The sequence below is a fragment of the Pelophylax lessonae genome (assembly GCF_965119305.1).
Source record: "Pelophylax lessonae genome assembly, chromosome: 3".
Taxonomy (NCBI): Eukaryota; Metazoa; Chordata; class Amphibia; order Anura; family Ranidae; genus Pelophylax; species Pelophylax lessonae.
Genome location: NC_138770.1, coordinates 641630552 through 641702640, shown reverse-complemented (window position 1 = coordinate 641702640; position 72089 = coordinate 641630552). Strand labels below are relative to the sequence as shown.

General features: G+C 45.8%; 1 protein-coding gene across 1 annotated transcript; it reads left to right on the top strand.

Moving 5' to 3' along the window:
- Positions 1-23283: 23283 nt before the first annotated feature.
- On the top strand, positions 23284-24465 carry LOC309550662 (uncharacterized protein; the record flags this gene model as incomplete). Its single annotated transcript, XM_082250996.1, has 1 exon — positions 23284-24465. The coding sequence occupies one exon, from the start codon at positions 23284-23286 to the stop codon at positions 24463-24465; it is 1182 nt and encodes a 393-aa protein (XP_082107122.1).
- Positions 24466-72089: the final 47624 nt, after the last annotated feature.

Here is a 72089-nt window from a genome sequence, read left to right as displayed (position 1 = left end):
GTTGTGTTCACAGAGAAGAAGTTGAGTGACCAAGCTGGATTTTTACATCCTTTCTGTGGTATTGCCCGAGTTAAAGTGACCCTGTTGCTAGAGAGAGCATACTGGTCCCCTGCTGTGAGCCGTGGTTCCATCCACTGGCCACTACGTCACTTATGTGCTCTGTAAGGACATAGCAGCTGGAGGGAGGAATTCGAGCGCAGAGCAGGGGACATTGAACCTCATATACCAGGAAATGTTGGATAATGGTGGAGGCCAACGCTCTGCAAGACAGTGAAGATGGAAGCAGTGTTAATTTTGTCGACTAAAACGTTTTCGTCGACTAAATTAACACAATTTTAGTCAACTAAAATACGACTAAAACGAAAACAATTCAGATGACTAAAATACGACTAAAACTAAAATGGCATTTTAGTCTTAAGACTAAAATACAACTAAAACTAAAACGGCATTTTAGTCAAAAGACTATAACTAAAACTAAATCGAAATTTGCTGCCAAAATTAACACTGGTGCATGCTCAAAGCCTAATACCATAAATAATAACATATTCGATTTTTCACTCCAGGACCAGCAGTAGTATATGATGAGTTTGGAAATTGTATAGAAATGCTTAAATAATGCATTACAAATTACAATTGAACTACACCCATTCCATTATAGATGACTAAAATGAGTTTTAGTCGACTAAAATGTAGGACGTTTTAGTCGACTAAAATGTACTGGAGTTTTAGTCGACTAAATACGACTAAAACTAAAATACTTGCAGAAGACTAAAATGGGACTAAAACTAAAATGCCATTTTAGTCCTAAGACTAAGACTAAAACTAAATTGAAATTTGCTGCCAAAATTAACACTGGATGGAAGTCCACCAGAAGTATAAATATTAGTAAGATTTTATTTAAAATCTTACATGAAAAATAAGTCTTTAAGTAGCTTCTGGAGAATTCTAAAAGGCTAAACCTGTCAGGTATGGTCATGTTGGTGCTGCTAGTAAGATTTTAGATTTTTTCAAAATTTTGGATTTTAATAAAAATGTTGCACTCACTTGCTGCACCGGAGTTGTGGATTGTAAGTTCCTTTTCTAATATAAATTTGAAAGGCCTCCTTGACAGACGTGGGTGAGAATTTGGTCAATAGGCGGTGTGAAGTTGATGAGCTGAGTGCTGGGAGGTTCATCCACAAAATAAGTTTTGATTTACAGTAAGGTGGTAAGGCAGTTCTAGTGAGTGTGTCTTCCTGATATGTGAAAGTGGCTGTAAACGAATGTAACAAATCATCCTACATATGTTTTACCTGTTTATCTGCAGCCCTCAATCCTCTACATCAGGCATTACTAAATGGCGGACTGTGGTCCAGATGAGGACCGAGTGACAGTCCCACCCGGACCGCCGCAGTTACACAACTTAGAAGCCTGGACTGTTTCTTTCTTTCTTGCCTGGCTGCCCTGTAGGTCCAGCTCCTGTTTCTTTTCCCCAGCCTCTGCACTCTCACACTCGCAGCATGGCATCGGATGGGATAGGTGGCAGGCTTGGAGGTCCTAGGGCAAGAGCTGCAAGCGGGTGATTGGTTGCTAGGACTACTCAGTGTCCTAGCAACCAAATACCAGGTGGTTAACAAGAAAAGTTTGGCAACTCTCGCCCTTCATCCAGACCTGCCCTGTGTGAGTTAGGACTGCGCATGTGGCTGCAAACACTGCTGTAAAGGGAGGGGTGAGGGGACTGTAATGAAGAGGAGGTGAAAAGGGGCTTAAGATACGGTTATGAAGCAGGGTGAAGGGGGCTAAGGACACTGTTATAAAGGGGTGTGAAGGGGGCTAAGGACACTGCTATAAAGGGGGGGGGGAGGGGGCTGACAACACTGCTATGGGGGGGGGTGAAGGGGTTAAGGACACTGCTATGAAGGGGGGGCTGTGCAATAATGAGGGGGGACTGTGATGTAAAGGGGGGAATGTCACGTAAAGTCGGGGAAACTGTGATGTGGGGGGACTGTGATGTGGTGGGGGGAAACTATGACACAAAGGGGGGGGATTATAACGTAAAGTGGGGAAAACTACTGTGACATAAAAGGGAGGACTGTGATGTGAAGGGAGACTTTGATGTGAAGGGGGACTGAGGACACTGATGTAAAGGTGGGGGCTGTGATGTAAAGGTGGGGGCTGTGATGTAAAGTTGGGGGGGGGGGGAAGATGATGTGCATAGGGGGACTGGGAACACTGATGTAAGAAGGAGACTGTGATATAAATATGGGGGGCTGGGATGTGAAGGATTGGACAAACATGCGATTCGTACATCTATAGAAAGAAAATTTTACTGCCTCAACCTCTGTGAATTTGAATTCAATACCTCTGCTCTATGTCCATTCAAAATCCAGAATTTACACAGCATTTTTAAGCTTCAGAAGGCAAGGTGTTGGGATCTGACGTCACACACTGCAAAGCACAGAGTACAGAGAGAATTGAGTGTAATCTGAGACCTGAGTGGAGGAAAAGGACACCCCCCTCTACACAGTCTTACAGTGAAACATGCACAGCTGAGGCTGTCAATCACCCACTATGTGCTTGGGGGGGGGGGGGGCTGTCTCCCAGGACTGTCTGGTGCCAGAAGGGACTCAGATAGCAGAGGAATAAGAGGAGAGGCAGAAATCACACTACATGCTTTGGATCAAGGCAAAAACACAACATAGGAGGATATGCTTTGTTCATTTTAGAGGTTTACAAGCACTTTAAGGAATCCTGATTGCTAAGGCATGCAAGTGACCTAATGTAACCTATGTAAACTCAAATCAACTGTGAAAAAAAATGTCCGTTTCATCTGATTACATTTTCAATGACACAAATAGATTGGTTCCACCTCCAGACACTGATGATGCAGTAATCTACTGCATATGGTTATGGAATGACCAGCAACTAAAATCCTTAATTTCTTAAGGACTCCTTAAGGACTCCTCCCCTTGTGGGCGGGGCGCTGGAGCGCCGCTGGAGACTCGCTCCCGCTGTATTCAGTCACAGCGGGAGTCGGGCCAGGGGAGGAGCAGCGGTGATTACCGCTGCTCTTCCCCGATCGTCGGGGAATCGAGTTTGGAGATCCGCCCGCTTGTGTAAACAGAGCGGGCGGATCTCCTAAGTGACAGGCAGTGACAGACTGCAGGGTTCAGCATAGCTGAACCTGCGATCTGTCCCTGTGTCACTCAGTCACCTCCCCCCACACACGTCAGTAAGCACCAGGCATACATTAACCCCTCCCTCTCCAATAAAATGAACCCCTTCCCTGCCAGTGTCATTTTTACAGTAACAGTGCATATTTATAGCACTGATTACTGTGGTAATGTCACTGGTACCCCCAAAAGTGTCAAAAAATGTCAGTCAAGGGTCCGATCTGTCCGCCGCAATGTTGCAGTCCCGCAAAAAAAAAAAATCGCAGATCGCCGCCATTACTCGTTAAAAAAAAAAACACCAAAAATGACAGAAATCTTTCCCTTAGTTAGTAAACACAATAACTTTTGCGCAAACCAATCAAAATACGCTTATTGTGATTTTTTTTTACCAAACATAGGTAGCAGAAAACAAATTGGCCAAAAATTTAAAAAAAATTTGATTTTTACATTTTTTTGGCGGGGAATTTCATATAAAAAATGTGAAAAATATTGTTATTTTTTCAAAATTTACGCTCTTTTTTTGTTTATAGCGCAAAAAGTCAAAATCGCACAGGTGATCAAATACAACCAAAAGAAAGCTCTGTTTGTGGGGAAAAAAGGATGTAAATTTAGTTTGGGTACGGCGTCGCACGACCGCACAATTGTCAGTTAAAGTCACACAGTGCCGAATCGCAAAAAGTAGCCCAGACGTAAGACAGCAAAATCCTCTGGTGGTAAAGTGGTTAAGCAAAATACTTTTTTTTAAAGCAAATGCTCTGTTATGCTGTATTATTCCAGACACCACAATGTTGGGACCTGTGCATTGTCCTTTGTTAAAAACGTACTTATTTTTTCCTGAATATTTCATTTAACCGGTTGCCGACTGCGCACAGTATATTTACTGCGGCAGTCAGCCCCAGCCAGGCAGAGTGACGTAGATCTACGTCACTCGCCTGTCACTGGGTTTTGAGCCTATAGCGGGCGAGCGCGCCCGCTGAGGCGCGCGCCCGCTGAGGCTCGTTCACGGAGGAGTGCGGGAGTGTGACCTGCGGACCCGATGTCCGCCGGTCACACTACGATCGTCGGTAGAACGGGAGAAAGGCGGGCGGCTTATGTAAACAAGCCGCCTGTCATTCTCCCCTGTGTAAAAATGCAGATCAGACGGTTCTACTATGTAGAACCGTTGATCTCTGTTTTTACAATAGTAGACATGTCCCACTACAGTTAGAAGCACACCCCTAGGACACACTTAACCCCTCCCTCTCCAATACAGTTAACCCCTTCCCTACCAGTGTTATTTTTATAGTAACAGTGCATATTTATAGCACTGATTACTGCAGTAATGTCACTGGTACCCCCAAAAGTGTCAAAAATGTCAGTCAAGGGTTCGATCTGTCCGCCGCAATGTCGCAGTACCGCAAAAAAATTTGCAGATCGCCGCCATTACTCGTTAAAAAAAAAACACCAAAAATGACAAAAATCTTTCCCTTTGTTAGTAAACGCGATAACTTTTGCGCAAACCAATCAAAATACGCTTTTTGCGATTTTTTTTACCAAACATATGTAGCATAAAACAAATTGGCCGAAAATGTTAAAAAATTTTGATTTTTACATTTTTTTTGGGGGGAATTTCATATAAAAAAAAAGTGAAAAATATTGTTATTTTTGCAAAATTTACGCTCTTTTTTTTGTTTATAGCGCATGAGCAAAAAATCGCACAGGTGATCAAATACCACCAAAAGAAAGCTCTGTTTGTGGGAAAAAAAGGACGTGAAATTCGTTTAGGTACAGCGTCGCACGACCGCGCAATTGTCCGTTAAATTCACGCAGTAAAAAATCGCAAAAAAACCCCTGGTCAGGAAGGGGGTAAAATCTTCCGGGGCTTAAGTGGTTAAAATGCAGTAAAATCCGATTGTACTACATGCATACCAACTGATGCAACTCAATTGATGTTAACATGTATAAAGTCACTTAAATACTAAAACAAGTAAAACTGGAACTCCAGAGCACATTTGATTCAACATGCTTCGTCATTCTGCAGACAACTACTCATATGTAAATGAAGCAGGTCGTTGTCTCAATTACATTATTTAAATATGCTGTTTTTTTTTTTTTGGGGAAAACTGTCCAAACCACATTTTTGGGTAAATATGTAAATGCTTCAGGCAATTACTAGAACAGAAGGTTATTTCTAATGAAGATGATACAGTGGGAAAAGAGATTTTACAAATTCCCAGTTGGACCTCCTGTGCAGTAATCCTAAAACCAGCAAGCATCATGTGGTGTCCTTTTTGGCAGCTCACATGAGACAATATGCTGCACAGGTACACAAATGTCAAATATCTCTATGCCAGTGCAGAAGTGGAACCTTGTACATACATACTAGAGCTGCAACTCTCCCTCTATAGTAACTCTTCTTCTTTTTCACTGCAGGTAAATAATGGATTCCAAGTAGAAGCAATGTGCTGTCATTGAGTTCTTGATGAAGAAGGGGTGTGGCTGTCCCACATCCATTGAAAAGAGTTATGTGCACAGATGGGTGAAGAAGTTTAAAGTGGAACTTTAGTCAGAAAATAAAGTCCTGCTAGATCACTTCAGGATGGCCCCTTTTGCAGGTATAGATATGTAAAACATTAAAAATAAGTGTCTAGACCAGGCATCCTCAAACTACGGCCCTCCAGCTGTTGCGGAAATACACATCCTACGAGGCATTGTAAAACTCTGACATTTAGAGACATGACTAGGCATGATGGGATTTGTAGTTCCTGAACAACTGGAGGGCCATAGTTTGAAGACCCCTGGTCTAGACTGTCTAAAATCCAGTAATACTCTGTCTCAAAACAGCTAAACAACCCAAGCGCTCACTCTATCGGGAATATTAGGCATGCTGCTCTCCTCAGATGGGGAACGTCCAAGGACTGAAACCACAAAAGAAAGGAGGCACAAACACCTAGAGCATTACCCTTCGACAACTTCTGAAAATGTATTTGTAGTGCCAAAAACATACTCAAAAACTTAAAGAGCATTATGTTTATTTATTAATTTTTATTTTGATTCAAAATTTTTGTGACCCAAATGGGAGGTTCACATGTATTGGCATGATTCTTCCCCCTTTTGTATGAGTCTGGGCAAGGCCAGTTGGTATAAATGATGAGAGGTGATATGTGATGGTACGCACCGTCACTGGGAGTGAAAGACAAATACCTAATGGTTTGAATTGCTTCAAATGGGTTCTGTGTTTACCTATGATAATGTGTATTGAACTTCAATGTCAGAGACAGGCTCTCCCTATTGTTTGTGTATTGAGGTGAGACCTGTATTCTGTTAAGCCTGTCTGTTCCATTGTTAAATGTTAATGAACTCACATATTGTTCTGTCCAGATGGCTAGATAATTAGTTCAGGTTAATTCTATTTCTGTATACAATTTCATCTGCATATGATAATGTATTCAGGCAACCCCTGACCTGTGTGTGGTAATCTGATCAGGAGGGGGATGTGCTCATGTGTGTATAGATTGAGTGTGAAACTGTTCAATAAAGGAGAAGATTCCAGTATAAGCTAAGTTGTCCGCTAGCTTTGTATGGGGGCGGCTGGAAAATCTGATATCTGTTCATGACTGGAAGGAAGCCGTATACTGACGGAAGTCCACACGTACAGTGTGGGTTGCGGTTCCGTTACATGATATAAAGCCCCAAGGGGAGAGATTTAAGGTGGATGCGTGGATGAGGCGTTCCATCTGCCCCCCCCCCCCCCTCTTTCGGCCTTTGGCAGTGATTCTGATGTAGGTTGTTATATCCCCTCTCTTTTCCTTTTTTTTTTTGTTTTTTCTTTGCTTTCCTCCAACTTTGCCCGATCTAGACATTTAACATACTGTCAGTGGGTTTTCTGATAGGGGAAACCACAATAATGTGTAGTCGGAGTGAACGGGGTCTAATCTTAGATGTACTCCTCCTTTCCTCCGCCTCTTGACTTGTTCCCCTCCCACTGTGTCCGAGAAAGATGTTTAACACAGTGTCAGAGACGGGTCTGACAAAGGAAGTCGCGGCAATGACATGGCCCCGCCCACGGCGGATCTGGAGTGCAGAGTGGATGGCGTGCGTTCCAAACCTGGGAAGTCGCATTTCCGACAGCAATCAGAATGGGGGGCTCCTTAGATGGTCACAGTAAGTTACAGCAAGGGGTGAAAGATGGTCTGCAGTTCATGCCTGAGCGGGAGGATGAATAGAGATCTGCGCACCACGGGGATGGCTCATGGAAATGGGGCATGCAGCGAGATGGCCATGGGTTTGAATGTCTCTCATGGTAAGATATGCTGCAGAGATGTAGGATCCCAGCGTGACGAGGGGCTATAGATTGCATTTATTAAATGTGAATATATGGTAAATATACAGACGGATGGTGATCGCTGTGGGTGTTCTCTTGTTCATGTTGTGATCAATAATGGTGCCATATGGTCCTGCCCAGTGCACATGGTGGAGAGGGAGGTTTTTTAAATGCTGGTATATATCAGTATAAATTTGAGCCTTCACGATGATGGGCTAGCTCTGAGGAAGGGAGCGTGTCTCCCGAAACGCGTCAACCGCCCTAGAACAGGGATATGTCCTTTTCCACATTGAGGTGGACTTGTTTTATGCGATTTTACTCTTCATGTTTGTATGTTTTTGGCATTACAAATACATTTTCAGAAGGTGTCAAAGGGTAATATACTGTCTCACCCTGCTCTGCACATGCTCAGTTGCTCTCCCATTTTTAAGCACTGCTAAGTTTGTAGAGGCCGATCTGCTGACAGCCTTAAAGCGGTTGAATATCACTGGCCTTTTTTCCCCTGCAAGGTAAAATCATAATGTGCTAGTATGCATTGTATACTAGCACATTACGTGAAACGTACCTTAAAATAATTATGTTCCAATGCCGCAATGTCAGTGCTGAAGCCACTTCCATCTTCACCTGTCTTGCTTCCGGATGGGAGCTACCATTCACGGCACAGGGCTGGGAAGGATCAGCACAAGTTGCTGTTCCTTCAGAGCGCAGGCACCAGTGATGTCATTGGCTGCATGTAATGTTAATCGTTGTTTAGGAGATATTTACACTACCTTATAATAGGCTTACCTATAGGTAAAAGTCAGGAAAGGAAGTTTACTTCCTCTTTAAAGCAGAATTAAACCCTCCTATCCTTTACAGCCAAGGACACTGCCTCTGTTTAATCTGCAACTGCCATGGTGCTGCACACGTGATCAGTTATGATACCAGCCATTTGATGGTTTGGCAGTTTGGTTGAGGACACAAGCAAATGTGACAGTTAGCAATCCTGGAATTCCAGAAATGTAACTGTTTTTTTAGATTAAGTAATGGGTTAAATAGGTTAAATTAATGGGTTTTAATGCCACTTCATCATTTGCTGCTGTTCGGGGGCTCTGGGCTTCAGCAAAATGACAGCCTCCAGCAAGAAGCAAGTTGTTATGGGTAAAGTTCTGCTTTAAGGAAGGGGAAAGCAGCGCTGAAGACAAAGCACTCGGCGGGAGACAACACCTCCTTCATCAAGAACTCAATAGCAGCACATTGCTTCTGCTTGGAATCCATTATTTACCTGCAATGAAAAAGAAGAAGAGATCCTTAGAGGAAGAGTTACTCTACCAACATGTGAAATTTGAAGGAGCTATGTGAGTTAGTAAAAATGATGCCCACTTTCGGTACTGCCCTCGTATTTGTGTCACATAGTTCATAAATGTGGTTTTATTTCTCTTCTTCTTCTGGTTCATAGTCTTGGAAATGGCCTACACCGTGAGTACACATTTTGGAACGGATCATTTTTAGTTACATTTACATTCTTGATTTTGCATTTGCTTTTTCATTTTTTAGCTATTTGCTAGTAGGTATATGTGGGCATGTCTATTAACCGCTTGTTGACCACCGCAGGTACATATACTGCGGCGGTCAGCCCAGGCCAGGCAAAGTGACGTATCGGTACGTCACTAGCCTGGGAGCCAATAGCGGGCGAGCGCGCCCCCGAAGGCGCGCTCCCGCCCCGGATCGTTCCCCAACGAGTCCGCGCGTGTGACCGGTGGACCCGATGTCCGCTGGTCACTCGCGATCGTCCGCCGTGAAGGGAGAAAGGCAGGCGGCTAATGTAAACAAGCCGCCTGTCATTCTCCCCTGTGTAAAAATGGAGATCATACGGTTCTAATATGTAGGACCGTTGATCTCTGTTCTTACACCAGTAGCCATGTCCAATCACAGTTAGAAACACGCCCCTAGGGACATACTTAACCCCTCCTTCCCCAATAAAGTTAACCCCTTCCCTGCCAGTGTCATTTTTACAGTAACAGTAACAGTGCATATGTATAGCACTGATTACTGCAGTAATGTCACTGGTACCCCCAAAAGTGTCAAAAATGTCAGTCAAGGGTCCGATCTGTCCGCCGCAATGTGGCAGTCCCGCAAAGAAAAACGGAGATCGCTGCCATTACTCGTTAAAAAAAAAAAACAACAAAAATGACATAAATTTCCCGTAGTTAGTAGCTGCGATAACTTTTGCGCAAACCAATCAAAATACGCTTATTGTGATTTTTTTTTTTACCAAACATATGTAGCAGAAAACAAATTGCCCAAAAATGTTAAAAAATTTTTGATTTTTACATTTTTTTTGGGGAATTTCATATAAAAAAATGTGAAAAATATTGTTATTTTTGCAAAATTGTCGCTCTTTTTTTGTTTATAGTGCATGATCAAAAAATTGCACAGGTGATCAAATACCACCAAAAGAAAGCTCTGTTTGTGGGAAAAAAAGGACGTCAAATTAATTTAGGTACAGCGTCGCACGACTGCGCAATTGTCCGTTAAGGTCACGCAGTCCGGAATCGCAAAATAGGCCCTGGTCAGGAAGGGGGTAAGTGGTTAAGGTTCCCATTTATCCAGGTCATGGTGCAACTAATAGTAGTTTGTCACAATCAACTGGACTTGTTCTGTAATGTTTAAGATGTTTCTTAGCTTCTCCAAGCCAAGTTCTAATGAGCACTTTAAAGATACTCGACATTAATATCTTTTATATGTCTTCCACATATAATGTTGTTTTAACATCTCTTCCCTGGCATTTTGACATTTCACACCCTTAGTTAGCCATGTAAATCAAAGCATTAACCCAGTGGTGTATTTTGGTTTGGTGCTGCCCTAGGCAAGACTAAAATTGGGCACCCCCCTCCCCCTCCTATGTAAATTTTCCCCACTCCTTTCTTAACGGATGTGGCTCCCTCCAAAATTGAAGGACTACAAGTCCCAGAATGAACCCCTGAGATCTCACAAGAGGGGGGGTGGGTGAGGGGGGATGAGAGAGCGAGAGGGGGGATGAGAGAGAGAGCAAGAGGGGGGGTGAGAGAGAGAGAGCGAGAAGGGGGATGAGAGAGAGAGCAAGATGGGGGGTGAGAGACAGAGGAGGGGTGAGAGAGAGAGGAGGGGTGAGAGAGAGAGAGAGGAGGGGTGAGAGAGAGAGGGGGTGAGAGAGAGGGGGGTGAGAGAGAGAGAGAGAGAGAGGGGGTGAGAGAGAGGGGGGTGAGAGAGAGAGAGAGGAGGGGTGAGAGAGAGGGGGGGGGTGAGAGAGAGGGGGGATGAGAGAGAGAGAGAGAGAGAGGGGGTTGAGAGAGAGAGAGGGGGGATAAGAGCGAGAGAGGAGGGGTGAGAGAGAGGGGGGATAAGAGGCAGCTCTAGCAACCAGTGGCTAATAGAGTCTTAGGTGGAGGGGGGCAGCTTTTTTGCTGCCCCCCTGCAAAGTGCCGCCCTAGGCCTGGGCCTTGTTTGCCTAGGCCAAAATACAGCCCTGCATTAACCTTTATGAAGACTTCTCAACACTAATGGAATTATGTAACTAGAACAGGATGGTTCCACAATTTTCACACTCCCATTCTGTTCTTAGAAAATAACAGCTGCCCAGTCATTGATTTAAGTGATATTAAAGGGAAATCTTTAATTTGTTTTTGGAATAACAATCATGTCATACCTGCTCTGTGCACTGGTTTTGCACAGAGCAGCCCTGACCCTCCTCTTCTTGGGTATCCCACCACAACTCCTGGACCCTCCCTCCTGCTGAGAGCCCCCATAGAAAGCAGCTTTTTATGGGGGCTCTCAAGCCACTGCTCTGTGTGTCCATTTACAAATGGAGAATGGCTTGGCTCTGCCCCCACTCTCCCGTCATTGGCTCACTGGCTGTAACTGGAGATGGCTCCCACTGCTGTGTGAGCCAATGAGGAGAGAGGGACCCAGAGGAGCTGCTGCTCTCATGCACATCCCTGGATTGAATGGGGCTAAGGTAAAAAACGTTGAGCTTTTTACAACCACTTTGAGGTGTTGGTGATACCTGGCTGGATGTAAAGGAAGGGGTATTTTCGTGGCAACCATTTGGACTGAAGAAATGGTTGGGAAAAGCTACAAAACGTCTTCAACAGTACAGAATGTTGAATGTGACTAACTACTACTATATATGTGGCACACCCCCTAAAGATTCACTGGTGAATTTAAGTCCTATTTCCCCCTAGAGCATGCACAGCCAGGCACACAGCATTTCCTGTACTCTTCCACTGGCTCCAGAGAACAGTTTAGGGTTTATTTTTAATTTTTTATTAGGAACATTGAACTTAGATAGGGGTAGGTGGCATGGAATAACCCAGTAAACCGTAGAACTGAACAACTTGAGGACTCACTTTTGGCTGCACTACACAAAACAAGTCACTACTCTTGAGCAATGGGGTAATTTATGCACATAGTCAAAGAATCATCGGTTGCCTTCTGTCAATATCCACCAGGCTCTTCCTATTGAAGAAGATGTAGGCTTCTCCAGACCCAACTTGATGCCTGGACTTGAACTTGCGAATAGGCCCCCCTGCTACCTCAGTGTTTTCCTTAACCACTTAAGCCCCGGAGGATTTGGCTGCTAAACATCCAGGGGGTATTTTGCGATTCGGCACTGCGTGACTTTAACGGACAATTACGCGGTCGTGCGACGCTGTACCTAAACGATTTTGGCGTCCTTTTTTCCCACAAACAGAGCTTTCTTTTGGTGGTATTTGATCACCTGTGCGATTTTTTGATCATGCGCTATAAACAAAAAAAGAGCGTAAATTTTGCAAAAATAGCAATATTTTTCACATTTTTTTATATGAAATTCCCCCCAAAAAAATGTAAAAATCAAAATTTTTTAACATTTTCGGCCAATTTGTTTTATGCTACATATGTTTGGTAAAAAAAATCACAATAAGCGTATTTTGATTGGTTTGCGCAAAAGTTATCGCGTTTACTAACAAAGGGAAAGATTTTTGTCATTTTTGTTGTTTTTTTTTTAACGCGTAATGGCGGCGATCTGCGATTTTTTTTGCGGTACTGCGACATTGGGGCGGACAGATCGGACCCTTGACTGACATTTTTGACACTTTTGGGGTTACCAGTGACATTACTGCAGTAATCAGTGCTATATATATGCACTGTTACTGTAAAAATACACTGGTAGTGAAGGGGTTAACTTTATTTGAGAGGGAGGGGCTGTGTGTGTCCCTAGGAGCGTGCTTTCTACTGTGATTGGCTGTGGCTTCAGCTGTATGCAGAGTGATCAACGGTTCTACATAGTAGAACCGTATGATCATCTCTCATACACAGGGGAGAATGACAGGCAGCTTGTTTACACAAGCCGCCTGACATTCTCCCTCTCCCCCGCCGATCGCAGAGTGGCCGGCGGACATCGGGTCCGCCGGTCACACGCGCGGGGGGGTCCGTGACCACGCGGGAGCGTGCCTCCGGGGGCGCGCGCTCGCTCCCTAGACCCTCACAAGCAAGCGACGTAGACCTACGTCAGTTTGCCTGTGAGGGGCTGACCGCCGACGTAGATAGTCGTGCGGCGGTCGGCAAGTGGTTAAAACCTCTTCTAAGGTCCTGCACCAGGGCCAAAGCCCTGCACAGGGTTCTCCTCCAGCAGGACAGGACCCAGGAACACTGCGGCTTGCTGCTCGGGCCTCAAACTATTTAAAAAGCTCTCACCACCTACTGGGCAAACCTCAACAGGGATTGGCTGGGGTCCCATAAATATTCAGGTTTCATGCCCTGTTCTTTCTCCCACTATGCTTCTAGAATCCTCTAGAAGACAGGGAGAAGCAACAAAACAGCAGCCTGTGAAACACTGAGCAGCCAAAATTAATCAATGCGCCTCTGATTACATTGGAGTAAACTAAATTTACATTTCAGTAAAAAGTGAACTCCGCGCTAAGGATATCCAAGGAATGTGCAAGTCTAAATAGGCTGCAGCCTACCCTAAACTACAGTCAGAAGACTGTATAAAATAATGAATAGAAAATTGGGTATTGACGCTGCCTGTATTAAAAGTGATGATATATGAATACGGTAAATAAGTAAGTGCACTGTAAAATGTAATATAAAATGTAGTGTACAATGAATCAGTGTAGCAAATAAATATACACAATGGAAATATAAAATCAACGTATGAAAAATTGCAATATTAATAAATAAATAACCCCGTGATAAAGTGCAATATAAGTGACAAGGTGAATATAAATATATATACGCAAGTGATGAATCAATAAATAATAAATTTACTTTTCAGCCTACTTTAAACTAGAAGGGTAATATAAATATATATATATATACAGTATATATACACTATATTATCAAAATTATTGGGACGCCTACCTTTACACATACATGAACTTTAATAGCATCCCAGTCTTAGTCCGTAGGGTTCAATGTTGAGTTGTCCCATCCTTTGCAGCTATAACATCTTCAACTCTTCTGGGAAGGCTGTCCACAAGGTTTAGGAGTGTGTCTATGGGAATGTTTGACCATTCTTCCAGAAGCGCATTTATGAGGTCAGGTACTCAGAGTTGTATAAAGTACTCGAAACCCATACTTGAGTAAAAGTACAAGTGCTCGATCAAAAAGTGACTTGAGTAGAAGTGGAAGTGCTCGATCAAAAAGTGACTTGAGTAGAAGTACTAAAGTATTCAACATTTTTTGTACTTAAGTATTGCAAGTAGTTTTTTTTTTTTATTTTGCTACTCAAGTAATGAAAGTAAAAGTACAAGTACTGTGTTATGTAGTTATTAAAGAAAGAAGTCAAACGTTTGAACATCATATTGTTTTTTATTATTTAAAATGCAGCTTTTATTTATACATACAGTAGCATTTATTTTCGTATGCGCTGATAATACACATGTTTTGAGCTTCATGAAACCTGCCATCTACTGTTCTGGCAGTGGTCATTTTTATAATTGTAATGAGTAACTATGCAGCACAAAAAAAAAATATCGGAGTAGAAGTATTGAAATCATTGAAAACATGTAGTGAAGTAAAAGTGGAAGTAGGAGAAAAAAATTCTACTCTAGGAAAGTACAGATACCGCCTTTCGGTACTTAAGTACAGTAGTGAAGTAGTTCTACTTAGTTACTATACATCTCTGCAGGTACTGATGTGGACGAGAAGGCCTGGCTCGCAGTCTGTGCTCTAATTCATCCAAAAGGTGTTCTATTGGGTTGAGGTTAGGACAGCCAATCAAGTTCCTCTACCCCAAACTTGCTCATCCATGTCATTATGGACCTTGTTTTGTGCACTGGTCCAAATCATTTGGTGGAGGGGGGATTATGGGGTGAAGTTGTTTTTCAGGGGTTGGGCTTGGCCCCTTAGTTTCAGTAAAGGTAACTCTTAAGGTATCAACATACCAAGACAGCCTCTTCCTTTTCTAACATGACTGCGCACCAGAGCACAAAGCAAGATCCAGAAAGACGTGGATGAGTGAGTTTGGGGTGGAGGATCTTGACTGGTCTGCACCTCAACCCGATAGAACACTTTTGGGATGAATTAGAGTGTAGACTGCGAGCCAGGCCTTCTTGTTCAACATCAGTGCCTGACCTCACAAATGCGCTTCTGGAAGAATGGTCAAACATTCCCATAGACACACTCCTAAACCTTGTGGACAGCCTTCCCAGATGAGTGGAAGCTGTTATAGCTGCAATGGGTGGGCCAAATCAATACTGAACCCAAAGGACCATGACCTGGGATGCCATTAACCACTTAAGCCCCAGGCATATTTTTCACACTTTTTGTTTACAAGTTAAAATCAGTATTTTATGCTAGAAAACTACTTAGAACCCCCAAACATTATATATCTATATTTTTTTAGCAAAGACTCTGGAGAATAAAATGGCAGTCATTGCAATATTTTTTGTCACGCGGTATTTGCGCAGCGGTCTTTCAAACGCCATTTTTTTGGAAAGATTACGAAAAATCACATTTCACTGCATTAAAAAAAAACTAAACAGTAAAGTTAGCCCATTTTTTTGTATATTGTGAAAGATGATGTCACGCTGAGTAAATAGATACCCAACATGTTACGGTTTAAAATTGCGCACACCCCTGGAATGGCGACAAACTACGGTTAATAGACAACGCTTTAAATATTTTTAACGGTTACCGGTTTAGAGTTAGAGTGTAGCTCTTTTTTCTAAATTATTGCTCATGCTCTGTCTGGCAATCGCGGCGAAACCTCACATGTGTGGTTTGAACAGCAATTTCCATATGCCTTTTCTTTCGTGCGCGAGCTCACGGCGACAGGGGCGGCTAAAAACATTTTTTTTCCTATTTATTTATTTTTAATTTTAACACAGGTTTAAAAAAAAAAAAAAAAAATCTGATCAATCTTATTGCTGTCACAAGCAATGTAAACATCCCTTGTGACAGCAATATGCAGTGACAGGCACTCTTTATGGAGGGATCGAGGGTCTAAAAGACCCTCGACCCCTCCACTGAACTTCCATGTATTTAAAACGCCGAAAACTGCATTTTTGAATACAGTTGCTTTTTGAATCTGCCGCCTTTAGCAGCCGAGTAACCCGGGTGTGACGTCACGGATGCCGCCTCTGGGTAACGTCATCAGAGACCAGATCCAAGCTGTATCCGGCTTAGATCAGGACTCCATCCAGCCGGCAGAGGCGCCGGGTGGTTGCTCGGGTCTCCCGGTGGGACAGGAGACCCGGGCAAAGCCGCGGAAGGCGGCGGGAGGGGGGGGGGAAATCCCCTCCGGCTCGCCGGGGCAACGATCGAGTGGCTCCCGAGCCACATCGGTCATTACCGCCGGAAAGCCGACCGCCGGCTCTAAACAACGGTATCGGGATGATGCGTCTAGCTACAGGCATCATCCCGGTACAACCACTTAAGGTTAGCCGACGTAGGGGTACGTCAGTTTGCGTTAAGTGGTTAAAGTTCATGTGCCTGTAAAGGCAGGCGTCCAAATACTTTTTACTATATATATATATATATATATATATATATATATATATATATATATATATATACACAGTATCTCACAAAAGTAAGTACACCCCTCACATTTTTGTAAATATTTTATTCTATCTTTTCATGTGACAACACTGAAGAAATTACACTTTGCTACAATGTAAAGTAGTGAGTGTACAGCTTGTATAACAGTGTAAATTTGCTGTCCCCTCAAAATAACTCAACACAACCATTAATGTCTAAACCGCTGGCAACACAAGTGAGTACACCCCCAAGGGAAAATGTCAAAATTGGGCCCAAAGTGTCAATAATTTGTGTGGCCACCATTATTTTCCAGCACTGCCTTAACCCTCTTGGGCATGGAGTTCACCAGAGCTTCACAGGTTGCCACTGGAGTCCTCTTCCACTCCTCCACGATGACATCACAGAGCTGGTGGGTGTTAGAGACCTTGCGCTCCTCCACCTTCCATTTGAGGATGCCCCACATATGCGCAATAGGGTTTAGGTCTGAAGACATGTTTGGACAGTCCATCAACTTTAACCTCAACTTCTTTATCAAGGCACTGGTCGTCGTGGAGGTGTTTGGGGTCGGTATCATGTTGGAATATTTCCCTGTGGCCCAGTCTCCGAAGGGAGGGGATCATGCTCTGCTTCAGTATGTCACAGTACATGTTGGCATTTATGGTTTCCTCAAAGAACTGGTGCTCCCGAGTACCGGCAGCACTCATGCAGCCCCAGACCATGACACTCCCACCACCATGCTTGACTGTAGACAAGACACACTTGTCTTTGTACACCTCAACTGGTTGCTGCCACACACGCTTGACACCATCTGAACCAAATAAGTTTAACTTGGTCTCATCAGACCACAGGACATGGTTCCAGTAATCCATGTCCTTAGTTTTTTTGTCTTCAGCAAACTGTTTACAGGCTTTCTTGTGCATCATCTTTGAAAAGGCTTCCTTCTGGGGTGACAGCCATGCAGACCAATTTGATGCAGTGTGCGGCGTATGGTCTGAGCACTGACAGGCTGACCCCCCACCTCTTCAACCTCTACAGCAATGCTGGCAGCTCTAATACATCCATTTCCCAAAGACAACCTCTGGATATGACTCTGAGCATGTGCACACAACTTCTTTTGGTCGACCATGGCGAGGCCTGTTCTGAGTGGAACCTGTCCTGTTAACCACTTTACCACCGGAGGATTTTGCTGTCTTCCGTCCAGGCCACTTTTTGCGATTCGGCGCTGTGCGAATTTAACTGAAAATTGCGCGGTCGTGCGACGCCGTACCCAAACGAAATTTACGTCCTTTTTTTTCCCACAAACAGAGCTTTCTTTTGGTGGTATTTGATCACCTGTGCGATTTTTACTTTTTACGCTATAAACAAAAAAAGAGCGTTTATTTTGAAAAAATAACAATATTTTTCACATTTTTTTATATGAAATTCCCCCCAAAAAAATGTAAAAATCAATTTTTTTTTTAATTTTTTGGCCAATTTGTTTTCTGCTACATATGTTTAGTAAAAAAAATCGCAATAAGCGTATTTTGATTGGTTTGCGCAAAAGTTATTGCGTTTACTAACTAAGGGAAAGATTTCTGTCATTTTTGGTGTTTTTTTTTTAACTCGTAATGGCGGTGATCTGCGATTTTTTTTTGCGGGACTGCGACATTGCGGCGGACAGATCGGACCCTTGACTGACATTTTTGACACTTTTGGGGGTACCAGTGACATTACTGCAGTAATCAGTGCTATATATATGCACTGTTACTGTAAAAATGACACTGGCAGGGAATGGGTTAATTTTATTGGAGAGGGAGGGGTTAATGTATGCCTGGTGCTTACTGACGTGTGGGGGGGGGAGGTGACTGTGTGACAGAAGGACAGATCGGATGTCCAGCTATGCTGAACACTCCGATCTGTCAGTCCCTGTCACTATGGAGATCTCCAGACTCGATCCCCGACGATCGGGGCAGAGCAGCGGCAATCGCCGCTGCTCCTCCTCTGGCCCGACTCCCGCTGTGAATGAACCTCCGCTGTGAGCGAGCCTCCGGCGGCGCGCGAGCGCCGCCCACAAGGGGCGGAGTCCAGCGACGTAGGTCTACGTCGCTGGACGGGATCGCTGCACTTTGCCGCAGTAGCCTCCATGTGAGCGGGGCTAAAGTGGTTAAACTGCTGTATGGTCTTGGCTTCCATGCTGCAGCCCAGTTCCAGGGTCTTGGCAATCTTCTTATAGTCTGGGCCATCTTTATGTAGAGCAACAATTCTTTTTTTTTTTTAGATCCTCAGAGAGTTCTTAGCCATGAGATGCCATGTTGGACTTCCAGTGACCAATATGAGAGTGAGAGCGATAACAAAAATTTAACACACCTGCTCCCCATTCACATCTGAGACCTTGTAAAACGAACGAGTCACATGACACTGGGGAGGGAAAATGGCTAATTGGGCCAGATTTGAACATTTTAACTTAGGGGTGTACTCACTTGTGTTGCCAGCGGTTTAGACATTAATGACTGTGTGTTGAGTTATTTTGAGGGGACAGCAAATTTACACTGTTATACAAGCTGTACACTCACTACTTTACATTGTAGCAAAGTGTCATTTCTTCAGTGTTGTCACATGAAAAGGTATACTAAAATATTTACAAAAATGTGAGGGGTGTACTCACTTTTGTGAGATACTGTATATATATATATATATATATATATATATATATATACAAACATTTTGTTTTTCACAAAAAACAGCCATATCAGCCAACTATGATCTTTACACTTGCAGTCAGGAGCAGTAAAGCGAAGTCACTGTTTAGCACTAGCAAGTAAGAAGAAGAGTCTGCATCTATAAAGAGATCAGGAATTTGAAATGCTAGCACATTTCTAGATAATATATACAGAATACTTGAAACTGTTAAGATCATCTCTTCCCTTTAAGAAAGTGAACTAATATGAATCTGAAAACTTTTTTTCTTTAATGTAACATGAGCAGACAGCAGTATGTCACAGTATACATTTTCTGGCTTCTTTTTCTAAGATATTGTTTTTCCATCATCTGTCAGGCCTCCAGGAATTTCAGTGACGTTGAAGATAACATCTGAACCTCAACAATCGGAGCCAACCTGTTTGTCCTGTGCCTGGAAGCGAGAAGTGATGTCACACAAAAAACAAGCGAATATGACAGACAAAGATGACACCTTGGACCTGTGTTTAAAGTGATGCTTGGCAGATGGCCAAAGATAACAGCTAAAGACCAGGCAGGCAAACACATAGGTGTGCGCAGCCTATTGCATTAGGGTGTGCACCCCAAAGTTGAAATACACATGCATGTGTTTGCCTACATGTACATGGCCCCGATACATTACTCTCCCTGCTGGCAAAGAGAAATAGAGCAGAGCAGGTCCGAGGGAGATCTTTCCCATCTCCTCACTGGCAAACAGAGTGATAATGCTATGTGCCCTAGGTGATTAGGGTGTGCCCAGGCACATCCGGCACACCCTGTGCGCACGCCTATGAGACCGCCACATCCACCACCACCTCAACCTCCCTCCTACTCCATATGGGCCTCGTCCTTCAGAGATGAAGAACATTGTTTTATTTTTCTGTTTTTTTTTTTTTTGTTGTTTTAAGTTTTTTCCCTATCCACATTTGTTTGCAGAGCACTTGCCATGCTCTTAATTACGTTTTGCTGCCATTTGCAGCACTCTAGCCCTTTCCTTTGGTGTTTTAGAGCCATTTTAGTGCCTGAAAGTTCGGGTCCCCATTGACTTCAATGGGGTTCGGTGTCCGGGAAAGGTTCGGCAAAAGTCCGGGACACGGACCCAGACTTTTTTTTAAAGTTCGGCCGAACCCGCCGAACACGGACATCCAGGTGTCCGCTCAACTCTAGAGCTGAGGGCGCAGCCCTGAAGTCTTGGGAGGAGAGACTGTCCAAGATGAGACAAAAGTTTGGACTATGGAGCCTCAGAGAACTCACCATCGAAGGGAAAACACTGGTACTCCGCAGCAAGATTCTCCCTGTGTTGCAGTACCTCGCCCAGGCCTGGCCCCCCCGGGTCAAAACCTGTAAGGCCATCACCAGGGCGGTGTTCCACTTCATCTGGGGCTCCAAGATGGACAGAGTGAAGCGGGCAGTCATGTTTAAGGAACCCCTCAAGGGCGGTAAGGGCGTGCCCGACATCGCAACACTACTGGGGGTGTTCTTTGCCTGCAACTGCATCCGCAGAACTTTGATTGACAGAACTTCGGACTCTGGAGGCAACTCCATGTCCCGTTTTTTCCTCCTGCCTCTCTGGAGGTCCCTTGGATGGGACAAATGGGACAGCTCCATCCCCTACAACTGGGACACTCCTTGGTACTACCTGGACACTTTCAAGTTCATCAGGGAGCTGGGGCTGCATGGAGTTAAGCCCGACTTGTGGAAGCCAAAAACTATCTACAAGTTGATCAGAGCATCGGACATTGCTGAGACTGTTCCAGGCCTCCCTTCAGCCACTTGCAAAGTGGTCTGGAGAAATGTTTCTTCAAAAAGACTCACCAACAGGCATAAAGATCTGGCGTGGATGGCTGTCCAGGGGGGTCTGCCACTCAGGACATTTATGCATGCCAGAAACTTGTGCAGATACAGGCACTGCCCCTTTTGTATCATCCACGAGGAAACGTCTTTTCACGTTTTCTGGGAGTGCTCATTTGCACAGAGCCTGTTGAGGGCCTTGGAACCTGAACTTAGAGACTTTGTTCCACAGACCGCCATCACACATTTCGCTGTGCTGAATGGACTTTTTCATGGTACTTTTTCCCAAGAGGACATTGACAACGCCTGGCGGGTGTTGTGTTGCTTTAAGGACTCTTTATGGTGCGCCAGAAAGCGCCTTATCCACCAGAGGGAGAGGATGTCCATTGAGGACTGTCGCAGACTGGTTCACAGTCTGCTCAGAGACTATAACCTGATGGATCTCATGGAGGAAGAGGAGGTCTGAAGATTTCCCCTTCCCCCACTCTCCCTTGTGTGTCTTTGTCCATTCAATAAAGCTTCGGGCCTGTGATTTCATTCCCCTCCCCTTACCCCTCTCTCCCACCCCCCCATCACACCTGTTGCTTTTTTGAAATGTTATAGTATTGATCAGGGCTTTTTTTCTCAGAGAAAAGGTGCAGGAACTTCCCTTTCTAAGTTACTTTGTGTCTCCGCCCCCTACCCATCTTCGAGCACTAACCCTTGGTTCCACCTCTGAGCACCGACACTTGGATCCACCCCCTACCCAGCTTCCAGTACAGCCCCTTTTAGAGAATATAGAGCCAAGTATAATTTTGAAGTGGAATGTATGGAATTTGGTTATGATAACAAGAAAAGCAATAAAATTGATCCCCCACAGCCAACAGCAATATACCCCCCAGCAGCCATCATCAATAGACTCTTTAGCAGCCAGCAACAGTGGACCCCCTCCCCAAACAGCAGATCCCTTCCAGCAACAATTAACCCACAGTATCAAAAGATCCTCCACCAGCAACAATAGATTGCCATCCAAAAATAGATCCCCTCCAGCATCAATAGATCCAGCATCAGTAAACCCTCCAGCACCCCTTGCCATGACATACATTCAGTACTAGAGGTGCCGGAACTGCGTTCCCCGGCGTTTTCCCGCTGAAAAAAAGCCCTGGTATTGATACAGTTTGAGTAATACAACGTATAGACAGTGTTTTTAGTTTCATGCTTCAGGGGTATTGCGGCGTCATGCATGATGTGATGGCACGGGTTATCCTTACTCCGCACAACACATCAGGCATCATACCGCAGAATGAATGTATGTGATTGAATGTATTTATTAGTACGACCGGAAATGTATTGTAATGTAGTGTATTTATGCGCTGCGTCGCAGTACAGGGGAGAATGTACCCCGACAAAGTATTGTTTTTTGTATATCTTTTATGCAAATAAAGATTACATTTTCAACCAAAAAATCTGTTCTTATCTAACCAAATTGATCCTGCAGGTATGTCAGCAATCAACGCCCCCTTGGCGCTGGAGGAACTGCACTCAGATCCTTTAGGCAGGGCAGGACCCCGGGCTGCGACGGTCTCCCAGCGGAGCTCTATGTAGCGCTGTGGGATCTCGTTGGCCCGGACCTGCTCGAGCTGTACGAGGAGATGGTGGTGGAGGGCACAATGCCTCCGTCGCTGAGGGAGGGGATGATCACGATTTTGTATAAGCGTAAGGGGGAGAGAGGGGAATCTGAAAAATTGGCGTCCCATCTCTCTCTTGAACGTGGACTACAAAATCCTCGCCAAGGTTCTGGCCAACAGGCTGAAATCTGTCATCAGACAGATCATCCACCCGGATCAGACTTGTGGCATTCCTGGACGCAGGATTGCGGACAGCCTTGCGCTTGTCCGGGACACGGTCCAGTACATTCGAGGCCGCCGTGTGCACGCGGCCCTGGTCAGTCTTGACCAGGAAAAGGCATTTGACCGTGTCTCCCATGAGTTTATGTGCAGAGCTCTGCGCAGGTTTGGTCTTGGGGACATGTTTTGTTCGTATGTGAATGTGATGTACAATGACATTTGTAGTACGGTGTTGGTGAATGGCTGGAAAACTGACCCTTTCCCTGTTCTCTCTGGGGTCAGACAAGGCTGCCCTCTCTCACCTCTGCTTTTTGTTTGCTGTATAGAGCTCTTTGCCGAATGCATCCGACAGAACCCAGAGATCAGAGGGATCACCGCACCGGGACCGGACAGAAGGGTTGTCAAGTGCTCACTCTAAATGGACGACGTAACGGTGATCTGTGCTGACCAGCGCTCCATCGACTCGCTCGTCCAGACCTGTGAGGACTTCGGCAAAGCTTCAGGGGCAAAAGTCAACTGCGGGAAGTCAGAGATCATGCTCTTCGGAAAGTGGTTCCTGCCTTCTTCTGCATCAATCCCTTTCAGCATCAAGACGGACTTCATCAAAATTCTTGGAGTTTGGTTTGGAGCTGAGGGCGCAGCCCTGAAGTCTTGGGAGGAGAGACTGTCCAAGATGAGACAAAAGTTTGGACTATGGAGCCTCAGAGAACTCACCATCGAAGGGAAAACACTGGTACTCCGCAGCGAGATTCTCCCTGTGTTGCAGTACCTCGCCCAGGCCTGGCCCCCCCGGGTCAACACCTGCAAGGCCATCACCAGGGCGGTGTTCCACTTCATCTGGGGCTCCAAGATGGACAGAGTGAAGCGAGCAGTCATGTTCAAGGAACCCCTCAAGGGCGGTAAGGGCGTGCCCGACATCGCAACGTTACTGGGGGTGTTCTTTGCCTGCAACTGCATCCGCAGAACTTTGATTGACAGAACTTCGGACTCTGGAGGCAACTCCATGTCCCGTTTCTTCCTCCTGCCTCTCTGGAGGTCCCTTGGATGGGACAAATGGGACAGCTCCATCCCCTACAACTGGGACACTCCTTGGTACTACTTGGACACTTTCAAGTTCATCAGGGAGCTGGGGCTGCATGGAGTTAAGCCCGACTTGTGGAAGCCAAAAACTATCTACAAGTTGATCAGAGCATCGGACATTGCTGAGACTGTTCCAGGCCTCCCTTCAGCCACTTGCAAAGTGGTCTGGAGAAATGTTTCTTCAAAAAGACTCACCAACAGGCATAAAGATCTGGCGTGGATGGCTGTCCAGGGGGGTCTGCCACTCAGGACATTTATGCATGCCAGAAACTTGTGCAGATACAGGCACTGCCCCTTTTGTATCATCCACGAGGAAACGTCTTTTCACGTTTTCTGGGAGTGCTCATTTGCACAGAGCCTGTTGAGGGCCTTGGAACCTGAACTTAGAGACTTTGTTCCACAGACCGCCATCACACATTTCGCTGTGCTGAATGGACTTTTTCATGGTACTTTTTCCCAAGAGGACATTGACAACGCCTGGCGGGTGTTGTGTTGCTTTAAGGACACTTTATGGTGCGCCAGAAAGCGCCTTATCCACCAGAGGGAGAGGATGTCCATTGAGGACTGTCGCAGACTGGTCCACAGTCTGCTCAGAGACTATAACCTGATGGATCTCATGGAGGAAGAGGAGGTCTGAAGATTTCCCCTTCCCCCACTCTCCCTTGTGTGTCTTTGTCCATTCAATAAAGCTTCGGGCCTGTGATTTCATTCCCCTCCCCTTACCCCACTCTCCCACTCCCCCATCACACCTGTTGCTTTTTTGAAATGTTATATTATTTGATATCGTTTAAGGAATGCAACGTTTAGACAATGTTTTTAGTTTCATGCTTTAGGGGTATTGCATTGCAGGTATCATGCATGATGTGATGGCACGGGGTATCCTTACTCCGCACAACACATCAGGCATCATACCGCAGAATGAATGTATTTGATTGAATGTATTTATTAGTATGACCGGAAATGTATTGTAATGTAGTGTATTTATGCGCTGCGTCGCAGTACAGGGGAGAATGTACCCCGACAAAGTATTGTTTTTTGTATATCTTTTATGCAAATAAAGATTACATTTTCAACCAAAAAATCTGTTCTTATCAGTTGGTATGGAACCTGATGGTTAGTATCGGTGGGGGCCGAAATGAACCAGGGCGCTCTGGAACTACCGGGGGACTGGGAAGTAAGCCACATCAGAGAAAGCCGGATGGTTCCATTGCCTTCTTGATTTGAATGGGTCCGCCCCTACCAGTTTGAAGGGAGCGAGAAAACTGGATTGGTTCCGTGGCCAGTTAGTACTGCTCCTGGATGTGATTGGTAAGGAACGGCGGATGGCGGTGGGAGAGCCTTTCCTCCTGGGTTGAATCTGGCCTTGCAAAAGGCTTGTCCCCAGTTGAAGGTAGGTTCACCCTAAGCTGTCTAAAGTTCTGATGCCTCCTGGTAGGATAGGGCTACACTTGGTCTGGCCTTTGGGCCGGGATAGAAAAAGCCAGTAGTGTATGTGCCCCTGGGGTGGCAGCCCAGGGGTGCCTTAATTCTCACTGGTGAGGTACAGCTCGCCTTGAGTTTTTCGGCACCATGGTCACTGCACCTACGCACACTTTTTTAAGCACCTGCCTCTTGGGCAAGGCCTTTTGGCTTCGACCAGAGGAATTTTTATTCCGGCCAGAAGGCCTGCCTTTGTTTTTCACTTAGGCACTAATTCACCTCTCCACTTCCCCTCCCCCACCTTTTTGTTTGTGTGTGCTTTTTCTTTGTAGTTTGTCACTTTTCTATCACCTTTTTTCACCTGCACGACTTGTAGGGTGTGGGTCCTCGGGCCCTGCCTTGAGTCTTGGGAGGGGGTGGATATGGCCTTTTGGCTTGGTCTGCCCTCTCTCATGGGGTCTCCCTTCGGGGGAGCCCCACTTAGTACTCGGTGGGGGCTGTTTCGGCAGTCCCCCTGAAGAACGGGGTCAGTCTGGTTTCGGCCAGACAGACCATGAGTACCTCAAATCCCTGTCAGGAGTCTTGCGCCCCGGGGGATCGAGGTTCGGGTCCTACCTCCTTGGAGGGAAGACCATTTGTTCGCACACCCTGTGCACTTTTTGTGTTCCTCACGTTTGTGTGTGTGTGTGTGCACTTTTTTATGCACCGGGTGAAGTCTTGAGTGTGTTTCACACGCTACGGGCTTTAAAAAAAAATGTGCCCCTGGGGTGGCAGCCCAGGGGTGCCTTAATTCTCACTGGTGAGGGGCAGCTCGCCTTGAGTTTTTCGGCACCATGGTCACTGCACCTACACACTTTTTCAGCACCTGCCTCTTGGGCAAGGCCTTTTGGCTTCGACCAGAGCAATTTTTATTCCGGCCGGAAGGCCTGCCTTTGTATTTTCACTTAGGCACTAATTCACCTCTCCACTTCCCCTTCCCCACCTTTTTGTTTGTGTGTTTTTTTCTTTGTAGTGTGTCGCTTCACTTTCACTCTTCTTTTCCTGCACGACGAGTACGGTGTGGGTCTCTGGGCATACCTTGAAAGTCTTGGGAGGGGGTGGACATGGCCTTCTGGCTTAGTTCGCCCTCCCTCATGGGGTCTCCCTTCGGGGGAGCCCCACCCAGTACTTGGGGTGGGCTGTTTCGGCAGTCCCCCTGGAGAACGGGGTTTGCCAGGTCTCGGCCAGGCAAACCATAGGAAGTACCTCAGTCCCTGTCAGGAGTCTTGCGCCCCGGGGGATCAAGGTATAGGTCCAACCTCTTCGGAGGCCAAACCATTTTCGCACAACCTGTGCAGTTTTTGTGTGTTCACGTTTGTGTGTGTGCACTTTTTTATGCACCGGGTGCTAAGTCTTTTTTGAGTGTGATTCACACGCTTCGGGCTTTAAAAAGTTTGCGGCCGGGCACGAGCGATCGCTCCCAGCTGAGAGAGAAGGACGGTCTGCTGTTGTAAACACATCAGACCGTTGTTCTCTCTGAAATGAACCAGAGATCCTCCTATATAGGATCACACGTCTCTGTGATCATTTCACAAGTCCCCCCCCTCACAGTCAGAAAACACCCCCTAGGCTCACACTTAACCCTTTGATCGCCCCTGGGTTTACCCCTTCCCTGCCAGTGTCATTATTACAGTAACAGTACATATTTTTAGCACTGATTACTGTAGTAATGTCACTGGTCCCCCCAAAAGTGTAAGTCAGGGGTCCGATCTGTCCGCTGCAATGTCGCAGTCCCGCTAAAAATCGCAGATTGCCGCCATTAGTAGTAAAAAATAAAATAAATAAAAATGACATAAATCTTTTCCCTAGTTTGTAGACGCGATAACTTTTGCGCAAACCAATCAAAATACGCTTATTGGGATTTTTCTTACCAAAAATATGTAGCAGAACACAAATTGGCCTAAAATGTTGAAAAAATTAGATTTTTACATTTTTTTATTGGGAATGTTATATAGCAGAATGTGAAAAATATTGTTTTTTTTTTTCCAAATTTTTTTGTTTATAGCGCAGAAAATAAAAACGGCACAGGTGATGAAATACCACCAAAAGAAAGCTTTATTTGTGGGAAAAAAAGGACAGCAATTGTACTTGGTCGCACGACCGCTTAATTGTCAGTTAAAGTAATGCAGTGCCGTATCGCAAAAATTGGCCTGGTCATTATGGGGGTAAAACCTTCCGGTCCAGAAGTGGTTAAAAACAAAGGATCAAAAAATAAAGTTTTTTTAAACTTTTGCATTAACCACTTTACTACCGGAGGATTTTCCTGCTGTACGTCCAGGCCACTTTTTGCGATTCGGCACTGTGCAACTTTAACTGACAATTGCGCGGTCATGCAACACCGTACCCAAACAAAATTTACGTTCTTTTTTTCCCACAAATAGAGCTTTCTTTTGGTAGTATTTGATCATCTCTGCGATTTTTTTTTTTTTTTGCGATATTAATAAAAAAAAGCAACAATTTTGAAAAAATAACAATATTTTTCTACTTTGACAGTTAAAAAATATCCAATATATTCAATTTTTGTCATATATTTAGGCCAAAATGTATTTAGCTACATGTCTTTGACAAAACAATTCTCAATGAGTGCATTTTTAACCGCTTTAAGACCGGAAGATTTTACCCCATTCCTGACCAGGCCCTATTTTGCGATTCGGCACTGCTTTACTTTAAAGGACAATTGTGCGGTTGTGCGACGCTGTATCCAAATTAAATTGATGTTCTTTTTTTCCCCACAAAAAGAGCTTTCTTTTGGTGGTATTTGATCACCTTTGCGATTTTTACTTTTTGCGCTATAAACAAAAAAAGAGCGAAAATTTTGAAAAAATAACAATATTTTTCACATTTTTTTTATATGAAATCCCCCCCCCAAAAGTGTAAAAATCAACATTTTTTAACATTTTAGGCCAATTTGCTTTCTGCTACATATTTTTGGTAAAAAAAAAATAGCAATAAGCGTATTTTGATTGGTTTGCGCAAAAGTTATCGCAGCTACTAACTACGGGAAATTTATGTCATTTTTATTGTTTTTTTTTTAACTAGTAATGGCGGCGATCTGCGATTTTTTTTTGCGGGACTGCAACATTGCAGCGGACAGATTGGACCCTTGACTGACATTTTTGACACTTTTGGGGGTACCAATGACATTACTACAGTAATCAGTGCTATAAATATGCACTGTTACTGTAAAAATGACACTGGCAGGGAAGGGGTTAACTTTATTGGTGATCAAGGGGTTAATGTATGCATGGCAGACATGGGAGTAAGTCACACATTTTTTTTTTTTTTAAAGCCCGTGGTGTGTGAAACACACTCAAAAGACTTACACCCGGTGCATAAAAAAGTGCACACACGCAAACGTGGACACACAAAAAGTGCACAAGGCGTACACACATGGCCCTCCTCCGAAGAGGAAGGGCCCTGACCCTGATCCCCCGGGGCGCGAAGCTCCTGACAGGGACTGAGGTACTCACTTTGGTCCACCCAGCCGAAGCCGGGCAGACCCCATTCTTCAGGGGGACTGCCGAAACAGCCCACCCCGAGTACTAGGTAGGGCTCCCCCGAAGGGAGACCCCATGGGAGAGGGCGAACTAAGCCAAAAGGCCATATCCACCCCCTCTCAAGACTTACAGGGCAGGCCCGAGGACCTACGCCATCAAAGTCGTGCAAAGTGCTCAACCAAAAAGGGACAAACGTGACACACAACAAAGAAAAACAGAGTGGGGAAAGGGGAAAAGGGAAGTGGAGAAGTGCAGGGTAGTGCCAAAGTGCAAAACCTTGGCAGGCCCCCCCGGCCAGGAATAAAAAATTCCTCTGGTGTTGGCCAAAAGGCCCACCCAAAGAGGCAGGTGCTTGAAAAAGTGTGATGGTGCAGTGACCAAGGTGCCACAAAAACTCAAGGCGAGCTGCCCCTCACCAGTGAGAATTAAGGCACCCCTGGGCTGCCACCCCAGGGGCACGTACACCACGGGCTTTTTTGGTCTCAGCCCCTGGCCAGACCCCGTGTAGCCCTATCCCATCAGGAGGCATCAGAATTTTAGACAGCTTAGGGAGAACCTGCCTTCAACTGGGGACAAGCCTTTTGCAAGGCCAGATTCAACCCAGGAGGAAAGGTTCCCCCACCACCATCCGCCATTCCTTACCAATCACATCCAGGAGCAGTACTAACCGTGGTCGCCCGGCTTTCCCACTCCCTTCAAACTGACAGGGGCGGACCCATTCAAATCAGGAAGGCATTGGAACTATCCGGCTTTCTCTGGTTTGGCCTACTCCAGTCCCCCGGTTGTTCCGGGGCGCCCTGGTTAACTTCGGCCACCACCGATACTAACCTTCCGGCTCCATTCCAACACTGATAAGAACAGATACTACACTTGATCTTAGCCAAAAGGCCGAGAAGCGATGTATGCATGGCAGACATGGGAGTAAGTCACACATTTTTTTATTTTTTTTTTTTAAAGCCCATGGTGTGTGAAACACACTCAAAAGACTTACACCCGGTGCATAAAAAAGTGCACACACGCAAACGTGAACACACAAAAAGTGCACAAGGCGTACACACATGGCCCTCCTCCGAAGAGGAAGGGCCCTGACCCTGATCCCCCGGGGCCCGAAGCCGGGCAGACTCCATTCTTCAGGGGGACTGCCGAAACAGCCCACCCCGAGTACTAGGTAGGGCTCCCCCGAAGGGAGACCCCATGGGGGAGGGCGAACTAAGCCAAAAGGCCATATCCACCCCCCTCCCAAGACTTACAGGGCAGGCCCGAGGACCTACGCCATCCAAGTCGTGCAAGTGACAAAACAACCAAAAAGGGACATACGTGATTACACAAACAAAGAAAAAACAGAGTGGGGGAAAAGGGAAGTGGAGAAGTGCTGGGTAGTGCCTAAGTGCAAGACCTCGGCAGGCCCCCCGGCCAGGAATAAAAAATTCCTCTGGTGTTGGCCAAAAGGCCCACCCCAAGAGGCAGGTGCTGAAAAAGTGTGATGGTGCAGTGACCAAGGTGCCACAAAAACTCAGGTGAGCTGCCCCTCACCAGTGAGATTGAGGCACCCCTGGGCTGCCACCCCAGGGGCACGTACACCACGGGCTTTTTCGGTCTCAGCCCCTGGCTTGACCCAGTGTAGCCCTTCCTGTCAGGAGGCCAGGAATGCAGACAGCTCGGGGAGAGCCCAACCTCGAGGGTATAGAAAATGGCCCCCTTCTAGCCAAATTCACCCAAGAGGAAAGGCCCTTCCCCTCACCATCCGCACTCCCACCAATTACATCCAGGAGCAGTACTAACCGTGGTCGCCCGGCTTTCCCACTCCCTTCAAACTGACAGGGGCGGACCCATTCAAATCAGGAAGGCATTGGAACCGTCCAGCTTTCTCTGGTTTGGCCTACTCCGGTCCTCCAGTTACGCCCAGAGCGCCCCGGTTAACTTCGGCCACCACCGATACTAACCTTCAGGTTCCATTCCAACACTGATAAGAACAGATACTACACTTGATCTTAGCCAAAAGGCCGAGAAGCGGGAGTTAGTCACACATGTGCAAGTCACAAGCAAGTCTCAAGTCGTAACCTTCAAGTCATAAGCAAGTCCCAAGTCACTGTGGCGAAAAGCAAGCAAGTCAAGTCGAGTCACTGCTAGAAGTCAAGCAAGTCAAGTCAAGTCATTTATTTTGGTCAAGTCACAAATCAAGTCAAAATACTGATCTACCCCAATTTTCACCTTTAAATGAGTTAAAAGTCAGTGTTCACTTCAGGAAATGTTTTATTTTATTTCCAACATTAACAAAACTGCAGTGCTTAGTGCTTTTTTCTTGGCATATTAAAGAAACATTTTGAATGCCCAAACAGCATACAAGGAGCAGAACACTCAGCAATTAAACGGCCAACAAGCCTGTCCACTCTCATCCGATCCGGAGATCCCCTGGACGGATGGAAAATAGGGTTTCCATCCATCCAGATTTCACGGACCGGATGCAGTCTCTGGAAAAAAAAAAGTTTTTGAAGGTTCTAAGTAATTTTCAAGAAAAAAAATACTGTTTTTACCTTGTAAAGTGATAGAAATAGGCCTGGTGCTTAAGTGGTTAACAATGATTGCAAAGGGCAGCACCTTTTTTTTTCTCTTTAATACAAGATAATGTGTGATTATTTAGGGCATGTATAAAATTAAATTAATTGTACTCACTTTTCTTCATTCAAATAAGAAAGACGGTTTCACAGTCACAGAGAATGATTCTCGGTGGGGTGCGTGCTGCTGCTGGGTAATGGCCGCCTGGAGAAGGTGCTGGAGTGGAGGGATCACAATTACTGTACCCATGAGAAAAAAAATGCAAATTATCAATAAGGCGATATTTAATGGTACAAAGAGACAGTGGCGTAGCGTGGGTTGTCAGCACCCGGGGCAAGTCAAGTAATTTGCGCCCCCTAAGTGTAGGGCCTACACAAACCTACTAGACCACTACACAGATCTACCTTATTCCTACTCTGACCTACCTGATTACTATACTGACACCTACACTGACCTACCTGACCTCTACACAGACCTACCTGATTACTATACTGACACCTACACTGACCTACCTGACCACTACAGAGACCTGTCTTATTCCTACTCTGACCTACCTGATTACTATACTGACACCTACACTGACCTACCTGATCACTACACTGAGCTATACTGTATAATTACTATACTGACACCTACATTGAACTACCTGACCACTACACTGACCTACCTGACCAATACACTGACCACTACACTGACCTACCTGTTTCCTGTACTAACCTACCTGATCACTATACTGACACCTACAGAGACCTATCTGACCACTACAGAGACCTACCTGATTCCTACACTAACCTACCTGGCCACTACACAGACACCTACACTGACCTACCTGATTCCTGCACTAATCGACCTGATTACTAAACTGAGCTACCTAATTTTTATACTGACACCTACACTGACCTACCTGACCACTACACAAACGTACCTGACTACTACACAGACACCTACTCTGACCTACCTTATTCCTGCACTAACCAACCTAATTTCTATACTGACACCTACACAGCCGTACCTGGCCACTACACAACCCTACCTGACTACTACACAAACCTACCTGACAATTACACTGACCACTACACAGACCTACCTGTTTCCTGCACTGACCTACCTGATCACTATACTGACACCTACAGAGACACCTACAGAGACCTATATGACCACTACACAGACCTACCTGATTCCTACACTAACTTACCAGATTACTATACTGACACATACACTGACCCCTACAATGACTCCCCCCTACATTTCCACATACACTGACCCCCCTACACTAACACCCCCTACACTGACCTCCCCATACAATGACAACTATACTGACCCCCCTATACTGACCCCCTTACACTGACACCTATACTGACCCCCCCACATTCTCACATACACTGACCCCCCCCCCATACACTGACACCTACACTGACCCCCCTTCACTTACCCCCACTACACTGACACATACACTGACCCCCCATACACTGACCCCTACACTGACCCCCCCCTTACATTTCTATACACTGACCCCCCCATACACTAACACCCCCTACACTGACACCTATACTGACCCGCCTACACTGACCCCTACAGTAACACCTATACTGACACCCCCTACACTGACCCCCCCATACACTGACAGCTACACTGACACCTATACTGACCCCCTTACATTCCCACATACACTGACCCCCCCATACACTGACCCCTACACTGACCCCCCATACACTGAACCCCTACACTGATTCCCCCCTACATTTCCACATACACTGACCCCTACACTAATAGCTATACTGACCCCCCCATACACTAACACCTATACTGACCCACCTATACTGACCCCCTACACTGACCTCCCCCATACACTGACACCTATACTGACCCCCCTACACTGACCCCCACATACACTGACACCTATACTGACCCCCCTACACTGACCCCCACATACACTGACACCTATACTGACCCCCCTACATTTCCACATACACTGACCCCCCCCTACACTGATCCCCCCTCATACACTGACACCTACACTGACCCCTACACTGACACACCCTCCTCTACACTGACCCCCCCATACACTGACACCTACACTGACCCCCCCCCGTACACTGACAGCTACACTGACACCTATACTGACCCCCTTACATTCCCACATACACTGACCCCCCATACACTGACCCCTACACTGACTCCCCCCTACATTTTCACATACATTGACCCCCACTACACTGACCCCCTACACTAATAGCTATACTGACCCCCCCATACACTGACACCTATACTGACCCACCTATACTGACCCCCTACACTGGCTCCATTGGCATTTTCTGCTCACCTCCCATGGCCTGCCCTACAGTGCTGCCTTACTGCTCCTGGTGCTCCACACATGCTCCAGTCCACACAGATCCAACATCATGGCTCCATTGGTATTTTCATTTGCTCACCTCCCATGGCCTAGTATATTGCTGCACTGCTGCCTTACTGGCTGCGCCACACATCCAACATGGCTCCAGGCTCCATTTGGCATTTTGCAATGCTCAGACAGTCACTCACCGCTCCCAATGGCCTATAGTGCTGCCTTTTTTTACTGCTCCACACACATCCAACATGATGATCATGGCTCCAGGCATAGTTTTACCTACCTTCCACGGGCCGGTCGGTCTTTTTCACAGCTCAGCTCGGCCGCCGCCGCACAACAAATAAGGGAGGAGGTGGGTGGGTGGAGCCGGTCTTCTTGGCGCGGAGGAGAGGAGGAGGAGCCGAAGAGGAGGATCCTCCTCCGCTGTGAATCATAGGTCCCGTCCCGGCGATCACTCCCAACGTCACTCACTGGTGCAGAGGATGGAGACAGCGGAACAAACCAAAGCAGCGGCCAGCGGGGGGGGGGGGGGGGGGCAGCGGCCAGCGGGGGTCAAGTCACTGCAAGCAATAGGTCGCAAGTCAAAGTCAAGTCGCAAGTCATAGGGCACAAGTCAAGTCGAGTCATTTACCGAAGTCTGACAAGCAAGTTGCAAGTCCCCAAAAAGGTGACTCGAGTCAAGTCATGTAACTCGAGTCCCCCACCTCTGATGCATGGTGCTTACTAACGTGTGTGGGGGGAGGGGACTATGTGACACAGGCACAGATCGCAGGTTCAGCTATGCTGAACCCTGCAATCTATCACTGTTTGTCACTTAGGAGATCCGCCCGCTCTGTTTACACAAGTGGGCGGATCTCCACACTCGATCCCCGATGATCGGGGAAGAGCGGCGGTGATCACCACCTCTCCTCCCCTGGTCCGACTCCCGCTGTGTCTGAATACAGCGGGAGCGAGCCTACGGCGGCGCGCACGCGCCGCCGAGAGAGGGGAGTGTCTGGTGACTTAGGTCTATGTCGCCAGACGATAACGAGCCACTGTGCCGCAGTAGCAGCACAGTGAGCAGTGGTAAAGTGCTTAAAAAAAAAAATAATAATTATTTTGGCCCGGGAACCAGAAGTGACGTCATGACGTCCCTCTGGTCCTCCAAGGGCATAGAGATGAGTGGCGGCCATCTTGGCTACTGCCAGTGTCGGATTGCTCCCGGTGCATCACCGATCGGTCAGGTAAGCCCGGGCGGGAACAACTGGGAAGCGGTGGGGGAGGGGCACCTGGGGGGGGGGGGCTTCTAATAGTGGGCCCACTGCGAATCTGCCTGCAAAACCACTTTTATCTGAAAGAGAATCTCCTGTAGTAAAAATAAAATACCTCAGTATTTAACCACTTCAGCTCCGGAAGGTTTCCTCGGCACTGCGTGACTTTAACAGACAATTGCGCGGTGGTGCAGTAATTATCCAAGGCAGAATAAATATCCCCCATACATTGTATCTTCTCACTCAGCCTGCTGAAGAACTCTCCTCAGAAAAAGACAGAAGCACATAGGCGTGCGCACAGGGTGTGCCAGGTGTGCCTGGGCTCACCCTAATCACTCTGGGTGGCGCAGATTACCCCTGCTTAACCACTTTAGCCCCGGGGGATTAGACTGCTCAAAGACCAGGCCCTATTTTGCGATTCAGCACTGTGTGACTTTAACAGACAATTGCGCGGTCGTGCGACGCTGTACCTAAATAAAATTGACGTCTTTTTTTTCCCCACAAACAGAGCTTTCTTTTGGTGGTATTTGATCACCTCTGCGATTTTTATTTTTTGCGCTATAAACAAATAAAGAGCGTAAATTTTGAAAACAAAAAAAAAAAAAAATATTTTTCACATAATTTTATATGAAATTGTCAAAAAAAAGTAAAAATCAAAATGTGTTAACATTTTAGGCCAATTTGTTTTCTGCTACATATTTTTGGTAAATAAAAAAAAAAATCGCAGTAAACGTATTATGAATGGTTTGCGCAAAAGTTATCGCGTCTACTAACTACGGGAAAGAATTATGTCATTTTTATTGTTTTTTTTTTTTTTTTAATAGTAATGGCGGCGATCTGCGATTTTTAGCGGGATAGATTTTTGAACTTTTTGTTTTTGTTAATGATGGCAGTGATTAGCGATTTTTAGCGGGACTGCGACATTGCGGCGCACAGATCGGACCCCTGACTGACATTTTTGACACTTTTGGGGGTACCAGTGACATTACTGCAGTAATCAGTGCTATACATATGCACTGTTACTGTAATAATGACACTGGCAGGGAAGGGGTTAACCCTGTGGGTGATCAAGGGGTTAAATGTGGCCCTAGGGGTGTGATTCTAACTGTGTGTGGGGGGGGGGGGGGCTTTACTTGTGAAGTCATCTTAGAGACATGTGATCCTATATAGCAGGATCACATGACATCTGTGATCACTTCAGGGAGAAGTAGGGACGGCTGTGTTTATATCAGCCGCCCGTCCTTCTCTGTCAGCGGCGGGAGATCACGAGTGGCCGGCGCACATCGGAGCCGCCAGTCACACGCACTAGCTTCCCTGCTGACAAGCGGGGGCGGGAGCGCGATCGCTACTTAGCTCCTCCCAGGTGAGCGCCGTACGTGCCTGGGAGAGCCGACCTGCTGCTGTACATTTGCGGCGGCTCGTCGGGAAGTGGTTAAGTCATTTTCTAGCCAAATAACTTATAAAGAAGTGTCAAAAAAAAAAAAAAAAATGGGGAACTTAGGGGGAGGGAACAACTGTAATATTTTCATCTATACATTCCAAACTAATTCTATAAATGACTTTTCTTCCTGAGGAATAATGTCTGTGACATGAAAAGGAGATTATAATAGGAATGCAGCACATTCTGTCAGTCTGTAGCCCTGGCAGAATGTATTATGAGAGCACAGACCCCGCCCACCACCCCACCAGCCAACCAGAATACATTGTGTGAGCACAGACCCCGCCCACCAGCAGATCTCTAGTTCTGTCTCTGAAAACATTGTGGCTCGTGCTGGCTGGTGGGAGGGGTCTACGCTCCCATAATGCATTGCGGTAGGTCTGCTCATTTGCATATAGTGATATGCCTCACACAATGTGCTGCATTCCTATTATTTTGTTTATTGTAATCAACTTTTTTTATTTTTTTTTTCCACATACAGTATTGTCATTTATACAATCCGTTTGGGACGTTTCCTGTGAAAAAAAAATAAAAAATAAAAAATGGAACTCTCCCTAAGTTTACCAGTTCTGACCTTGGAGGGGTTAAATACCGATTGCAATTTCTCTATATACAGTTCTGCTGAACTGTAGGTTAGAGGTAATGCAGTGCCATACTAAGTGTCCCTCACAGGTGCGTTGAAGCATGAAGAAGCCTAGCCTAGAGTACAGTGGTGGCCTCTGGAAGCACATTGGCAACTGTTGAGCATCCCACTGTACAAGGGACCTAGTCAGAAGCATGAAGAAGCCTGGCATCGAGGATGGAGCGCGTTAAAGCATGAAGGAGCCTATCATCGAGGATGGAGCGCGTTAAAGCATGAAGGAGCGAGCCTATCATCGAGGATGGAGCGCGTTAAAGGATGAAGGAGCCTATCATCGGGGATGGAGCGCGTTAAAGCATGAAGGAGCCTATCATCGAGGATGGAGCGCGTTAAAGCATGAAGGAGCGAGCCTATCATCGAGGATGGAGCGCGTTAAAGCATGAAGGAGCCTATCATCAAGGATGGAGCGCGTTGAAGCATGAAGGAGCCTATCATCGAGGATGGAGCGCGTTAAAGCATGAAGGAGCGAGCCTATCATCGAGGATGGAGCGCGTTAAAGCATGAAGGAGCCTATCATCAAGGATGGAGCACGTTGAAGCATGAAGGAGCCTAGCATAGAGTGGCCTCTGGGGGGATGGAGTGCGTTAAAGCATGAAGAAGCCCTCTAGAGTACAGTGGTGGCCTCTGGAAGCACATTGGCAACCGTTGAGCATCCCACTGTACAAGGGACCTAGTCAGCTGTATTACATGTAACAGTTGCACAGCAGAACCAACTTTTTTCTTACACCAAATTGCTTCTCCTCAATATTTTTTCATCTATATAACTCTCACACATAGCTGCCATAACCCAGCTATTCTTTTAACCTCTTAAGCCCTGGAAGATTTTACCCCCTTCCTGACCAGGGTTTTTTTTGCGATTTTTTTACTGCGTGACTTTAACCACTTTAGAACCGCTCACAGTAATACTACTGCGGCAGAGTGGTTCGTTATCGTCCAGAGACGTAGTATTAACGTCGTTAGACACTCCCCCTTCTGGGCGGCGCTTGCGCGCCGCCGGAGGCTCGCTCCCGCTGTGAATGAAAACAGGGGCCAGGGGAGGAGCAGTGGCGATCGCCGCTGCTCTGCCCCGATCGTCGGGGATCGAGTCTGGAGATCCGCCCGCTGTGTGTAAACACAGCGGGCGGATCTCCATAGTGACAGGGAGTGACAGATCGGAGTGTTCAGCATAGCTGGACATCCGATCTGTCCCTGTGTCACTCAGTCACCTCCCCCCCCTACACGTCAGTAAGCACCAGGCATACATTAACCCCTCCCTCTCCAATAAAATTAACCCCTTCCCTGCCAGTGTCATTTTTACAGTAACAGTGCATATATATATAGCACTGATTACTGTAGTAATGTCACTGGTACCCCCAAAAGTGTCAAAAATGTCAGTCAAGGGTCCGATCTGTCCGCCGCAATGTCGCAGTCCCGCAAAAAAAATCGCAGATCGCTGCCATTACTCGTTAAAAAAAAAACACCAAAAATGACAGAAATCTTTCCCTTTGTTAGTAAACGCAATAACTTTTGCGCAAACCAATCAAAATACGCTTATTGCGATTTTTTTTACCAAACATAGGTAGCAGAAAACAAATTGGCCAAAAATTTTTAAAAAAATTGGTTTTTACATCTTTTTTGGGGGGAATTTCATATAAAAAAATGTTAAAAATATTGTTATTTTTTCAAAATAAACGCTCTTTTTTTGTTTATAGCACAAAAAGTAAAAATCGCACAGGTGATCAAATACCACCAAAAGAAAGCTCTGTTTGTGGGAAAAAAAGGACGTAAATTTCGTTTGGGTACGGCGTCGCACGACCGCGAAATTTTCAGTTGAAGTCGCACAGCGCCGAATCGCAAAAAGTGGCCTGGACGGAAGACAGCAAAATCCTCCGGTGGTAAAGTGGTTAACGGACATTTGCGCGGTCATGCATCGCTGTACCTAAACAAAATTTACATCCTATTTTTTCCCCAGAAACAGAGCTTTCTTTTGGTGGTATTTGATCATCTCTGCGATTTTTATTTTTTGGCGATATTAATAAAAAAAAGCAACAATTTTGAAAAAATAACAATATTTTTCTACTTTGACAGGTAAAAAATATCCAATATATTCAATTTTTGTCATATATTTAGGCCAAAATGTATTTAGCTACATGTCTTTGACAAAACAATTCTCAATGAGTGCATTTTTAACCTCTTTAAGACCAGAAGATTTTACCCCATTCCTGACCAGGCCAAATTTTGCGATTCGGCACTGCGTTACTTTAATGGACAATTGTGCGGTCGTGCGACGCTGTACCCAAACTAAATTGACGCCCTTTTTCCCCCCACAAACAGAGATTTCTTTTGGTGGTATTTGATCACCTGGGTGATTTTTACTTTTTTGCGCTATAAACAAAAAAAGAGCGAAAATTTTGAAAAAATAACAATATTTTTCACATTTTTTTATATGAAATCCCCCCCCCCTCCCAAAAAAAATGTAAAAATCAAAATTTGTTAACATTTTCGGCCAATTTGTTTTATGCTACATATGTTTGGTAAAAAAAATCACAATAAGCGTATTTTGATTGGTTTGCGCAAAAGTTATCGCGTTTACTAACAAAGGGAAAGATTTTTGTCATTTTTGTTGTTTTTTTTTTTTAACGAGTAATGGCGGCGATCTGCGATTTTTTTTGCGGGACTGCGACATTGCGGCGGACAGATCGGACCCTTGACTGACATTTTTGACACTTTTGGGGGTACCAGTGACATTACTGCAGTAATCAGTGCTATACATATGCACTGTTACTGTAAAAATGACACTGGCAGGGAAGGGGTTAACTGTATTGGAGAGGGAGGGGTTAAGTGTGTCCTAGGGGCGTGTTTCTAACTGTGATTGGCTGTGGCTACTAGTGTAAAAACAGAGATCAATGGTTCTACATAGTAGAACCGTCTGATCTCCATTTTTACACAGGGGAGAATGACAGGCGGCTTGTTTACATCAGCCGCCTGCCTTTCTCCCGCTCTACCGACGATTGCCGAGTGACCAGCTGACATCGCGTCCACCGGTCACACGCACTGACTCCTTAGTGAACGAGCCACAGGTGATCAAATGTGATTAGGGGATTTTGGTAAAATATCAGGGGTTTACCTACTTGCCGACCGTCCGCTGTAGTTGTACGGCGGCAGTCTGGCGCTCCCAGGCAAGGCGTCGCACATGTACAGCGCTAGCCTGGGAGGAGCTAGGGGGCGATCACGCCCCCGCTCGTCGGCTGGGGAGTCAGTGCGTGTGCCCGGCGGCTCCGATGACCGCCGGCCACTCGCAATCTCCCTCTGCAGTGAGAGAATGACAGACGGCTGATGTAAACACAGCCGTCTGTCATTCTCACTAAAGTATTCACAGAGGCCATACACACTATACAATTGTCTTTAGATTTACCAAAACCATATAATATGAGGTCAAACCTAAACACTTTCAATTTGTATGCAATCAGGCAGGCCCTTGCACTACATAGTTGAAGGTAAAGCCCCGTACACACGCACAGATTGTTGGCCAACCGATCGGCCGTCTTTTGTCCAGTGTTGTTTGTTGGTTGAAATGTGCTCTAGACTTGCACTGGACTTTTGTTGGCCAACAAAAACCAACTTCAGAAGTGATGTCATGTGATGGTTGACTTTCCGTGTGTTTTTTCTTCTCTGAGCATGCCCAGTCTTGCTCATCTGATTTTTGTCTGCCGAAATCTGTACTGACTGAGGAACAATCGGCCGTTCTTTGTTGGCCAACAAAAATTTTATAGCCTGCACACCAGATTTTTTTCGGCCGAAAATTCGCAGTTGGTTGTCGGAAGCATCATACTAACAAGCCTACAATCGGCCGATCGGACGTTGGCCGACAATTTACGGCCAACAATCTGTGCGTGTGTACGGGGCTTTAATCTAAAGAAAATCTAACAACAAAAGTTGTATAGTGTGTATCCAGCTTAACCTGAAACCAGGAATAGGTTTAAGGCTGGGTACCATGAAACAGCTTTAGCACAGGTGCAGCTAGATAGGTTCACGCCTGGGGACCATGAAGTAGGTTCATACTGAATGCAAGTTTGAAATTGTGCTACCTCAACTGACCCCTGTGTGGATATAATTGTAATGTAATAAACGGACAACCCCAAAGCAGGGGTATGTCACCTTAACGAGACAATCTATAGGCACCCTTTCTGGACTAGGTACAGGATTATGCAAGCAGTTAAAGTGGGACCTTCAGAGGACCCTTCCACTGAAAACTAAGCAGCTAGTTTTGTATGTTTTATCTAGGATCGTTAGCTTTCTCTCCTAAATCCAGGGACTTTGTTTGCTTCTGCTTAGGTGTGCACAGCCTAATGCATTAGGGTGTGCACCTCAAAGCTCAAACACATATGTGTGTGCATGTGTATATATCTACAGGGCTTTTTTTCAGTGGGAACGCAGGGGATCTATTAATGCTGGCTGTGGGAGATCTGTTGTTGCTGCTGGGAGTCTATTGTTGCTAGGGGGGAAATTTTGTTGGGGGTGGTCCATTGCTGTTGCTATTGTTGCACACGGGGGCTATATTAATACTGCCTGCCAGGGATCTATTTTACCGCTTTTCTTATTATTACCATATTCCATACAAATTACTTAGCACCACAAAATGATTCTTGGCTCTGTATTCTCTAAAAGGGCAGTACTTGGAGGTGGGTAAGGAGTGGAACCAAGGAATAGGGCTCGGAGGTGGGTAGGGGCAGAGAAAAGGGGTGACTCGGAAAAGGAAAGTTCCTGCTCCTATTCTCTGAGAAAAAAAACCCTGTATATATATATATATATATATATATATATATATATATACAGGGTTTTTTTTTCAGCGGGAACGCGGGGGAACGCAGTTCCGGCACGTCTAGCACTGAATGTATGCCATGGCAAGGGGTGCTGGAGGGTTTACTGATGCTGGACCTATTGATGCTGGAGGGCATCTATTTTTGGATGGCAATCTATTGTTTCTGGTGGAGGATCTTTTGATTCTGTGGGTTAATTGTTGCTGGAAGGCATCTACTGTTTGGGGAGGGGGTATGCTGTTGCTGACTGCTAGAGAGTCTATTGATGCTGGCTGATGGGAGATCTTTTGCTGCTGCTGGGGGTCTATTGCTGCTGGGGGGGGGGTATATTGCTGTTGGCTGTGGGGGATCAATTTTATTGCTTTTCTTGTTATCATAAACAAATTCCATACATTCCACTCCAAAATTATACTTGGCTCTATATTCTCTAAAAGGGACTGTACTGGAAGCTGGGTAGGGGGTGGATCCAAGTGTCGGTGCTCAGAGGTGGAACCAAGGGTTAGTGCCCGAAGGTGGGTAGGGGCGGAGACCCAAAGTAACTTAGAAAGGGGAGTTCCCGCACCTTTTCTCTGAGAAAAAAAACCCTGTATATATATATACTGACGGTGTCAGTAGAGCAGTGAACAGTGTCAGTAAGGCAGAGATTGGTGTATTTTTTATTTGTATTATTTTATTTTTTTATTGTTTTTTAAACTTTTTTTAAAATAATTTTTATACTTTTTTATGAGGCCCATTTGGTCAAATATCAGGGGTTTAAGCAGGGGGAATCTGCGCCACCCAGAGTGATTAGGGTGTGCCCAGGCACACCTGGCACACCCTGTGCGCACGCCTATGGGCAAACACCTAAAGCTGGCCATAAATTGATAGCTTTTATCATTTAGCCTGCAGGCTAATACTCAGTGGTTGGTTGACTCTCCCTGCTGGGATACTTTACTCTGACAGCAACTGCTTAGCGGCTGTCAGAATACCTGAACAGCAACTGCGTATGACTGGATGACAATTTTCCACTTGTCTCCATCAATTTCTCAATCTAAGGATGATGGCTAGGAAGGGGCTAACTTGGCCACCCACAATACAAATTTCAGCCGGTTCATTAACCACTTAAGCCCCAGAAGATTTTACCCCCTTCCTGACCAGGGCCTATTTTGCGATTCGGCACTGCGTGATTTTAACGGACAAATTGCGCGGTAGTGCGACGCTGTACCCAAATGAAATTGATGTCCTTTTTTCCCACAAACAGAGCTTTCTTTTGGTGATATTTGATCACCTGTGCGATTTTTTGATCATGCGCTATAAACAAAAAAAGAGCGTCAATTTTGCAAAAATAACAATATTTTTCACATTTTTTTATATAAAATTCCCCCCCCCAAAAAATGTAAAAATCAAAATTTTTTAACATTTTCGGCCAATTTGTTTTATGCTACATATGTTTGGTAAAAAAAAAAATCGCAAAAAGCGTATTTTGATTGGTTTGTGCAAAAGTTATCGCGTTTACTAACAAAGGGAAAGATTTTTGTCATTTTTGTTGTTTTTTTTTTAACGCGTAATGGCGGCGATCTGCGATTTTGTTTGCGGGACTGCGACATTGCGGCGGACAGATCGGACCCTTGACTGACATTTTTGGGGTTACCAGTGACATTTCTACAGTAATCAGTGCTATACATCTGCACTGTTACTGTAAAATGACACTGGCAGTGAAGGGGGTTAACTTTTTTGAGAGGGAGGGGCTATGTGTGTCCCTAGGGGCGTGATTCTAACTGTGATTGGCTGTGGCTTGAGGTGTAGGAACAGTGATCAACGGTCCTACATAGTAGAACCGTATGATCACTATTCCTACACAGGGGAGAATAACAGACGGCTTGTTTACATCAGCCGCCTGCCTTTCTCCCTCTGCACCGACGATCACCGAGTGACCGGCAGACATCGGGTCCGCCGGTCACACGCGCGGGGGGTCCGTGATTTTGTATAAGCGTAAGGAGGAGAGAGGGGAATCTGAAAAATTGGCGTCCCATTTCTCTCTTGAACGTGGACTACAAAATCCTCGCCAAGGTTCTGGCCAACAGGCTGAAATCTGTCATCAGACAGATCATCCACCCGGATCAGACTTGTGGCATTCCTGGACGCAGGATTGTGGACAGCCTTGCGCTTGTCCGGGACACGGTCCAGTACATTCGAGGCCGCCGTGTGCACGCGGCCCTGGTCAGTCTTGACCAGGAAAAGGCATTTGACCGTGTCTCCCATGAGTTTATGTGCAGAGCTCTGCGCAGGTTTGGTCTTGGGGACATGTTTTGTTCGTATGTGAATGTGATGTACAATGACATTTGTAGTACGGTGTTGGTGAATGGCTGGAAAACTGACCCTTTCCCTGTTCTCTCTGGGGTCAGACAAGGCTGCGCTCTCTCACCTCTGCTTTTTGTTTGCTGTATAGAGCTCTTTGCCGAATGCATCCGACAGAACCCAGAGATCAGAGGGATCACCGCACCGGGACCGGACAGAAGGGTTGTCAAGTGCTCACTCTACATGGACGACGTAACGGTGATCTGTGCTGACCAGCGCTCCATCGACTCGCTCGTCCAGACCTGTGAGGACTTCGGCAAAGCTTCAGGGGCAAAAGTCAACTGCGGGAAGTCAGAGATCATGCTCTTCGGAAAGTGGTTCCTGCCTTCTTCTGCATCAATCCCTTTCAGCATCAAGACGGACTTCATCAAAATTCTTGGAGTTTGGTTTGGAGCTGAGGGCGCAGCCCTGAAGTCTTGGGAGGAGAGACTGTCCAAGATGAGACAAAAGTTTGGACTATGGAGCCTCAGAGAACTCACCATCGAAGGGAAAACACTGGTACTCCGCAGCGAGATTCTCCCTGTGTTGCAGTACCTCGCCCAGGCCTGGCCCCCCCGGGTCAACACCTGCAAGGCCATCACCAGGGCGGTGTTCCACTTCATCTGGGGCTCCAAGATGGACAGAGTGAAGCGAGCAGTCATGTTCAAGGAACCCCTCAAGGGCGGTAAGGGCGTGCCCGACATCGCAACGTTACTGGGGGTGTTCTTTGCCTGCAACTGCATCCGCAGAACTTTGATTGACAGAACTTCGGACTCTGGAGGCAACTCCATGTCCCGTTTCTTCCTCCTGCCTCTCTGGAGGTCCCTTGGATGGGACAAATGGGACAGCTCCATCCCCTACAACTGGGACACTCCTTGGTACTACTTGGACACTTTCAAGTTCATCAGGGAGCTGGGGCTGCATGGAGTTAAGCCCGACTTGTGGAAGCCAAAAACTATCTACAAGTTGATCAGAGCATCGGACATTGCTGAGACTGTTCCAGGCCTCCCTTCAGCCACTTGCAAAGCGATCTGGAGGAATGTTTCTTCAAAAAGACTCACCAACAGGCATAAAGATCTGGCGTGGATGGCTGTCCAGGGGGGTCTGCCACTCAGGACATTCATGCATGCCAGAAACTTGTGCAGATACAGGCACTGCCCATTTTGTATCATCCACGAGGAAACGTCTTTTCACGTTTTCTGGGAGTGCTCATTTGCACAGAGCCTGTTGAGGGCCTTGGAACCTGAACTTAGAGACTTTGTTCCACAGACCGCCATCACACATTTCGCTGTGCTGAATGGACTTTTTCATGGTACTTTTTCCCAAGAGGACATTGACAACGCCTGGCGGGTGTTGTGTTGCTTTAAGGACACTTTATGGTGCGCCAGAAAGCGCCTTATCCACCAGAGGGAGAGGATGTCCATTGAGGACTGTCACAGACTGGTCCACAGTCTGCTCAGAAACTATAACCTGATGGATCTCATGGAGGAAGAGGAGGTCTGAAGATTTCCCCTTCCCCCACTCTCCCTTGTGAGTCTTTGTCCATTCAATAAAGCTTCGGGCCTGTGATTTCATTCCCCTCCCCTTACCCCACTCTCCCACCCCCCCCCCCCCCCATCACACCTGTTGCTTTTTTGAAATGTTATATTATTTGATATCGTTAAGGCTACGTTCACATCTTGGCGTTGCTAATTACAGGCGTTTTTTAGGCGTTTTTTCAGGCGTTTTTATGGGCGTTTTTGCAGGCGTTTTTACAGGCGTTTTTTGTGCAGGCGTTTTTAGATTGAATAGAAACCAATGGAAAACGCCTGTAATCTGCCCAAAAAGAAGCTCATGTACTTTTTTGAGCGTTGGGCGTTTTGCTAACAGCGACAAAACGCTCAGATGTGAACAGGGGCCATTGAAATGAATAGGATTTGTCTTGTTGGGCGTTTTGAGAGCTGATTTTAGAGCAGAAAAACTCCCCAAAAACGCCCCAAAACGCCTATATGTGAACGGAGCCTTAAGGAATGCAACGTTTAGACAATGTTTTTAGTTTCATGCTTTAGGGGTATTGCATTGCAGGTATCATGCATGATGTGATGGCACGGGGTATACTTACTCCGCACAACACATCAGGCATCATACCGCAGAATGAATGTATGTGATTGAATGTATTTATTAGTATGACCGGAAATGTATTGTAATGTAATGTACGGAGAATGTACCCCGACAAAGTATTGTTTTTTGTATATCTTTTATGCAAATAAAGATTACATTTTCAACCAAAAAATCTGTTCTTATCAGTTGGTATGGAACCTGATGGTTAGTATCGGTGGGGGCCGAAATGAACCAGAGCGTTCCGGAACTACCAGGGGACTGGGAAGTAAGCCACATCAGAGAAAGCCGGATGGTTCCATTGCCTTCTTGATTTGAATGGGTCCGCCCCTACCAGTTTGAAGGGAGCGAGAAAACTGGATTGGTTCCGTGGCCAGTTAGTACTGCTCCTGGATGTGATTGGTAAGGAACGGCGGATGGCGGTGGGAGGGCCTTTCCTCCTGGGTTGAATCTGGCCTTGCAAAAGGCTTGTCCCCAGTTGAAGGTAGGTTCACCCTAAGCTGTCTAAAGTTCTGATGCCTCCTGGTAGGATAGGGCTACACTCGGTCTGGCTTTTGGGCCGGGATAGAAAAAGCCCGTAGTGTATGTGCCCCTGGGGTGGCAGCCCAGGGGTGCCTTAATTCTCACTGGTGAGGGGCAGCTCGCCTTGAGTTTTTCGGCACCATGGTCACTGCACCTACACACTTTTTCAGCACCTGCCTCTTGGGCAAGGCCTTTTGGCTTCGACCAGAGGAATTCTTATTCCGGCCGGAAGGCCTGCCTTTGTATTTTCACTTAGGCACTAATTCACCTCTCCACTTCCCCTTCCCCACCTTTTTGTTTGTGTGTTTTTTTTCTTTGTAGTGTGTCACTTCACTTTCACGCTTCTTTTCCTGCAAGACGAGTACGGTGTGGGTCTCTGGGCCTACCTTGAAAGTCTTGGGAGGGGGTGGACATGGCCTTTTGGCTTAGTTCGCCCTCTCTCATGGGGTCTCCCTTCGGGGGAGCCCCACCCAGTACTTGGGGTGGGCTGTTTCGGCAGTCCCCCTGGAGAACGGGGTTTGCCAGGTTTCGACAAGGCAAACCATAGGAAGTACCTCAGTCCCTGTCAGGAGTCTTGCGCCCCGGGGGATCAAGGTATAGGTCCAACCTCTTCGGAGGCCAGACCATTTTCGCACAACCTGTGCAGTTTTTGTGTGTTCACGTTTGCGTGTGTGCACTTTTTTATGCACCGGGTGCTAAGTCTTTTTTGAGTGTGATTCACACGCTTCGGGCTTTAAAACGTTTGCGGCCGGGCACGAGCGATCGCTCCCAGCTGAGAGAGAAGGACGGTCTGCTGTTGTAAACACATCAGACCGTTGTTCTCTCTGAAATGAACCAGAGATCCTCCTATATAGGATCACACGTCTCTGTGATCATTTCACAAGTCCCCCCCCTCACAGTCAGAAAACACCCACTAGGCTCACACTTAACCCTTTGATCGCCCCTGGGTTAACCCCTTCCCTGCCAGTGTTATTATTACAGTAACAGTACATATTTTTAGCTCTGATTACTGTAGTAATGTCACTGGTCCCCCCAAAAGTGTAAGTCAGGGGTCCGATCTGTCCGCTGCAATGTCGCAGTCCCGCTAAAAATCGCAGATTGCCGCCATTAGTAGTAAAAAATAAAATAAATAAAAATGACATAAATCTTTTCCCTAGTTTGTAGACGCGATAACTTTTGCGCAAACCAATCAAAATACGCTTATTGGGATTTTTTTTACCAAAAATATGTAGCAGAACACAAATTGGCCTAAAATGTTGAAAAAATTAGATTTTTACATTTTTTTATTGGGAATGTTATATAGCAGAATGTGAAAAATATTGGTTTTTTTTTTCCAAATTTTTTTGTTTATAGCGCAGAAAATAAAAACGGCACAGGTGATGAAATACCACCAAAAGAAAGCTTTATTTGTGGGGAAAAAAGGACAGCAATTGTACTTGGTCGCACGACCGCGCAATTGTCAGTTAAAGTAATGCAGTGCCGTATCGCAAAAATTGGCCTGGTCATTAAGGGGGTAAAACTTTCCGGTCCACAAGTGGTTAAAAACAAAGGATCAAAAAATAAAGTTTTTTGAAACTTCTGCATTAACCACTTTACCACCGGAGGATTTTCCTGCTGTACGTCCAGGCCACTTTTTGCGATTCGGCACTGTGCGAATTTAACTGACAATTGCGCGGTCATGCAACACCGTACCCAAACAAAATTTACGTCCTTTTTTTCCCACAAATAGAGCTTTCTTTTGGTGGTATTTGATCATCTCTGCGATTTTTTTTTTTTTTTTTTTCGATATTAATAATAAAAAGCAACAATTTTGAAAAAATAACAATATTTTTCTACTTTGACAGTTAAAAAATATCCAATATATTCAATTTTTGTCATATATTTAGGCCAAAATGTATTTAGCTACATGTCTTTGACAAAACAATTCTCAATGAGTGCATTTTTAACCGCTTTAAGACCGGAAGATTTTACCCCATTCCTGACCAGGCCCTATTTTGCGATTCGGCACTGCTTTACTTTAAAGGACAATTGTGCGGTTGTGCGACGCTGTACCCAAAATAAATTGACGTTCTTTTTTTCCCCACAAAAAGAGCTTTCTTTTGGTGGTATTTGATCACCTTTGCGATTTTTACTTTTTGCGCTATAAACAAAAAAAGAGCGAAAATTTTGAAAAAATAACAATATTTTTCACATTTTTTTATATGAAATCCCCCCCCCCCCCCCCAAAGTGTAAAAATCAACATTTTTTAACATTTTAGGCCAATTTGCTTTCTGCTACATATTTTTGGTAAAAAAAAAATAGCAATAAGCGTATTTTGATTGGATTGCGCAAAAGTTATCGCAGCTACTAACTACGGGAAATTTATGTCATTTTTATTGTTTTTTTTTTAACTAGTAATGGCGGCGATCTGCGATTTTTTTTTTGCGGGACTGCAACATTGCGGCGGACAGATTGGACCCTTGACTGACATTTTTGACACTTTTGGGGGTACCAATGACATTACTACAGTAATCAGTGCTATACATATGCACTGTTACTGTAAAAATGACACTGGCAGGGAAGGGGTTAACTTTATTGGTGATCAAGGGGTTAATGTATGCATGGCAGACATGGGAGTAAGTCACACATGTGCAAGTCACAAGCAAGTCTCAAGTCGTAACCTTCAAGTCATAAGCAAGTCCCAAGTCACTGTGGCGAAAAGCAAGCAAGTCAAGTCGAGTCCCTGCTAGAAGTCAAGCAAGTCAAGTCAAGTCATTTATTTTGGTCAAGTCACAAATCAAGTCAAAATACTGATCTACCCCAATTTTCACCTTTAAATGAGTTAAAAGTCAGTGTTCACTTCAGGAAATGTTTTATTTTATTTCCAACATTAACAAAACTGCAGTGCTTAGTGCTTTTTTCTTGGCATATTAAAGAAACATTTTGAATGCCCAAACAGCATACAAGGAGCAGAATACTCAGCAATTAAACGGCCAACAAGCCTGTCCACTCTCATCCGATCCGGAGATCCCCTGGACGGATGGAAAATAGGGTTTCCATCCATCCAGATTTCACGGACCGGATGCAGTCTCTGGAAAAAAAAAAAGTTTTTGAAGGTTCTAAGTAATTTTCAAGAAAAAAATACAGTTTTTACCTTGTAAAGTGATAGAAATAGGCCTGGTGCTTAAGTGGTTAACAATGATTGCAAAGGGCAGCACCTTTTTTTTTTCTCTTTAATACAAGATAATGTGTGATTATTTAGGGCATGTATAAAATTAAATTAATTGTACTCACTTTTCTTCATTCAAATAAGAAAGACGGTTTCACAGTCACAGAGAATGATTCTCGGTGGGGTGCGTGCTGCTGCTGGGTAATGGCCGCCTGGAGAAGGTGCTGGAGTGGAGGGATCACAATTACTGTACCCATGAGAAAAAAAATGCAAATTATCAATAAGGCGATATTTAATGGTACAAAGAGACAGTGGCGTAGCGTGGGTTGTCAGCACCCGGGGCAAGGCAAGTAATTTGCGCCCTCTAAGTGTAGGGCCTACACAAACCTACTAGACCACTACACAGATCTACCTTATTCCTACACTGACCTACCTGATTACTATACTGACACCTACACAGACCTACCTGACCACTACAGAGACCTGTCTTATTCCTACTCTGACCTACCTGAGCACTATACTGACACCTACACTGACCTACCTGATTACTACACTGAGCTATACTGTATAATTACTATACTGACACCTACATTGAACTACCTGACCTCTACACAGACCTACCTGACCAATACACTGACCACTACACTGACCTACCTGTTTCCTGTACTAACCTATCTGATCACTATACTGACACCTACAGAGACATATCTGACCACTACAGAGACCTACCTGATTCCTACACTAACCTACCTGGCCACTACACAGACACCTACACTGACCTACCTGATTCCTGCACTAATCGACCTGATCACTAAACTGAGCTACCTAATTTTTATACTGACACCTACACTGACCTACCTGACTACTACACAGACACCTACTCTGACCTACCTTATTCCTACACTGACCTACCTTATTCCTGCACTAACCAACCTAATTTCTATACTGACACCTACACAGCCGTACCTGGCCACTACACAACCCTACCTGACTACTACACAAACCTACCTGACAATTACACTGACCACTACACAGACCTACCTGTTTCCTACACTAACCTACCTCATTACTGTACTGACACCTACACAGACCTACCTGATTCCTACACTAACTTACCAGATTACTATACTGACACATACACTGACCCCTACAATGACTCCCCCCTACATTTCCACATACACTGACCCCCCTACACTAACACCCCCTACACTGACCTCCCCATACAATGACAACTATACTGACCCCCCTATACTGACCCCCTTACACTGACACCTATACTGACCCCCCCACATTCTCACATACACTGAACCCCCCCCCCCATACACTGACACCTACACTGACCCCCCTTCACTTACCCCCACTACACTGACACATACACTGACCCCCCATACACTGACCCCTACACTGACCCCCCCTTACATTTCTATACACTGACCCCCCCATACACTAACACCCCCTACACTGACACCTATACTGACCCGCCTACACTGACCCCTACAATAACACCTATACTGACACCCCCTACACTGACCCCCCCATACACTGACAGCTACACTGACACCTATACTGACCCCCTTACATTCCCACATACACTGACCCCCCCATACACTGACCCCTACACTGACCCCCCATACACTGATTCCCCCCTACATTTCCACATACACTGACCCCTACACTAATAGCTATACTGACCCCCCCATACACTAACACCTATACTGACCCACCTATACTGACCCCCTACACTGACCTCCCCCATACACTGACACCTATACTGACCCCCCTACACTGACCCCCACATACACTGACACCTATACTGACCCCCCTACACTGACCCCCACATACACTGACACCTATACTGACCCCCCTACATTTCCACATACACTGACCCCCCCTACACTGATCCCCCCCTCATACACTGACACCTACACTGACCCCTACACTGACACACCCTCCTCTACACTGACCCCCCCATACACTGACACCTACACTGACCCCCCCCCCCGTACACTGACAGCTACACTGACACCTATACTGACCCCCTTACATTCCCACATACACTGACCCCCCATACACTGACCCCTACACTGACTCCCCCCTACATTTTCACATACATTGGTGCTCCACACATGCTCCAGTCCACACAGATCCAACATCATGGCTCCATTGGCATTTTCATTTGCTCACCTCCCATGGCCTAGTATATTGCTGCACTGCTGCCTTACTGGCTGCGCCACACATCCAACATGGCTCCAGGCTCCATTTGGCATTTTGCAATGCTCAGACAGTCACTCACCGCTCCCAATGGCCTATAGTGCTGCCTTTTTTTACTGCTCCACACACATCCAACATGATGATCATGGCTCCAGGCATAGTTTTACCTACCTTCCACGGGCCGGTCGGTCTTTTTCACAGCTCAGCTCGGCCGCCGCCGCACAACACATAAGGGAGGAGGTGGGTGGGTGGAGCCGGTCTTCTTGGCGCGGAGGAGAGGAGGAGGAGCCGAAGAGGAGGATCCTCCTCCGCTGTGAATCATAGGTCCCGTCCCGGCGATCACTCCCAACGTCACTCACTGGTGCAGAGGATGGAGACAGCGGAACAAACCAAAGCAGCGGCCAGCGGGGGGGGGGGGGGGCAGCGGCCAGCGGGGGTCAAGTCACTGCAAGCAATAGGTTGCAACTCAAAGTCAAGTCGCAAGTCATAGGGCACAAGTCAAAGTCAAGTCGAGTCATTTACCGAAGTCTGACAAGCAAGTTGCAAGTCCCCAAAAAGGTGACTCGAGTCAAGTCATGTAACTCGAGTCCCCCACCTCTGATGCATGGTGCTTACTAACGTGTGTGGGGGGAGGGGACTATGTGACACAGACACAGATCGCAGGTTCAGCTATGCTGAACCCTGCAATCTATCACTGTTTGTCACTTAGGAGATCCGCCCGCTCTGTTTACACAAGTGGGCGGATCTCCACACTCGATCCCCGATGATCGGGGAAGAGCGGCGGTGATCACCACCTCTCCTCCCCTGGTCTGACTCCCGCTGTGTCTGAATACAGCGGGAGCGAGCCTACGGCGGCACGCACGCGCCGCCGAGAGAGGGGAATGTCTGGTGACGTAGGTCTACGTCGCCAGACGATAACGAGCCACTGTGCCGGAGTAGCAGCACAGTGAGCAGTGGTAAAGTGGTTAAAAAAAATAATAATTATTTTGGCCCGGGAACCAGAAGTGACGTCATGACGTCCCTCTGGTCCTCCAAGGGCATAGAGATGAGTGGCGGCCATCTTAGCTACTGCCAGTGTCGGATTGCTCCCGGTGCATCACCGATCGGTCAGGTAAGCCCGGGCGGGAACAACTGGGAAGCGGTGGGGGAGGGGCACCTGGGGGGGGGGGGCTTCTAATAGTGGGCCCACTGCGAATCTGCCTGCAAAACCACTTTTATCTGAAAGAGAATCTCCTGTAGTAAAAATAAAATACCTCAGTATTTAACCACTTCAGCTCCGGAAGGTTTCCTCGGCACTGCGTGACTTTAACAGACAATTGCGCGGTGGTGCAGTAATTATCCAAGGCAGAATAAATATCCCCCATACATTGTATCTTCTCACTCAGCCTGCTGAAGAACACTCCTCAGAAAAAGACAGAAGCACATAGGCGTGCGCACAGGGTGTGCCAGGTGTGCCTGGGCACACCCTAATCACTCTGGGTGGCGCAGATTACCCCTGCTTAACCACTTTAGCCCCGGGGGATTCCACTGCTCAAAGACCAGGACCTATTTTGCGATTCAGCACTGTGTGAATTTAACAGACAATTGCGCGGTCGTGCGACGCTGTACCTAAATAAAATTGACGTCTTTTTTTCCCCCACAAACAGAGATTTCTTTTGGTGGTATTTGATCACCTCTGCGATTTTTATTTTTTGCGCTATAAACAAATAAAGAGCGTAAATTTTGAAAACAAAAAAAAAAAAAAATATTTTTCACATAATTTTATATGAAATTGTCAAAAAAAAGTAAAAATCAAAATGTGTTAACATTTTAGGTCAATTTGTTTTCTGCTACATATTTTTGGTAAATAAAAAAAAAAATCGCAGTAAACGTATTATGAATGGTTTGCGCAAAAGTTATCGCGTCTACTAACTACGGGAAAGAATTATGTCATTTTTATTGTTTTTTTTTTTTTAATAGTAATGGCGGCGATCTGCGATTTTTAGCGGGATAGATTTTTGAACTTTTTGTTTTTGTTAATGATGGCAGTGATTAGCGATTTTTAGCGGGACTGCGACATTGACATTGTCAATTTTTGACACTTTTGGGGGTACCAGTGACATTACTGCAGTAATCAGTGCTATACATATGCACTGTTACTGTAATAATGACACTGGCAGGGAAGGGGTTAACCCTGTGGGTGATCAAGGGGTTAAATGCGGCCCTAGGGGTGTGATTCTAACTGTGTGTGGGGGGGGGGGGGGGGGCTTTGCTTGTGAAGTCATCTTAGAGACATGTGATCCTATATAGCAGGATCACATGACATCTGTGATCACTTCAGGGAGAAGTAGGGACGGCTGTGTTTATATCAGCCGCCCGTCCTTCTCTGTCAGCGGCGGGAGATCACGAGTGGCCGGCGCACATCGGAGCCGCCAGTCACACGCACTAGCTTCCCTGCTGACAAGCGGGGGCGGGAGCGCGATCGCTACTTAGCTCCTCCCAGGTGAGCGCCGTACGTGCCTGGGAGAGCCGACCTGCTGCTGTACATTTGCGGCGGCTCGTCGGGAAGTGGTTAAGTCATTTTCTAGCCAAATAACTTGTAAAGAAGTGTCAAAAAAAAAAAAAAAAAAATGGGGAACTTAGGGGGAGGGAACAACTGTAATATTTTCATCTATACATTCCAAACTAATTCTATAAATGACTTTTCTTCCTGAGGAATAATGTCTGTGACATGAAAAGGAGATTATAATAGGAATGCAGCACATTCTGTCAGTCAGCAGCCCTGGCAGAATGTATTATGAGAGCACAGACCCCGCCCACCACCCCACCAGCCAACCAGAATACATTGTGTGAGCACAGACCCCGCCCACCAGCAGATCTCTAGTTCTGTCTCTGAAAACATCGTGGCTCGTGCTGGCTGGTGGGAGGGGTCTACGCTCCCATAATGCATTGCGGTAGGTCTGCTCATTTGCATATAGTGATATGCCTCACACAATGTGCTGTATTCCTATTATTTTGTTTATTGTAATCAACTTTTTTTATTTTTTTTTTTCACATACAGTATTCTTTTAGGAAGAAGGTTATTTATACAATCCGTTTGGGACGTTTCCTGTGAAAAAAAAATAAAAATAAAAAATGGTACTCTCCCTAAGTTCACCAGTTCTGACCTTGGAGGGGTTAAATACCGCTTGCAACTTCTCTATATACAGTTCTGCTGAACTGTAGGTTAGAGGTAATGCAGTGCCATACTAAGTGTCCCTCACAGGTGCGTTGAAGCATGAAGAAGCCTAGCCTAGAGTACAGTGGTGGCCTCTGGGGGGATGGAGTGCGTTAAAGCATGAAGAAGCCCGCTAGAGTACAATGGTGGCCTCTGGAAGCACATTGGCAACTGTTGAGCATCCCACTGTACAAGGGACCTAGTCAGAAGCATGAAGAAGCCTAGCATCGAGGATGGAGCGCGTTAAAGCATGAAGGAGCCTATCATCGAGGATGGAGCGCGTTGAAGCATGAAGGAGCGAGCCTATCATCGAGGATGGAGCGCGTTAAAGGATGAAGGAGCCTATCATCGAGGATGGAGCGCGTGAAAGCATTAAGGAGCGAGGCTATCATCGAGGATGGAGCGCGTTAAAGCATGAAGGAGCCTATCATCGAGGATGGAGCGCGTTGAAGCATGAAGGAGCCTAGCATAGAGTGCTCTCTGGTCTCTGGGGGGATGGAGTGCGTTAAAGCATGAAGAAGCCCTCTAGAGTACAATGGTGGCCTCTGGAAGCACATTGGCAACCGTTGAGCATCCCACTGTACAAGGGACCTAGTCAGCTGTATTACATGTAACAGTTGCACAGCAGAACCAACTTTTTTCTTACACCAAATTGCTTCTCCTCAATATTTTTTCATCTATATTACTCTCACACATAGCTGCCATAACCCAGCTATTCTTTTAACCTCTTAAGCCCTGGAAGATTTTACCCCCTTCCTGACCAGGGTTTTTTTTGCGATTTTTTTACTGCGTGACTTTAACCACTTTAGAACCGCTCACAGTAATACTACTGCGGCAGAGTGGTTCGTTATCGTCCAGAGACGTAGTATTAACGTCGTTAGACACTCCCCCTTCTGGGCGGCGCTTGCGCGCCGCCGGAGGCTCGCTCCCGCTGTGAATGAAAACAGGGGCCAGGGGAGGAGCAGTGGCGATCGCCGCTGCTCTGCCCCGATCGTCGGGGATCGAGTCTGGAGATCTCCATAGTGACAGGGAGTGACAGATCGGAGTGTTCAGCATAGCTGGACATGCGATCTGTCCATGACTCACTCAGTCACCTCCCCCCCTACACGTCAGTAAGCACCAGGCATACATTAACCCCTCCCTCTCCAATAAAATTAACCCCTTCCCTGCCAGTGTCATTTTTACAGTAACAGTGCATATATATATAGCACTGATTACTGTAGTAATGTCACTGGTACCCCCAAAAGTGTCAAAAATGTCAGTCAAGGGTCCGATCTGTCCGCCGCAATGTCGCAGTCCCGCAAAAAAAATCGCAGATCGCTGCCATTACTCGTTAAAAAAAAAACACCAAAAATGACAGAAATCTTTCCCTTTGTTAGTAAACGCAATAACTTTTGCGCAAACCAATCAAAATACGCTTATTGCGATTTTTTTTACCAAACATAGGTAGCAGAAAACAAATTGGCCAAATTTTTTTAAAAAAATAGGTTTTTACATCTTTTTTGGGGGGAATTTCATATAAAAAAATGTTAAAAATATTGTTATTTTTTCAAAATAAACGCTCTTTTTTTGTTTATAGCGCAAAAAGTAAAAAATCGCACAGGTGATCAAATACCACCAAAAGAAAGCTCTGTTTGTGGGAAAAAAAGGACGTAAATTTCGTTTGGGTACGGCGTCGCACGGCCGCAAAATTTTCAGTTGAAGTCGCACAGCGCCGAATCGCAAAAAGTGGCCTGGACGGAAGACAGCAAAATCCTCCGGTGGTAAAGTGGTTAACGGACATTTGCGCGGTCATGCAACGCTGTACCTAAACAAAATTTACGTCCTTTTTTTTCCCCACAAACAGAGCTTTCTTTTGGTGGTATTTGATCATCTCTGCGATTTTTATTTTTTGGCGATATTAATAAAAAATAGCAACAATTTTGAAAAAATAACAATATTTTTCTACTTTAACAGGTAAAAAATATCCAATATATTAAATTTTTGTCATATATTTAGGCCAAAATGTATTTAGCTACATGTCTTTGACAAAACAATTCTCAATGAGTGCATTTTTAACCTCTTTAAGACCGGAAGATTTTACCCCCATTCCTGACCAGGCCAAATTTTGCGATTCGGCACTGCGTTACTTTAATGGACAATTGTGCGGTCGTACGACGTTGTACCCAAACTAAATTGACGCCCTTTTTCCCCCCACAAATAGAGATTTATTTTGGTGGTATTTGATCACCTGGGTGATTTTTACTTTTTTGCGCTATAAACAAAAAAAGAGCGAAAATTTTGAAAAAATAACAATATTTTTCACATTTTTTTATATGAAATTCCCCCCCCCCCCCCAAAAAAAAAAATGTAAAAATCAAAATTTGTTAACATTTTCGGCCAATTTGTTTTATGCTACATATGTTTGGTAAAAAAAAATCACAAAAAGCGTATTTTGATTGGTTTGCGCAAAAGTTATCGCGTTTACTAACAAAGGGAAAGATTTTTGTCATTTTTGGTGTTTTTTTTTTTTAACGAGTAATGGCGGCGATCTGCGATTTTTTTTGCGGGACTGCGACATTGCGGCGGACAGATCGGACCCTTGACTGACATTTTTGACACTTTTGGGGGTACCAGTGACATTACTGCAGTAATCAGTGCTATACATATGCACTGTTACTGTAAAAATGACACTGGCAGGGAAGGGGTTAACTGTATTGGAGAGGGAGGGGTTAAGTGTGTCCTAGGGGCGTGTTTCTAACTGTGATGGCCTGATGGGACATGTCTACTATTGTAAAAACAGAGATCAATGGTTCTACATAGTAGAACCGTCTGATCTCCATTTTTACACAGGGGAGAATGACAGGCGGCTTGTTTACATCAGCCGCCTGCCTTTCTCCCGCTCTACCGACGATCGCCGAGTGACCAGCTGACATCGCGTCCACCGGTCACACGCACTGACTCCTTAGTGAACGAGCCACAGGTGATCAAATGTGATTAGGGGATTTTGGTAAAATATCAGGGGTTTACCTACTTGCCGACCGTCCGCCGCAGTTGTAAGGCGGCAGTCTGGCGCTCCCAGGCAAGGTGTCGCACATGTACAGCGCTAGCCTGGGAGGAGCTAGGGGGCGATCACGCCCCCGCTCGTAGGCTGGGGAGTCAGTGCGTGTGCCCGGCGGCTCCGATGGCCGCCGGCCACTCGCAATCTCCCTCTGCAGTGAGAGAATGACAGACGGCTGATGTAAACACAGCCGTCTGTCATTCTCACTAAAGTATTCACAGAGGCCATACACACTATACAATTGTCTTTAGATTTACCAAAACCATATAATATGAGGTCAAACCTAAACACTTTCAATTTGTATGCAATCAGGCAGGCCCTTGCACTACATAGTTGAAGGTAAAGCCCCGTACACACGCACAGATTGTTGGCCAACCGATCGGCCGTCTTTTGTCCAGTGTTGTTTGTTGGTTGAAATGTGCTCTAGACTTGCACTGGACTTTTGTTGGCCAACAAAAACCAACTTCAGAAGTGATGTCATGCGATGGTTGACTTTCCGTGTGTTTTTTCTTCTCTGAGCATGCCCAGTCTTGCTCATCTGATTTTTGTCTGCCGAAATCTGTACTGACTGAGGAACAATCGGCCGTTCTTTGTTGGCCAACAAAAATTTTATAGCATGCACACCAGATTTTTTTCGGCCGAAAATTCGCAGTTGGTTGTCGGAAGCATCATACTAACAAGCCTACAATCGGCAGATCGGATGTTGGCCGACAATTTACGGCCAACAATCTGTGCGTGTGTACGGGGCTTTAATCTAAAGAAAATCTAACAACAAAAGTTGTATAGTGTGTATCCAGCTTAACCTGAAACCAGGAATAGGTTTAAGGCTGGGTACCATGAAACAGCTTTAGCACAGGTGCAGCTAGATAGGTACACGCCTGGGGACCATGAAGTAGGTTCATACTGAATGCAAGTTTGAAATTGTGCTACCTCAACTGACCCCTGTGTGGATATAATTGTAATGTAATAAACGGACAACCCCAAAGCAGGGGTATGTCACCTTAACGAGACAATCTATAGGCACCCTTTCTGGACTAGGTACAGGATTATGCAAGCAGTTAAAGTGGGACCTTCAGAGGACCCTTCCACTGAAAACTAAGCAGCTAGTTTTGTATGTTTTATCTAGGATCGTTAGCTTTCTCTCCTAAATCCAGGGACTTTGTTTGCTTCTGCTTAGGTGTGCACAGCCTTAAGGCCAGTACACACGTACCGATCGTCGGCATACAAACGTCGGCGGACGAAAGATCTGCCGATTGTACGCTGGTTAGTATGGTGCCTCCGACAGATGTCAGCGCACATTCTGCCGACAAGAATCTTTCATGCAAGCATTAAAATTTTTGTATGCCGACACCAGAGCGGCCGATTGTTCGCCAGTCAGTACAGAATTCGGCCGACAGACCGCAGATTTGCAAGACTGGGCATGCTCAGAAAAGAAAAAACACAGGGAAAGTCAACCATCACATGACATCACTTCTGCAGTCGGCGGACAAAATTCTTGTGCTGTCTTTGCACTTTTCAACAGACACGACAGCCCGGGGACAAAAGACGGCCGATCAGTCGGCCGACGATCGGTACGTGTGTACGGGGCTTAAGGCATTAGGGTGTGCACCTCAAAGCTCAAACACATATGTGTGTGCATGTGTATATATATATATATATATACAGGGCTTTTTTTCAGTGGGAACGCGGGGGATCTATTAATGCTGGCTGTGGGAGATCTGTTGTTGCTGCTGGGAGTCTATTGTTGCTAGGGGGGAAATTTTGTTGGGGGTGGTCCATTGCTGTTAGGGGAATCTATTGTTGCACACGGGGGGCTATAATAATACTGCCTGCCAGGGATCTATTTTACCGCTTTTCTTATTATTACCATATTCCATACAAATTACTTAGCACCACAAAATTATTCTTGGCTCTGTATTCTCTAAAAGGGCAGAACTTGGAGGTGGGTAAGGAGTGGAACCAAGGAATAGGGCTCGGAGGTGGGTAGGGGCAGAGAAAAGGGGTGACTCGGAAAAGGAGAGTTCCTGCTCCTATTCTCTGAGAAAAAAAACCCTGTATATATATATATATATATATATACTGACGGTGTCAGTAGAGCAGTGAACAGTGTCAGTAAGGCAGAGATTGGTGTATTTTTTATTTGTATTATTTTATTTTTTATTCTTTTTTACACTTTTTTTTAAATAATTTTTATACTTTTTTTATGAGGCCCATTTGGTCAAATATCAGGGGTTTAAGCAGGGGGAATCTGCGCCACCCAGAGTGATTAGGGTGTGCCCAGGCACACCTGGCACACCCTGTGCGCACGCCTATGGGCAAACACCTAAAGCTGGCCATAAATTGATAGCTTTTATCATTTAGCCTGCAGGCTAATACTCCGTGGTTGGTTGACTCTCCCTGCTGGGATACTTTACTCTGACAGCAACTGCTTAGCGGCTGTCAGAATACCTGAACAGCAACTGCGTATGACTGGATGACAATTTTCCACTTGTCTCCATCAATTTCTCAATCTAAGGATGATGGCTAGGAAGGGGCTAACTTGGCCACCCACAATACAAATTTCAGCCGGTTCATTAACCACTTAAGCCCCAGAAGATTTTACCCCCTTCCTGACCAGGGCCTATTTTGCGATTCGGCACTGCGTGATTTTAACGGACAATTGCGCGGTAGTGCGACGCTGTACCCAAATGAAATTGATGTCCTTTTTTCCCACAAACAGAGCTTTCTTTTGGTGATATTTGATCACCTGTGCAATTTTTTGATCATGCGCTATAAACAAAAAAAGAGCGCCAAATTTGCAAAAATAACAATATTTTTCACATTTTTTTATATAAAATTCCCCCCCCAAAAAAAGTAAAAATCAAAATTTTTTAACATTTTCGGCCAATTTGTTTTATGCTACATATGTTTGGTAAAAAAAAAAATCGCAAAAAGCGTATTTTGATTGGTTTGTGCAAAAGTTATCGCGTTTACTAACAAAGGGAAAGATTTTTGTCATTTTTGTTGTTTTTCTTTTTAACGCGTAATGGCGGCGATCTGCGATTTTGTTTGCGGGACTGCGACATTGCGGCGGACAGATCGGACCCTTGACTGACATTTTTGACACTTTTGGGGTTACCAGTGACATTTCTACAGTAATCAGTGCTATACATCTGCACTGTTACTGTAAAATGACACTGGCAGTGAAGGGGGTTAACTTTTTTGAGAGGGAGGGGTTATGTGTGTCCCTAGGGGCGTGATTCTAACTGTGATTGGCTGTGGCTTGAGGTGTAGGAACAGTGATCAACGGTCCTACATAGTAGAACCGTATGATCACTATTCCTACACAGGGGAGAATAACAGACGGCTTGTTTACATCAGCCGCCTGCCTTTCTCCCTCTGCACCGACGATCGCCGAGTGACCGGCAGACATCGGGTCCGCCGGTCACACGCGCGGGGGGTCCGTGATTTTGTATAAGCGTAAGGGGGAGAGAGGGGAATCTGAAAAATTGGCGTCCCATCTCTCTCTTGAACGTGGACTACAAAATCCTCGCCAAGGTTCTGGCCAACAGGCTGAAATCTGTCATCAGACAGATCATCCACCCGGATCAGACTTGTGGCATTCCTGGACGCAGGATTGCGGACAGCCTTGCGCTTGTCCGGGACACGGTCCAGTACATTCGAGGCCGCCATGTGCACGCGGCCCTGGTCAGTCTTGACCAGGAAAAGGCATTTGACCGTGTCTCCCATGAGTTTATGTGCAGAGCTCTGCGCAGGTTTGGTCTTGGGGACATGTTTTGTTCGTATGTGAATGTGATGTACAATGACATTTTTAGTACGGTGTTGGTGAATGGCTGGAAAACTGACCCTTTCCCTGTTCTCTCTGGGGTCAGACAAGGCTGCGCTCTCTCACCTCTGCTTTTTGTTTGCTGTATAGAGCTCTTTGCCGAATGCATCCGACAGAACCCAGAGATCAGAGGGATCACCGCACCGGGACCGGACAGAAGGGTTGTCAAGTGCTCACTCTACATGGACGACGTAACGGTGATCTGTGCTGACCAGCGCTCCATCGACTCGCTCGTCCAGACCTGTGAGGACTTCGGCAAAGCTTCAGGGGCAAAAGTCAACTGCGGGAAGTCAGAGATCATGCTCTTCGGAAAGTGGTTCCTGCCTTCTTCTGCATCAATCCCTTTCAGCATCAAGACGGACTTCATCAAAATTCTTGGAGTTTGGTTTGGAGCTGAGGGCGCAGCCCTGAAGTCTTGGGAGGAGAGACTGTCCAAGATGAGACAAAAGTTTGGACTATGGAGCCTCAGAGAACTCACCATCGAAGGGAAAACACTGGTACTCCGCAGCGAGATTCTCCCTGTGTTGCAGTACCTCGCCCAGGCCTGGCCCCCCCGGGTCAACACCTGCAAGGCCATCACCAGGGCGGTGTTCCACTTCATCTGGGGCTCCAAGATGGACAGAGTGAAGTGAGCAGTCATGTTCAAGGAACCCCTCAAGGGCGTGCCCGACATCGCAACGTTACTGGGGGTGTTCCTTGCCTGCAACTGCATCAGCAGAACTTTGATTGACAGAACTTCGGACTCTGGAGGCAACTCCATGTCCCGTTTCTTCCTCCTGCCTCTCTGGAGGTCCCTTGGATGGGACAAATGGGACAGCTCCATCCCCTACAACTGGGACACTCCTTGGTACTACTTGGACACTTTCAAGTTCATCAGGGAGCTGGGGCTGCATGGAGTTAAGCCCGACTTGTGGAAGCCAAAAACTATCTACAAGTTGATCAGAGCATCGGACATTGCTGAGACTGTTCCAGGCCTCCCTTCAGCCACTTGCAAAGTGGTCTGGAGAAATGTTTCTTCAAAAAGACTCACCAACAGGCATAAAGATCTGGCGTGGATGGCTGTCCAGGGGGGTCTGCCACTCAGGACATTTATGCATGCCAGAAACTTGTGCAGGTACAGGCACTGCCCCTTTTGTATCATCCACGAGGAAACGTCTTTTCACGTTTTCTGGGAGTGCTCATTTGCACAGAGCCTGTTGAGGACCTTGGAACCTGAACTTAGAGACTTTGTTCCACAGACCGCCATCACACATTTCGCTGTGCTGAATGGACTTTTTCATGGTACTTTTTCCCAAGAGGACATTGACAACGCCTGGCGGGTGTTGTGTTGCTTTAAGGACGCTTTATGGTGCGCCAGAAGGCGCCTTATCCACCAGAGGGCTCAGAGACTATAACCTGATGGATCTCATGGAGGAAGAGGAGGTCTGAAGATTTCCCCTTCCCCCACTCTCCCTTGTGAGTCTTTGTCCATTCAATAAAGCTTCGGGCCTGTGATTTCATTCCCCTCCCCTTACCCCACTCTCCCACCCCCCCCATCACACCTGTTGCTTTTTTGAAATGTTATATTATTTGATATCGTTAAGGCTACGTTCACATCTTGGCGTTGCTAATTACAGGCGTTTTTTAGGCGTTTTTTCAGGCGTTTTTACGGGCGTTTTTGCTGGCGTTTTTACAGGCGTTTTTTGTGCAGGCGTTTTTAGATTGAATAGAAACCAATGGAAAACGCCTGTAATCTGCCCAAAAAGAAGCTCATGTACTTTTTTGGGCGTTTTGCTAACAGCGACAAAACGCTCAGATGTGAACAGGGGCCATTGAAATGAATAGGATTTGTCTTGTTGGGCGTTTTGAGAGCTGATTCTAGAGCAGAAAAACTCCCCAAAAACGCCCCAAAACGCCTACATGTGAACGGAGCCTTAAGGAATGCAACGTTTAGACAATGTTTTTAGTTTCATGCTTTAGGGGTATTGCATTGCAGGTATCATGCATGATGTGATGGCACGGGGTATCCTTACTCCGCACAACACATCAGGCATCATACCGCAGAATGAATGTATGTGATTGAATGTATTTATTAGTATGACCGGAAATGTTTTGTAATGTAATGTACGGAGAATGTACCCCGACAAAGTATTGTTTTTTGTATATCTTTTATGCAAATAAAGATTACATTTTCAACCAAAAAATCTGTTCTTATCAGTTGGTATGGAACCTGATGGTTAGTATCGGTGGGGGCCGAAATGAACCAGGGCGCTCCGGAACTACCGGGGGACTGGGAAGTAAGCCACATCAGAGAAAGCCGGATGCTTCCGTTGCCTTCTGATTTGAATGGGTCCGCCCCTACCAGTTTGAAGGGAGCGAGAAAACTGGATTGGTTCCGTGGCCAGTTAGTACTGCTCCTGGATGTGATTGGTAAGGAACGGCGGATGGCGGTGGGAGGGCCTTTCCTCCTGGGTTGAATCTGGCCTTGCAAAAGGCTTGTCCCCAGTTGAAGGTAGGTTCACCCTAAGCTGTCTAAAGTTCTGATGCCTCCTGGTAGGATAGGGCTACACTCGGTCTGGCCTTTGGGCCGGGATAGAAAAAGCCCGTAGTGTGCCTTTGTATTTTCACTTAGGCACTAATTCACCTCTCCACTTCCCCTTCCCCACCTTTTTGTTTGTGTGTTTTTTTTCTTTGTAGTGTGTCACTTCACTTTCACGCTTCTTTTCCTGCAAGACGAGTACGGTGTGGGTCTCTGGGCCTACCTTGAAAGTCTTGGGAGGGGGTGGACATGGCCTTTTGGCTTAGTTCACCCTCTCTCATGGGGTCTCCCTTCGGGGGAGCCCCACCCAGTACTTGGGGCGGGCTGTTTCGGCAGTCCCCCTGGAGAACGGGGTTTGCCAGGTTTCGACAAGGCAAACCATAGGAAGTACCTCAGTCCCTGTCAGGAGTCTTGCGCCCCGGGGGATCAAGGTTATAGGTCCAACCTCTTCGGAGGCCAGACCATTTTCTCACAACCTGTGCAGTTTTTGTGTGTTCACGTTTGTGTGTGTGCACTTTTTTATGCACCGGGTGCTAAGTCTTTTTTGAGTGTGATTCACACGCTTCGGGCTTTAAAACGTTTTCGGCCGGGCACGAGCGATCGCTCCCAGCTGAGAGAGAAGGACGGTCTGCTGTTGTAAACACATCAGACCGTTGTTCTCTCTGAAATGAACCAGAGATCCTCCTATATAGGATCACACGTCTCTGTGATCATTTCACAAGTCCCCCCCTCACAGTCAGAAAACACCCCCTAGGCTCACACTTAACCCTTTGATCGCCCCTGGGTTAACCCCTTCCCTGCCAGTGTCATTATTACAGTAACAGTACATATTTTTAGCTCTGATTACTGTAGTAATGTCACTGGTCCCCCCAAAAGTGTAAGTCAGGGGTCCGATCTGTCCGCTGCAATGTCGCAGTCCCGCTAAAAATCGCAGATTGCCGCCATTAGTAGTAAAAAATAAAATAAATAAAAATGACATAAATCTTTTCCCTAGTTTGTAGACGCGATAACTTTTGCGCAAACCAATCAAAATACGCTTATTGGGATTTTTTTTACCAAAAATATGTAGCAGAACACAAATTGGCCTAAAATGTTGAAAAAATTAGATTTTTACATTTTTTTATTGGGCATGTTATATAGCAGAATGTGAAAAATATTGTTTTTTTTTTTCCAAATTTTTTTGTTTATAGCGCAGAAAATAAAAACGGCACAGGTGATGAAATACCACCAAAAGAAAGCTTTATTTGTGGGGAAAAAAGGACAGCAATTGTACTTGGTCGCACGACCGCGCAATTGTCAGTTAAAGTAATGCAGTGCCGTATCGCAAAAATTGGCCTGGTCATTAAGGGGGTAAAACTTTCCGGTCCACAAGTGGTTAAAAACAAAGGATCAAAAAATAAAGTTTTTTGAAACTTCTGCATTAACCACTTTACTACCGGAGGATTTTCCTGCTGTACGTCCAGGCCACTTTTTGCGATTCGGCACTGTGCGAATTTAACTGACAATTGCGCGGTCATGCAACACCGTACCCAAACAAAATTTACGTCCTTTTTTTCCCACAAATAGAGCTTTCTTTTGGTGGTATTTGATCATCTCTGCGATTTTTTTTTTTTTTTTTTCGATATTAATAATAAAAAGCAACAATTTTGAAAAAATAACAATATTTTTCTACTTTGACAGTTAAAAAATATCCAATATATTCAATTTTTGTCATATATTTAGGCCAAAATGTATTTAGCTACATGTCTTTGACAAAACAATTCTCAATGAGTGCATTTTTAACCGCTTTAAGACCGGAAGATTTTACCCCATTCCTGACCAGGCCCTATTTTGCGATTCGGCACTGCTTTACTTTAAAGGACAATTGTGCGGTTGTGCGACGCTGTACCCAAATTAAATTGACGTTCTTTTTTTCCCCACAAAAAGAGCTTTCTTTTGGTGGTATTTGATCACCTTTGCGATTTTTACTTTTTGCGCTATAAACAAAAAAAGAGCGAAAATTTTGAAAAAATAACAATATTTTTCACATTTTTTTATATGAAATCCCCCCCCCCCCCCCCCCAAAGTGTAAAAATCAACATTTTTTAACATTTTAGGCCAATTTGCTTTCTGCTACATATTTTTGGTAAAAAAAAAATAGCAATAAGCGTATTTTGATTGGATTGCGCAAAAGTTATCGCAGCTACTAACTACGGGAAATTTATGTCATTTTTATTGTTTTTTTTTTAACTAGTAATGGCGGCGATCTGCGATTTTTTTTTTGCGGGACTGCAACATTGCGGCGGACAGATTGGACCCTTGACTGACATTTTTGACACTTTTGGGGGTACCAATGACATTACTACAGTAATCAGTGCTATACATATGCACTGTTACTGTAAAAATGACACTGGCAGGGAAGGGGTTAACTTTATTGGTGATCAAGGGGTTAATGTATGCATGGCAGACATGGGAGTAAGTCACACATGTGCAAGTCACAAGCAAGTCTCAAGTCGTAACCTTCAAGTCATAAGCAAGTCCCAAGTCACTGTGGCGAAAAGCAAGCAAGTCAAGTCGAGTCACTGCTAGAAGTCAAGCAAGTCAAGTCAAGTCATTTATTTTGGTCAAGTCACAAATCAAGTCAAAATACTGATCTACCCCAATTTTCACCTTTAAATGAGTTAAAAGTCAGTGTTCACTTCAGGAAATGTTTTATTTTATTTCCAACATTAACAAAACTGCAGTGCTTAGTGCTTTTTTCTTGGCATATTAAAGAAACATTTTGAATGCCCAAACAGCATACAAGGAGCAGAACACTCAGCAATTAAACGGCCAACAAGCCTGTCCACTCTCATCCGATCCGGCGATCCCCTGGACGGATGGAAAATAGGGTTTCCATCCATCCAGATTTCACGGACCGGATGCAGTCTCTGGAAAAAAAAAAAGTTTTTGAAGGTTCTAAGTAATTTTCAAGAAAAAAATACTGTTTTTACCTTGTAAAGTGATAGAAATAGGCCTGGTGCTTAAGTGGTTAACAATGATTGCAAAGGGCAGCACCTTTTTTTTTTCTCTTTAATACAAGATAATGTGTGATTATTTAGGGCATGTATAAAATTAAATTAATTGTACTCACTTTTCTTCATTCAAATAAGAAAGACGGTTTCACAGTCACAGAGAATGATTCTCGGTGGGGTGCGTGCTGCTGCTGGGTAATGGCCGCCTGGAGAAGGTGCTGGAGTGGAGGGATCACAATTACTGTACCCATGAGAAAAAAAATGCAAATTATCAATAAGGCGATATTTAATGGTACAAAGAGACAGTGGCGTAGCGTGGGTTGTCAGCACCCGGGGCAAGGCAAGTAATTTGCGCCCTCTAAGTGTAGGGCCTACACAAACCTACTAGACCACTACACAGATCTACCTTATTCCTACACTGACCTACCTGATTACTATACTGACACCTACACAGACCTACCTGACCACTACACAGACCTACCTGACCTCTACAGAGACCTGTCTTATTCCTACTCTGACCTACCTGATTACTATACTGAGCTATACTGTATAATTACTATACTGACACCTACATTGAACTATCTGACCACTACACTGACCTACCTGACCAATACACTGACCACTACACTGACCTACCTGACCAATACACTGACCTACCTGTTTCCTGTACTAACCTATCTGATCACTATACTGACACCTACAGAGACATATCTGACCACTACAGAGACCTACCTGATTCCTACACTAACCTACCTGGCCACTACACAGACACCTACACTGACCTACCTGATTCCTGCACTAATCGACCTGATCACTAAACTGAGCTACCTAATTTTTATACTGACACCTACACTGACCTACCTGACTACTACACAGACACCTACTCTGACCTACCTTATTCCTGCACTAACCAACCTAATTTCTATACTGACACCTACACAGCCGTACCTGGCCACTACACAACCCTACCTGACAATTACACTGACCACTACACAGACCTACCTGTTTCCTACACTAACCTACCTCATTACTGTACTGACACCTACACAGACCTACCTGATTCCTACACTAACTTACCAGATTACTATACTGACACATACACTGACCCCTACAATGACTCCCCCCTACATTTCCACATACACTGACCCCCCTACACTAACACCCCCTACACTGACCTCCCCATACAATGACAACTATACTGACCCCCCTATACTGACCCCCTTACACTGACACCTATACTGACCCCCCCACATTCTCACATACACTGAACCCCCCCCCCATACACTGACACCTACACTGACCCCCCTTCACTTACCCCCACTACACTGACACATACACTGACCCCCCATACACTGACCCCTACACTGACCCCCCCCCTTACATTTCTATACACTGACCCCCCCATACACTAACACCCCCTACACTGACACCTATACTGACCCGCCTACACTGACCCCTACAATAACACCTATACTGACACCCCCTACACTGACCCCCCCATACACTGACAGCTACACTGACACCTATACTGACCCCCTTACATTCCCACATACACTGACCCCCCCATACACTGACCCCTACACTGACCCCCCATACACTGATTCCCCCCTACATTTCCACATACACTGACCCCTACACTAATAGCTATACTGACCCCCCCATACACTAACACCTATACTGACCCACCTATACTGACCCCCTACACTGACCTCCCCCATACACTGACACCTATACTGACCCCCCTACACTGACCCCCACATACACTGACACCTATACTGACCCCCCTACACTGACCCCCACATACACTGACACCTATACTGACCCCCCTACATTTCCACATACACTGACCCCCCCTACACTGATCCCCCCCTCATACACTGACACCTACACTGACCCCTACACTGACACACCCTCCTCTACACTGACCCCCCCATACACTGACACCTACACTGACCCCCCCCCGTACACTGACAGCTACACTGACACCTATACTGACCCCCTTACATTCCCACATACACTGACCCCCCATACACTGACCCCTACACTGACTCCCCCCTACATTTTCACATACATTGGTGCTCCACACATGCTCCAGTCCACACAGATCCAACATCATGGCTCCATTGGCATTTTCATTTGCTCACCTCCCATGGCCTAGTATATTGCTGCACTGCTGCCTTACTGGCTGCGCCACACATTCAACATGGCTCCAGGCTCCATTTGGCATTTTGCAATGCTCAGACAGTCACTCACCGCTCCCAATGGCCTATAGTGCTGCCTTTTTTTACTGCTCCACACACATCCAACATGATGATCATGGCTCCAGGCATAGTTTTACCTACCTTCCACGGGCCGGTCGGTCTTTTTCACAGCTCAGCTCGGCCGCCGCCGCACAACACATAAGGGAGGAGGTGGGTGGGTGGAGCCGGTCTTCTTGGCGCGGAGGAGAGGAGGAGGAGCCGAAGAGGAGGATCCTCCTCCGCTGTGAATCATAGGTCCCGTCCCGGCGATCACTCCCAACGTCACTCACTGGTGCAGAGGATGGAGACAGCGGAACAAACCAAAGCAGCGGCCAGCGGGGGGGGGGGGGGGGGGCAGCGGCCAGCGGGGGTCAAGTCACTGCAAGCAATAGGTCGCAAGTCAAAGTCAAGTCGCAAGTCATAGGGCACAAGTCAAGTCGAGTCATTTACCGAAGTCTGACAAGCAAGTTGCAAGTCCCCAAAAAGGTGACTCGAGTCAAGTCATGTAACTCGAGTCCCCCACCTCTGATGCATGGTGCTTACTAACGTGTGTGGGGGGAGGGGACTATGTGACACAGGCACAGATCGCAGGTTCAGCTATGCTGAACCCTGCAATCTATCACTGTTTGTCACTTAGGAGATCCGCCCGCTCTGTTTACACAAGTGGGCGGATCTCCACACTCGATCCCCGATGATCGGGGAAGAGCGGCGGTGATCACCACCTCTCCTCCCCTGGTCCGACTCCCTCTGTGTCTGAATACAGCGGGAGCGAGCCTACGGCGGCGCCCACGCGCCGCCGAGAGAGGGGAATGTCTGGTGACTTAGGTCTATGTCGCCAGACGATAACGAGCCACTGTGCCGCAGTAGCAGCACAGTGAGCAGTGGTAAAGTGCTTAAAAAAAAAAATAATAATTATTTTGGCCCGGGAACCAGAAGTGACGTCATGACGTCCCTCTGGTCCTCCAAGGGCATAGAGATGAGTGGCGGCCATCTTGGCTACTGCCAGTGTCGGATTGCTCCCGGTGCATCACCGATCGGTCAGGTAAGCCCGGGCGGGAACAACTGGGAAGCGGTGGGGGAGGGGCACCTGGGGGGGGGGGGGCTTCTAATAGTGGGCCCACTGCGAATCTGCCTGCAAAACCACTTTTATCTGAAAGAGAATCTCCTGTAGTAAAAAAAAATACCTCAGTATTTAACCACTTCAGCTCCGGAAGGTTTCCTCGGCACTGCGTGACTTTAACAGACAATTGCGCGGTGGTGCAGTAATTATCCAAGGCAGAATAAATATTCCCCATACATTGTATCTTCTCACTCAGCCTGCTGAAGAACACTCCTCAGAAAAAGACAGAAGCACATAGGCGTGCGCACAGGGTGTGCCAGGTGTGCCTGGGCACACCCTAATCACTCTGGGTGGCGCAGATTACCCCTGCTTAACCACTTTAGCCCCGGGGGATTAGACTGCTCAAAGACCAGGACCTATTTTGCGATTCAGCACTGTGTGAATTTAACAGACAATTGCGCGGTCGTGCGACGCTGTACCTAAATAAAATTGACGTCTTTTTTTCCCCCACAAACAGAGATTTCTTTTGGTGGTATTTGATCACCTCTGCGATTTTTATTTTTTGCGCTATAAACAAATAAAGAGCGTAAATTTTGAAAACAAAAAAAAAAAAAAATATTTTTCACATAATTTTATATGAAATTGTCAAAAAAAAGTAAAAATCAAAATTTTTTAACATTTTAGGCCAATTTGTTTTCTGCTACATATTTTTGGTAAATAAAAAAAAAAATCGCAGTAAACGTATTATGAATGGTTTGCGCAAAAGTTATCGCGTCTACTAACTACGGGAAAGAATTATGTCATTTTTATTGTTTTTTTTTTTTTTTTAATAGTAATGGCGGCGATCTGCGATTTTTAGCGGGATAGATTTTTGAACTTTTTGTTTTTGTTAATGATGGCAGTGATTAGCGATTTTTAGCGGGACTGCGACATTGACATTGTCAATTTTTGACACTTTTGGGGGTACCAGTGACATTACTGCAGTAATCAGTGCTATACATATGCACTGTTACTGTAATAATGACACTGGCAGAGAAGGGGTTAACCCTGTGGGTGATCAAGGGGTTAAATGTGGCCCTAGAGGTGTGATTCTAACTGTGTGGGGGGG